Source organism: Semicossyphus pulcher, unplaced genomic scaffold (genome assembly GCF_022749685.1).
Source record: "Semicossyphus pulcher isolate SPU_LCO1_2020_fin unplaced genomic scaffold, fSemPul1.0.p SCAF_9, whole genome shotgun sequence".
Classification (NCBI taxonomy): domain Eukaryota; kingdom Metazoa; phylum Chordata; class Actinopteri; order Labriformes; family Labridae; genus Semicossyphus; species Semicossyphus pulcher.
Window position 1 is genome coordinate 10,014,311 of NW_027211770.1, and position 62,047 is coordinate 10,076,357.

Consider the following 62,047-nt stretch of genomic DNA (forward strand, 5'->3'; position numbering starts at 1 on the left):
ACAATGTAAGTATTACCTACAACATGGTGTTTGCTTGTCAATTATAACCTTCAATAATATATCTACAGGCAAACAGGACTGTAAGGGTCTTAACCACCTAGACCACCTGCCCTGAGGAGTCAAGGAGAGAAGGACATAAGGAGGAAAGGAAGGAAGGAGCCGGATCGTTGTCTATTGTTGCCCTCTGCTTCCCACTGAATACAGATGTATGCTGAGAAAGTTGTGACAGAGGGGAAGATGGGTGAGTGCACGTGTTAAGTACACTGTTGTTCTTGCTCCCTTTCTCCCCACCCCTCCTCCTTACTCCTTCACACACACACACACACACACACACACCCCACACGCACATGCACAGTTTGAAGTGCCGCTCATGAGGCCTGTTTTTCTGTATTTAGGACCAGACATCAGTCCACTTGACAAGTTAAACATTAACCGGTTTGTTTAAAGCTCGCTCTGTTTCTCTCTCTTCTCTGGATTTATTTTTCAGCTTGAAAACATAACTTTGATTGTCTCTCTTAGTTCAATAGTATGAAGTCCTGGCACAAATAGAGATGTGATTGTGTTGTTTAGTGAACACACGCCCATCATTTAAAGGGCAACCAAAGAACCCACACCTGCCCTGTTACTTTGCATCAACATTAATGCAGTATAAATGGAAGTGTTGGCCAAATAACATCCAGCTTTATGGCTCCTATAATGAGTTTATTGCTCATTACATGATGGTGTTTTATAGGAGAAGATAAGATAAGATACTTGCTGTGTTTACACTTGCTGGAAACCTGCTGTCGGTGTGAGCAGGGAAACTCTGTGTCATGTGTGTGTTTAAAGCCCATTTCTACCTTTTCTACTTCTTACAACTTTAGTACAGACAATTAATTTACATTAATTGTGTTTGTTCCCAATATCCCCGCTAAATAATGTTATAAGTACCTACCTTAAATTGCTAAGTGCTCGTACAATGAAGCCAGTCGTCTCCTAGGAAGTGTAGTCTTTAGTTAAACCTGTTCATCCTCTCCAAATCTTCTGCTCCTCCAAACAACAAGTCTTTTTGGCTGTTGTCCTTGTTTTCTTTCTGTCTGTGTCTGAACAGAGCGGGACCTTTGGTTTTACAGAGCTGCTGCCCTACTGAAGGGAGTCCACCCAGATGCACTGAATCAGGCTGCGTCTGTAATTATAGGAACAGTCAAGCTAAGGAGTGGCACAAATGTTCTAACTTAAGCAGTTACAAGGGGTGGGAAATCTTCTGTTTCACAAACAAACTGTTTACTTTAATCCTGAGAGGTACACCAACAAGTAGCACTCCTGTCACACAAGGTGTTTGCTAATACAGGTAATATTTACTGCACTCTATGATCATGTTTATTTTAACTTTTCTGCTTTGACAACTACTACTGGTGTGACTCACAGCTTTTACTGTGACTTCATCTCTGTGCGTGTGAAGTCTCCTCCCTCTCCTGCTTTCTTTGCTTCATCTGGGTCTCACCCCACCTCGGTTCACTTCAGTCTACTCAGGAAGGGGATGTGCTTCAGTTTTCATTCTGACACCCCTTTAAACCCCCTTTTCCTATTTAAACTGGAGTGAAAATGTTGAACTAAGCTCAGTCCTGTTTTTGAAAGAAAAGACACAAAAACGTGACCCTCCTGTTTTGACAGTAGATTGTGTAATCGGTTTCCTGAAGTCCAAATGTCAGTGTCTCAAGCAACAAGAATATTACATTAGAGGTTCACAATGCAGTCAGCTAGTAGGCTAAAACATAGACTTAAGCCCAAACCATAAGTGGTTAAAGCAATAAAATAAAAAACAACGACTGAGCGTGCATGTCAGTCCATCTCCATGTCAATAGAGCAAACTCTATCTGCTGATGAATAGTGTGTGATGCTCTGGGAAAACTGGTAAAAAGGCCTTGAGTTTGGATTGTTTCGTCAAATAAAGGATGTCAATCAGGAGAGACCAGTAAATGAAGTAAGGAAGAACATTTACAGTGATGATGGTCAGAAGTCTTTGGCGCTTGGACTCTATGGGGAGATATGGTGATGGAAGGGTGTTGGCCCTGAGCGGCCACGAGTTATATAACCCCCGATGGAGTCCGAACACCGGTGGTGGAGGTGTTGGCTGATGATGTCATCTGAGGCTGATTAGACGATGAGCTGATGATGAAGACTGGGCAGTGATGGGGAGGTGGAGGGTCGCATGTAAGGACGGCTTGAATGAACTGGAGGCAGAGAAAAGTCATATTTATAAAGACAGCAACAATATGATGAGGCTAACGTTGAGGGTGTGCTGCCGTGCTATTGGACAGATGTGACCAGGTGATGAGAACAGCTGATGACTGCAGGTAAATAAGAGTGAGCATGTGTGAGAGGAGTGTGAGCAGAATTAACTTATATAACACTCTCAGAATCCAGAGGGTTTGCTGTAAGAGCCGTTACCTGTCAAGAAGGTACAGGGTAACCTCTGCATCGCTCTTCTGCCCCTTACACTCCCACTCATCTGATCCCTCTTTTTATTCAGGGCTCTCTTTGTAGCTTTTTTCTCTTTCTGGTAAGGGCGTGAACAGCCACACATCTCATGTGCTCGACAGCGACTCTTTCCAACCAACAGCTGGGTGCTGAAGTGGAGGTTTGTAACGTGTGCAGACTTGAGGGTTTCCCACAGAACGAGTCATGACTCAGTAAATCTTTTCCATCGTGCTGTTTGTGGCAGGTTAACTGATTCATGGATGAGGGTAGACATAACCCAAAATAAAACACACGTACGGATAGTATGTCTGTGTGGATTTGTCACGTACGAGATGAATCATTCCTACCTCTCATGCCAGCCTTGTTTACAGCAGCAGGAAAAGTATTTTCAGTCACACTGTGCGTATATGCCCTAAATGTGGACTGTGTTGTGGAATAATACTGATTTAAAACAACAGTGATACTTTTTACTCCTGTTATTCATTGGAAATGTATCTTTTCATTGAACAGAAATTAAGATTTAGTATGTTTGTAGATGCAAGCTCAAAGAAAGTCTCTGATGTAATTGCCAGGATTACAAAAACAGGGTTTAGATAACTTCTAGTAGACGTAATAGATCACATACACTCACCGGTTCCACCACATCCCAAGGGAGCTCTATTGGATTAAGATCTGGTGACTGTGGAGGCCATCTGAGTACAGTGAACTCATTGTCATGTTCAAGAAACCAGTTTGAGATGATTTGAGCTTTGTGACATGGCACGTTATGCTGCTGGAAGTAGCCATCAGAAGATGGGGACACTGGTCAGCAACAATACTCATGTAGGCTGCAGCATTTAAACGATGCTGAAGTGATACTCAGGGGCCCAAAGTGTGCCAAGAAAATATCCCCCACACCGACTGACTGACCGACTGACTGATTGACTGAGTGAGTGAGTGACGGTACTTTCAGAGCCAAATTAAGTAAATAAAACAGCCCGGGCCTGGAAAACACTTCAAAATAAAAGCAGTGTGTTCAACCGAGGGGAGTCAGAATTCCAGATCGGGATTTTACTTTGAAAAAGCATACCGGAAGTGTTGACTTACTTTACTCTCATATGTTGTGTTTGAAATGCCATACTACACTAGCAGTACGTACTGATTTGGCCACAATGTAGTATGTAGCATGCAGTTTGCAAAAAAAGCAAAATGTGCAGTGTGCCAAAAATACCCGGATGTCGTACTGATTCAGAGAAAATCTCCAGTGTGCATTGGACCAGTCTACCTCGCCTACTGTATCCCACAATGCAAAGCGCTGGAATGTCACAGCGGCAGTTGAAATGACGGACAGCAGCAGCATTCCAGCAGAAGGGGGCGCTATAGCTAAAGAAGCGGCAGTTACTGTTTACTTCCACCTGCAAAATGAATTTGAAAAGCTGCTCCATACTACATACTACCGCCGAACGCAGTATGCAGTATATAGCATGCAGTGTATAGTAGGGCATTTTGAACACAGCCATAGACTGTATTAGCGTTGTTTACTCTCCATGCCTGTGCCTTCTACTACAGGTAGAGATGTTGATATTGCTGTCAGTGGTCAATAGGACTCATCACAATTCATTTTCACTGTGTATTTTGACCGTGAACCGCATGCGGCTCCTGGTTAAAATAGGCGATACGCGCGTGTCACGCCAGCATTGTGAAGACTCTCATGTGTTTTCATGCATCTCAGATGAAAATGAACACGTCCCGCAGCCGTCCGAACACCACGCTTCCAGTGCTGCCCACAAAAGGGCACATTGACCTGATGCGGTCAGCCACATACTAGGTTGTGACTTGGTCTAGCTTGATGAATCACTGAACAAAAACAGTTGTCTGATACATCAGTGAAGCATGTTGGAAGTAATATATCATACCTTATTAGTAATATTGTCTTAAAATACATAGGGGGTTAATGTTAGTAACATCTGATCCAGAATTTAACATTCATCAGAATACAAAGCAATACAATACAAACAGCAGATGTTGGTCAGTGCTTGAATAGCAGGTGTTTGACAGTTCTCTTTCGTAGGTGAAATTACACATATGAACAATTAACTGTAGTACAACAACTACTAACTATTTTGGCATACTCGTCAGCACCTAATGCCAGTGATTCCTGAAGAGCCACACACAGACACGCACACACAGCAGAAGGTCTCAGGTAGAAGTGGACACAATAGAGCTCTTGTCCTGTCCTGCTATGTGATTGAGAAGAGCGCTGTGTGTGGGGGAAGTAAGCAGGGAAGAAAGAAGGAGATTTGGAAATGACAGTGGTGTGCAGCCCTTGTGCTTGTGCTGGAGTCGAGGTGTGTAGGAAACGTTGGGGTATTTCCTGGGAAGCAGAACCTGAGAGAGTTACTCCACAAGCCTGGAATGTCCCTTTGATAAAATGTCTACACTATGATCACATTCGACTTTTTGTTTCCCACTTTTTCATTCTTCAGCCTGAATTTTCTTTGTCTCTTTGACCTTTGTGTCCCCATTTATTAAAACCAATTTCACATCCCAAGGAACAAAACCACCATTATCATGATGAATGGACACTTGTAGGGAAAGCCTGAGTACGGGAGGAGGAAGAGACGACAGGTAGGTAAGGAGAGGAGGGGAGACCATAGGCACAAAGAGAGGAAGGAGAGAGATCGCCTCCTCAGATGGGCTCTTTAGTATGCTCAGTAAAAATTGGAAATGCCTCCTCACTAGTAACATTTACATTTGGTGGACGTTGTGTTATTTTATTTTTATAGAATTGTTTTTTATTGTAATTTTTCCTCGATGTTTTCACAGAGATGAGGAGGACAGAGATTGAGAGAGAGCAGGGAAAGCGTGCGGGGTAGGGACAGAGGCAGGAAGGAAATGAGGCATGTCGAATGTTTTCTCTGATCTGATAGGAAACTCATATACTTACAGTATCTCCAGTTGTTTCCTGGCACATTGATGGAAGCTTTTACTTTTACAATCCTTACTTTCTTGTGCAATGAAATAGAATGTAACAGAAAATCCTCTTAGTAATAGTTAACTGAACAGAAACAGGCTCCAAACAGTCAATATTGATGTACTCGATTTATGGATTCTTAACTTATTTAGGGCTTCTTACTCCCAAAGCAACTGTCAACAGACTCGTATTCACTGGTTGGATATTAAATAGAAACAAGTGGCACAACTAGTTGTGCCGGTGGAGCGAAAGTAATAATTAGGATAATCACAAATAAGGATTTATGTGAAACTTGTTACACTGTTGGCCAGGACTCCTTTTACAAGAGATTTTGTATCTCAGTGGGAGTATTCCTGGTAAAATAAAGGTAATCAGTTATTGCTTATTACTTTTGACTCTTGAACTGTCATAGTATAAAACAATATCACACTGGTGGTTGTGCTGTTGTATTGAGTATTAGCACTCTGAGTATCACTGAGGCTTTAGCCTTGTGTCTCTAGCAAATTGCAGCCGTGCTGATATTCAGTACAACTGAACTCATTGACATTGGTTATATTTTATATTTCATAGCTTTAAACACACAGGTGTAATTAACTACATAGTGATGGCTACTTTTACCAGGCCCAGGGCTGTACCATTGTGCACACATGTTCATTGTCTTGGCTTAAATGTGGTGCAGCCATCATCAAGGATGAAAGTAACACTGGCTTTTCTTGCTATAAAAAAGTCAATCAGTGCTGTAGAAAATGCCTGTAAGAACAACTTTCTACCCCCGATAAAGAAGAAAATTATGCATTTTATTGGCACTTCAAAGGTGTAATTAAAACACATGATTCATGATGTCTTAATGTGATTTAGCTGTCTGGGTTTCAGGGTCCTGGTATTGGCATGGTGGTTTTTAACTTTATGTATTTGTATAGCACCTTTAAAAACAAGAGTTTACAAAGTGCTAACGAAGCAAAGCAAAGAAGGAAACCATAAATCATAAAACCAGAAAATCACAAAAAAAAGTGAAGCACAAAACCAGCAGATCACAAAACAAGCAAAGCACAAAACCCAACAACAGGAGAACCCACACCACATGGCCAGGCACGAGACCAAGGGGACAGAGCAGGAAGAAGTAGAAACAATAAATAGAAATAAAATAAACAAGATAAAAAAAAGAGGAAATGAAGCAAACAAAAAATATTTTTAAAAAGCTGTAAAAGCAATAAAATAGATCAATAAAAACCAGCAAGGGCAATACAACAATAAAAGACCTAAAAGCAAGAGATGCAATAAAAAGAAATAAAGGCAATAAAAGCAATGTAAGAGAAAAAAGCAATAAAATAGCTAAAAACAATACAAGCAATAATAGTAAATAAAAAGTAAAATAAAAATGATTAAGATCAATAAAAGCCATTAAGAAGACGACGTCACATAAAAGCAAGTCTATAAAAGTGAGTTTTCAGAAGAGATTTAAAGGATGCCACTGATTTTGCGAGCCTTAAATCTTCAGGCTGGTTTCACAGTCTCACTGCTGTGGCCTAATGACATACTTGAATATGACAAAACCATTGTTAATTTTATGAGTTACATCTGTCTTTTTCCTAATATGACAAGCCATAATGTAAATATTGTTGCACCTGTTTGGACAACTTACACTTGAATCATTATTATAAGTGCTTTGACCATGTTGGCATCATGTTTATCTCAGCACAGCCTCATCCAACTTCAACCTAAACACAAGACAAAATCAGCCACAGAAAACTGACAGACACCTGTGTGGGTGTCAAATTCATATATTTGTAAGTAACAGTGGCAGGATTGAACTTTGGGATCTAACTTACTGTGTGTGCCAAGAGGTGTAATCCTGACCTCCTGTTTTTGTCTGCACTGTTTATGATGATGATAATGATGATGATGACGACCGTGGGTTTGTGCTCATGGTAGATGTTGAGAAGTGAAATAAGCTGAGCTGTTTAATGATGAGGGCATGGCAGGCTGACTGTTCACACAGAAGAAGGTTTTATTGGTGTTCAGTTATTTTTGCACTCTTTCTCACCTCTTCTCCTCCACATTAGTTAAAACAGTGAAAAAAAAAGTGTCATGACAGTGAGGCGACATGCTCAGCACCAGGATCCAGAAAACATGTGGATGGATTCATTAATAATTACACCTGTGCTTTCATCCCATTGTAACTCTGCAGTGAATAAATGTGTATAAACTCGAAGCTGTGGGTCAAATTGACAGAGCAGAGAGGGACACACGCTGAGAACAACACCCGCGTGCAGGTGCACACACACATACACACACTTTACGGGCACGCTGCACAGACATGGCACCGTATCTTAGTTTAAAAGTTTGTTCTTCTTTGTGGATAAATGCTAGACTTTAGACTATTGATCTGATCAGTGTCATTTGTACTTTTCGGTCTGTGCCAGGAAAGTGCTGCATGCCCCTTCGCATCAGGACAGAGAGCTGGAAGCCGCCATTTTGCTGATGTTTGTTGCAGGGAGGCTTAAGAGGACATAGGGACTAAAATAAACGAGCACTGTGGTCATCTGCATTGTGTTATTTTATAATATAGATATATAATAATATGTGTACGAATGATCGGTTCACAGTGGCAATACTAACATTTTGGCTTCTCTCCAGCCCGCTGCGTGTTGGTATGTTATGTAATGTTAAAGGCCTGAGTGTTGCTGTCACATGTATGGACACTCATCCATGTGTGTGTGTGTGTGTGTGTGTGTTTGTGTGTCTGCAGGGAGCAGGGGGATCTCTCTGACCTGCGTGTTAACCCCCTGTCGTGTCATTGGGGTGTGTGTGGTGCTGATGACCTTAGGAGCCATTGGAGCAGCCGTCTGGGCCGTAGGTCAGACCGCATGCTTTCACACATACACATAAAGACACAAACATATGATGGACACAGTTTGTTGCTTTTGATTTAAAAACATTTATATTTTCTTGTTCTCACGATCAAACACATGGTCAAACGTAGTTCATTAGTTTCTGTGATTCTCTGCATTGACTTAACAAATGTTTTGCCTTCTTTAGTTACGTATTGCACAATGGAGGAAGACACAGGACTGTATGATAGTGAGTATTTAGATGGTGATATTTTCATATAGTTTCCGATGTGCTGATGTGAAGTCTAATTTTTCAGATCATAGAATGCATCAAACAATGCTTTGTGTTATTAGAAATGGTGTCATCACTTAGTTTGTCCAGCTGAGTGCACTCAGACGCCCTAGGTTACGTTACTCTCAGCACTGTCTGCAGTCACATGTAGCAGAACATCAAAGCTCAGCCGGCAGGCAAGGTGAAAATTGGTTGAAAAAGTATAATGTTAAATAATCTTAGATTATATTACTTATTTAAAAAGCAGCCTTCTGAGTAACTTTGCATGATTGTATTGGTGCACGATGGATGCACAATTATAAAATAAAAGTTCTATTTTCATTCCTTTATTGGCTAATTGGTAATATCAGTAATTGTAAATGTTTTTCCACCTTATAATTGGTATCCATCTCAAAAATCCCATTTTGCTGCAGTCTTAAAGACATTAATGCGACCTGAATTACCGGTACATATTTTTAACCAACATCATGGTGATTCTGTATTTTTGGTTCCTGTTTTTTGTTTGCAAAATCAAACAAAGAAATTGTTATTTAATGCCTTGCAGAACAAGAATATAATCAGGTCCTGGCCTAATAAGAAAACAATGACTGTATATATAGATGGACGACGCGTCTCCATCTGCTCTCGTACAAAATTGATGCCAAAATAGCCCCTGTGATAGGCGCTGCCATCTTGCCATGGTGATGTCATTTGGAGCCAGAGCCAGAGATTGGCAGGTGGAGCCGCTGTAGCCACTTCCGCTAACCAAAACACACACTTAACTTACCAAAAAAAACATCAAAGATCCCGCACGCCAGTGTGTTTAACAGCATAACAGCTTCTTTGTGTTGGTCTGAGGTTCACAGTTATGCAAACTTCAATGACTGTAGTGATTGTTTTAGTTACGTCTCCTCTCACCGTTCCTCCTCTACTCTGCTAATCCAGAACAGATCAGCTGCAGGAGCCGTATTTGTCCACAGAGCTGTCAATCATTATTTTTACAGCGTCAAATAACAAATTAAAAATAAACTTGTCAGAAAAATTAACACTTGGACGTAAATCAGCATGATAAGAACTAACTATAATGACAGAAACCATGTTTGAGAAAAATGTATTTGACGTGTATTTTGATTTTATAGTTTGACTCACTTGGCTTTATGACCTATACTGCAGCCAGTCAGCAGGGGGCGATAGAGATGATTTGGCTTCACTTTTAGGGAGCTGTCATGTTGACCATCTTTTTATACAGTCTATGTAAAAATATTTTGATGATCATTGCACTCACAGCAGTTCCTATAAATACAGGTAACTTGTAGGACTGTGTTTTTTGAACCAAACTTGTTTTAAACCAATCCCATATCATTCCCTGCAGTCCAGGTAAATTCTGCAGACCAGCGCCTCAGAGTCTTTGACTCCGCCCAGAGGAGGTGGCGTCAGGTGTGTTCCTCCTCAGCAGATGAGCTGCTAGCTAGCATCAGCTGTGAAGAAGTGGGCTTTGTCAGGTTAGTACCCTTACATAGGTATAAATGTACTACAGGGTTACACTGGCCTAACATGTGTGTTTGTTTTAGTGTGGTGAATTACTCGGTCACGTTGGTGCCGGAGGCCAGTGGAGACGGCAGTGACTTCTTCTGTGTCAGAGAGAAAGAGCTCAGCTACGGCAAGAAAATCAAGGACTCATTGTTCCCATGGTAACAAAAACCTGTCTGTTTGAACCTCTACCTGTCTCACTGTTGTCTCTGTTGCACTCCCTGCCTTTTCTTTCACTTGTTTTCTCTGTTAACACAGAGAGAGCTGAAGAGTAACTCTGTGTGTGTTTGTTTCAGTGACTGTGAGAGCAGGGAGGTCCTCACTCTGTTGTGCCAAGGTAAGACGTCAGTCTGTCTGACACACTGACACGCTTTACACTCTGATACCCCACACCCACCTCTCATCTTTATCTGTCCTCCCACATATCTTTTTTTCTTCTTCTTCTGCTTCATTCTGTCTGATGTTTTTCTCACTGAGCTTTTTGACGCTCTGGTTTTCTCCTCTTTCACTCACCCCTTCTCTATACTCTGTCTGTTTCTGTTTTCTATGTATGTTTAATTCTCTGCCCTACAGTTTATTCAGACAGTAAACCCCTCTCTCCTCTGTCTTCGGCAGACTGCGGCAGGCGTAGTTTTGCAGCGGATCGTATAGTTAACGGCGTGGATGCCAGGCAGGGCAGCTGGCCGTGGCAGGTGAGCCTGCAGTACGACGGAGTTCATCAGTGTGGAGGGTCCATCATCTCAGACCGCTGGATTGTCTCTGCAGCTCACTGCTTCCCTGAGTAAGTGATCAAGCCTCAGAATTACAGAGAAAATGTTTTTGAAAGCCCATGCTGCACAAATTGGGTCATGTTTTGGAAAGGCAGGGTCAAACGAACTGGCTATACACAAATGCATGATGGCATTTCAAGGTCTTCTTAAGTTTTGTCATTATGTTTGAGTGTAAAATCATATTGTACTTTTTGATTGAGACCATAGTCTGTATACTAGATGGGGACATAGCCACCGTTAAGTCATCCTTTGGTTTGTGGACTACTGTTATGAAGCCTCATGTTTCGTATATTGTTATCCCCAACTTGTTTTTTTTAAGCTAGATGGGACCTTATTTAGAGAAGTTGGTGTACATGCATTTCTAGATCTTTATCCTGATTGACAGGTTGCTGATATAGCAACTAATGAATCACAGGTAGGATCAAAATGTACAGAATGAACACCTTGCTGGATTGCAAAGACTTTAAATTAGCAAATAAGAAAATAAGTCATAAAGAAAATGATTTAACAGCTAAGAACTTTCTTCTTTTGAAACAAAGTGTCTCTTTTCTACATGAGTGTAAAGTATTATCAAAAGAAAAATCTCCTCCTGCTTCCCTTTAACTCGCTACTAACTGTGCAACTTTGGAAAAAGGCTTTTTCAGTGGGAGCTCAAGGGAGCTTATGAACGTCATATGGATTACAGTGATAATCAGTATTAAAGTGATAATCTCGAAGATCTCAGTTTCGATCTATTTGGTGGCACCTTGTGGCGATAAAAGGCAATTGCGGGCGCATATGTCCCAGATAACCAGACGTCCGCGGTTGGCTCCGGTTGTAACTCTTGATTTTCCTCGCTGACAGTCGCTTTCCTTTTTAGACCGTTTGCCTTCATCTGAGCGTCGAGTTTCACTTATTGTTGAAGTTGTATCTGTAGTCATCGATCTTTTCTTTGTTTGTTCAGCCATAGTAGATTACTGTTTACTCACAACACTTGAAGAGACCGGAAAAGCAGCCGCTTAGCTCCGCCTACCCTCTCTGGCAGACCGACCACTGCTGGCTGATGGAAAACGCTTCACTAACTGGGCGCTGCTTGGGATTTTTTCTGGGGAAAGTTGCACCAGACACCCAGTCTGTAATACTGCAAATGCAAAGGCTTTCATCAGTGGGCCGTAGGCTCCACCATTGTGTTACCTCATTCAGCGATAGATGGTGACTTAACAGACATTTATTTACATGAAAATCTTCAATTATTCAATTATTACTTTAAATTGAGACATTTCAAAATCAGGTAAAAAGTCCAGTTTACAGCGAGTTTAACTGAGGTAACATATCAACTGAGAGGTAAGGTCACTTCCCCATACATACAATTGGACTCGCCCTCTGCTGGTGGTATTAAAGAATGCTCTTATCCATTGGTATCACTTCTCATCACCAGGAGGCTTCTTCCACCTCTTATGTACTGTCTATGATTGAGACACATGTATAATCCTGTTACTTACAGTGTATATTGTTATGGTCAGTGTTGAATATACAACATGTTCCTGTGATGAATGAATGATGAATCCAGGACGTCAAATAATCAGATAGCTGTCTGTGTTTATGATAGTGCATCTCTGTATTTTATTCATGTGTCTTTTTAAAACTCATAATAAATCTTGTTTGAATGGATAAAACTGTTATGAGACATTATCACGTCTTCTCTGTACCAGGCGGTATCGCTTCGTTAACCGCTGGCGTGTGCTGCTGGGCTCCATCTATAATAAACCAGGCAACGGTATCATCGCGGAGGTGAAGACCATCGTTTACCACAGCAGCTACCTGCCCTTTGTAGACGCCAACATTGATGACAACAGCAGGGACATCGCTGTCCTGGCACTCGCCCAGCCGCTCACTTTCAGCGGTAGGATAATTATTTCACAAGAAATACACTCATCTACACGCACCTGAGGATTTGATTGCATAATTACAAAGATTAGAGATGAGTAAGAATTGCAAAAAAAGGGAGAGACTCGGAGAGAGTGAATAATTTGGCTAATTTACCTGCTGCAGGTGTCCTGTTTCACAGACTCAAGCCAGCTGGACAAAAGTTCCTCTATTCCACATAATTATATCAGCCCTGAACATGATCACTTCTTTTCCTGGAGTACAAGGACTCTTTAGCCAAATGTCCAGATTTTCATGATGAGAAAGTTACAATAGTTTATGCAAGTCATTTGATTCTTTTGTAACGTTACTGAAATCTGAGGAAGATCGCAAAAAGGTGGACGAGAAAGTGATTTAAAAGGCTGTTTTAGGTTTTAGAGAGATTTTATTTTAGATAGATAAAAAACTCCTCATACAATTTTAACAGTCCAGCAACTAAATAAATCAGCATGTATACAGTAGATATAATCTATTGCTGCATTATCAGTGCTGTCCATGAAAAGAGAAGAAAATGTTGCAGGGAAAGTGTCACAGTTTTGAGGATACAAACAAAAGTGGAGAGGACTCAGACTCAGACTTTGGAGATTTATTTAAACAAAAAGAAAATCAAAGGCAAATACAGCAACAAGGTAATTCCAAACTGGGAACACTGACATGAAGGTTACAGGACAACAGACGACAACTTCGCAGGGAAAGACGACAATCGACCATCAAACTCAAGGGGGAAGACAAAGACTATATACACTGAGGATAATCAGAGACAGGTGAGGCTAATTAACACAGGTGAACATAATGAGGGAAACGGCACAAAGGAAGGAAGTTAAACAAGACATGACATACATGGGGCAAGAAATACAAAATAAAACAGGAAACACTAAAAACCAAACTCTGGACTGACAGGGCTACAAAGTAAAACAGGAAATAATCTAACCAATGAAACACAAATGAAATGTTAACTAAACAAGATTAAATCATGACAAGAATATGGAATAAACTAAATACAAAACTCAACAATAAGAACTCATGAACACAAGAGACAAAGCGGTAAAACAGGAAATTACTAAACTAGAATAACTCATGACAGAAAGGGACATGAACATGGTGTCACGAGGCAGTGATCACATTTTGGAAATGTAAATGTTGCATAATTTAGAAAATGTATTTATGCTGTGTTCCGACAAGGAAGGTTTTAGTGATTTCACATCATTGTTGAGTCATTATTGTTGGTGCATAAAATGTCCTAATGCGGAGGAAGTTCAGACGGTTCAGTGGGTCATGTCTGCCATCTAGTGTTTGGTATTCATTAATCACAACAGCAGCACAAAGTCCACTGTAGTGAAAACAAGGTATAATCTAATGTTGAAGGGCTCCCTGTTTAATATGCTGCCAGTTCTTTTAAAATGCTTATAAAAAAGATAATACGATTGTCATATGATTCAGAAAATATTGGAACTTTTTGCAGCAGAAATTATTTTTTTTCCCCAAGAAATGAATAAATGAGGATGATATGATATTTGTCAGAATCTAATAAAAGCATGTTTGTATAAATCTGGATAACCAGGGCATCTCAGCACTACAGAGCTTAATCAGGACGCCATCAGCAGAAAACTGTAGCCTCTGAGATTGGCATTTACACTTAGCCACATTACAGTTTTAATAATTGCAATTTGTTATGTAGCTCGAATGTATAGCTTTAATCTTTTAGTCATTAGAGTGGGAATTGTAACATTTAAAAATGCACAGAGAAAAATAAAATACAACATATAACAGACATAATTAGGAGTCTAAACAAGAAAGGAGCAAACTAATGATTGGTAAGAATAGTGGTTCCAGTAGGGGTGGGCAATATGGCCTAAAAATTAAATCATGATATTTCACGAAATTTTGCGATAACAATATTCATGACTATATGAAAAAAATTAAACTGAATAATGTTTTGTATGTGATTTCAGGCAGCAGCATTTATTCATGCAAACAAAATAAAGTGCTTTGATAATTTCCCATCTTTTCCAATGAACTAGGGGGGCCTGGGAAATAAATGTGGCCGTAAAAGCCCAAATCTGGTTGCTTCTGGCACATTTTCAAAGGAGAATTTGGCCTTAAATACGTTTGAGCCCACTCTGTGCCCACCCAGTCAGTGTTTGGATCTACATGACAACATAGAAACACTGCTGGAGCTGCTACAACAAGCTTTAAACTGCTGAGACTCTCTACTTACTTATTAAGAGGTTTTTGATCTGCCACTGTAGCAACCTGTCCCTGTATGTGTATCTTTAAATCAGTAAATAGCGAAGCTGCCTGCTTTATTACTCTATATATGGCTATGCTGCAAATTTCAATTAGACGGTAATCTGAAGAGAAATAAAGAAGAAAAGCGAAATGTAGACTTTATTCAAACTAATTTGTTGATATGTTCATTAATGTGTTTTCTGAAGCAGCACGTAATGACGATGGCCGCTCTCTTAGCATTAAAATGCAATTGTTCTTCCCGTCTTCAATTATTTTGCTAATATCTATCACACACTGAAGTCTGCTCTCTGCCAAATATGCTCAATGCGCTCAGCTGAGCGCCCCCGCCTCCCCACACTCACACACTCCGAGCATGCAGGGGGCGGGGCTTACACGGACAGACAGGCATCTCTCATGCTCGTGTTGATTTAAAGCAGAGGGGAGTGTTTCTAACATAAACATGAAAAGCAATACACAACCTGTTAGCCGTAACAACTTCTTTGATATCGTGATATGACACTTTCTTATCATGTAAACAAATTATACCGGTATAATCTGATATGATATGGCACAGCCATAGGTTCCAGGATGTCCCAGTCCCTCTCACTGAAGGCCAGTTAATACCAGGAAACATTCAGACTGACTGAATGCTAACATATAATAAGCTGGAGCTCATTTATCTTCACCGTTACATTAAGTGTTAAACTGCTCAGGCACTTTGTCTTTTACCATTCCTACTGTGTCCCTTTCCTCACACATGTTCCAGTGGAGTCTTGTGTGTGGATGATTGTATGTATGTGTTTGATGTTTAAGTATTATAAAGTCTATATGTTTGCTGTCCGTGTAGAACACATCCAGCCTATTTGCCTGCCAGCGTACGGTCAAAGACTGATCGACGGAGAGATGGGAACAGTGACAGGCTGGGGGAATGTAGGATACTATGGTGAGTTTACTTTTCACTGCTGTAAACACACAGCAGAAAGTTAGATGCTGCTTTGCTAATTAAACTGGTGACAGCCCACCCTCTGTTTGCTTTCCAGTATTTGTTTTTGGAATTGAAATGTTTCACTGTGGAGGATTGAGTCTTTACAAAAACAATCTCAGGACAGAAATCAGTTAAAAGATGAATCCAATGTGATCTATAGTTGTTATTTCTCCTTTGCAGGTCATCAAGCAGACATTCTCCAGGAAGCGAACGTCCCGATCATCAGTGACAACGTGTGTAACGCCCCCGATTACTACGACAATCAGATCACCACCAGCATGTTCTGTGCTGGATATGAGAAAGGAGGCATCGATGCCTGCCAGGTCAGGGTCGGACTGTGTTTATACATTTTGGTGCCTGAATGCTGGTGTGTTTATGGATTCGGTTTTCTAATTAGGGAAATGTTTCCTCGTGTGTGTATCATCTTTTCTGAATCTGATGTGTTTTTTTCTGTGTATAGTCTGCCTTACACGTGTGCCCATTGCACATACTTTTCCTTTTTAGGTGTTATTATATTCTTATGTACTGAATTATTTTCATTCCTGACTGAAAAGGTTAGTTGTAATGTGTGTGTATGTGTGTTTGTGGTTTCAGGGAGACAGCGGCGGTCCGTTTGTGGCAGACGACTGTCTGTCTAAGACCAGTCGGTATCGTCTGCTGGGCGTGGTGAGCTGGGGGACGGGCTGTGCCATGGCAAAGAAACCTGGCGTCTACACCAGAGTGTCCAGATTTCTACCCTGGATATCGACAGCCATGAGGGTGAGGGATCGGCACTACTTATTTTATTATAGTATTAAATGTATAACTGTATTTCTTGTATCTATCTGGAGTGTTAGATGCAAAATTTTAAAAAGCATTGGCTCTGCAAAATGATAACAAAGAGCATAAAGTAAAGTATAATGATAGGTTCAGGACATTTTCTTACGCACATAATATGTACCAATCAAATTAAGGAAACAAAATGTCTGTATTTATTTATGTTTTGTGTCATCATCAAAGATGCAAACAGATAAGACAGAACAGCTAAGACTTGCAAAATTACGTTACAAACGTGATTCATGATTGTGAAGATTTTATTTTCACATACGTACCTGATGTGTTTAACGACACCCTGCTCTCTCTCCTCCAGAACTATCACAACTCACCGGGACTTCACAAAATGGCCCGGACATGATTTCATGCTCTCATCTTTCTACTTTTTCTTGGATGACAATATGTGAAAGACCTTTTCGATGTCATCAGGGACTGTTTGACAGAGGACTGAAACACGGTGATGTTCTCCTCATGTCATGGATTCTCTTATCTTAAACCTTTTTAGTGAGGATTTAACCGCTTCTTGAATCTTCCCACATTGTGAAACGTCTACCGTAGCTGCTATTACATACCCTGTATCTTTACTTAGACAGAGCTCTCTAAGAAACGTTGAGTTATTAATGTTGACTTTGTTATTAAGAAGTTGAATATTGATTAAAGGACAAAGTGATATAATGTTAAAATTTCAGATGCCAGTTTTGTAAGATATGAGATGATTGTTCTCAGCTGCTGCGAGGTCACAAAAGACAAGTTAAAAATAAGCATTTTAACTTATGAGCTAAACAGCTTTAAGACTATTCAAAGTGAGCTTCTTTAGCACTCTACACGTAATTACAATAATTACAGGGCTTTTTGCAGCAAGTGTTTTATTATGAAGATCCCTGAAGATCTTTTGTAAGCTCAGCTCTTTGTACTCTTCGGGGGGAATTCACTAAGACTGAATTGCGGCCGCTGATTGCACCATCATTTGCACCCGGTATCTGCCCCGTCGCAAGGACTGATTCACAAAACAAATTGCTCTGATGATATTGAAGCGCAAACACGCCTGTAAAGATCCGTGCAGTTTGCTCTTGTTTTGTGTCTAATTGTGGAGAGCAGCTGTCTGCGCTCTCAGGCATCAGCGCACACTGATGGATCTCAACTCCATCCACAGATCGATGATGAGCAGGGAGAGGAGGGGGCAGCTTTTTTAACAGTTTATTGTCAAGTCCAGACTCGACAGGTGTTTATTAGGTTAACTGTCTGTAACACAGCTTTATTTCTTTCAACAAGCGCGCAACAGCAGCTCGTCCAGATAATAATCCCCATCCCGACCGCCTGCCCGTGTGCCGGGGGTGAGTCTCGCACAGCCCCAGACTGATTGGTCTTCTGATTATAATAATAATATATTATTAACAGAATGTTTTTACAGACAAATACATTTTTTGATCTCACAAAAGGTTCAATTCATGATCAGTGTAAACTCAGAGCGCGACAGCCCTTATGATACTGCGCCACAGTTACCACCAGCTCTCTGCAGATGGCAATATTTTCACTCTAACTGCGCGGTGCTGTTAGCGATGATGTTTATGAATTAGGTGCTTTTTTCCACAAGGATTATTTGCATAGAAAGGGGCTAAATTTGCCCCGAATGTTTCATAATGACTCATTTAAATATCCACAAAGGGCACCGATGCATAGAGACGCTGTGTGCTCTACAGCACAGTTTGGGGTGCATTCAACCCTCTGCGTGTGCTTGGAGACTGAGGCCGAGCCTGTTTGTGTCATTTGCACAGGTTTTGCGGACGCAAAAGCCGCGCAATCCTTTAGTGAATTCCTGCCTTAAAGTACTTTTACATTGTGCAAAAAAGGAGCAGGCAAACACACACAGAGCTGGATATCTGAAAGTTTAGTAATTTATGAGTAATGCTGAGTAAAACCAAAAACGTCCCTGGTGAGCTTTATTTTGTGAAATGACTGCAAACACTAAATATCTCATTGATATGCAGCAGTTGGTGATAATTAATAATTCATACAAGATCTGTCTTTGTGAAAGTATCACATTAACAGGTCAGAATTTTACTCGATTTCAATCATGTTGAAATCAGCATTTTGTTGTTGTCTTGTAAATATTTGTCAGTGTGTAGATGTTTATTTGAGACATGTCACAGATGTCGTCTGGTCATTCACCCAGGACTCTAACAACCATCATGGTCTCAGAAAATAACTCTTATTTCTGTTGTTTAACAATTACTTACCATAATTGGACTACTCAGCTGTGTCCAAAGTGTAGTAATAATTAGAGAATAGTCAATTTAAACATAAAACACAAACACATACATCAGATTTATGCTTAGTTTTGAGTATTGTATTCTTCAGACCACAGTGGCATCTGGATAAAACGTGGTCTCACCCTGACTGTACATTTATTTTGCTTTAAGACAATTAACTTACATTTTTAAAGAAATTAGTTCAAACAATTGACATTATGACTGTAATAATGCATTATCAAAAATATAATGTATAATTTAGTACGTGTAGATATCACTGAAACCACTGTTTCCTGCACCTGGCCTAAAGGATGATGTAAAGACAAAAGTAACTTAAAACAGTTAATGTTCCCTCATGATGTCCCACACTGCTCACCACCAGTTCCCCCGTTTAAAATAACATTCCTGTTTGTACATTTATAGCACTTACGATGCCTAAAGGAGAAAGAAATACTGTAAAATGTGAATTGTTGCATTGAGTGTTGTTTTGAAATAAAGACTTAATTAAAAACAGTTTCCAAAGTGTAATAATATAACTTTTTTATAAATCTTTAAAGTTGTAATCTCGAAGATCTCAGTTTCGTTCTCTTTGGCAGCACCTGTGTCGATAAACGGTAATTACTCTCCACCTTGGCAAAGCAACGCCGGTAACTCTTGATTTTCCTCGCTGGGCGCTGCTTGGGATTTTTTCCGTGAAAGTCGCCACAGACACCCAGTCCATAATAATTCAAATGCAAAGGCTTTCATCAGTGGGCCAAAGGCTCAGTCTGCATTGTGTTACTTCATTCGCTGATAGATAGTGACTTAACAGACATTTATTTAAATGAAAATCTTCCAGATTATTACTTAACGTTTAGTCTACTAACTGCAGAATGAATAATTGTATTGCTGAACACAACATCCTCAACATTTCACAATATTTTCTTCGTACTAATCTATTTAGTAAATAAAAAATATATAAGGTAAGATTAATAAATTAGTAAAGAATTACAACCCCCCAAAAAAGCCTTATAAAAACACATTAACATAACTTAACAATTAATATGAAGTTTCACAAGAGTCATTGAACATTTATGAACTAAAAATGGTTGTAAGAATGTTGCACATTCTCTAAAATCCCATTTTAATGCTCCTAAGAGGGACAGATTTTATGTTTTAATTACTGCCTCAAATGGAAGACGCCACATGACAATCAGCATCGCTTTCTTGATGAACTCAGGAGTGAAGGCTTGAAATCAAACTCTGCTGGGTTTCTCCACTGTAGCGTAGATGACAGAGTCGTCAGTCTCTCGTGCGGTGGACCTGAGGAGGACATTATGTTAGCTGTTAATTTTAGCTTAGCACCCGTTAAATGTTATACCTGTGACCTCCCTGACAAGTGACAGCAGCATTTTTGTCTCTAATTACAGATGCTTCAGATGTTGTTTCAGTCTTGATTTATACGACTTTCATGGTGTTTTTAAGAACATGGTGTTGTTTTTGATTCTGTGAGTGCATATATAGAAAATATGTGATATTGTGCCGGATTACAATCATCTAAGATTTGAATGAAAATGAATTGTCCCAACCCTGAATGATTTCACTGTGAGAAGGTGAAATGTCAAAGAGCTCAGTCACAGATGTGTTTGGTAAGTTCAGCAATAGTAGGAGGGAATTTGCACTCATGACCTCTGTTGTGGCAATATCGTTTAAAGCTAACAATAATGGGAATGTGTCATGTTTCCCAATGGAGGTCAAAGGTTGAATTACGTAGATCTGTATATCTCTTGTGTCAGTGACACTATCATCCTGTGACCAGTCCAAAGTTTGATCAGTGAACCTACCAGGAGTCCTTAATGTCTCTGCTGTTGTTCCTGTGACGTGAAGGACCAGGGTTTCTGGGTTTGATGGTCACTGTTGAGTACGTAACGTCACCTTCCTGAAATGTAGAGGAGGATTATTTATTAAACACATGTACATATGTGATTGTTATGGTGGGAGATGATTTGTTGAACATAATGTTTGTCATATTTACATCTTGGCGTGACTTCCTCTGTGACGGAGTGACGCCCTGAGCTGCAACAGGTGGAGGAGAGGATGGTAACGCACCGATGTTCGCATAAACACAGTCGGATGGATCGTCAGCGGCTAAAGAGCTGGAGCTTCTCCCGCTGAGGCCGATGTCGAACGCGCTCTGCTGCAGGCGACAACACGAAAGTCACATTCACTTTGATGCCTTGTTGGAATTTTTTTCTTACTGTAAATTCCCTGGCTCCAAAAATAGTAATATGTTATAATATGAAAACAGCAGCTGAAAACCAACATGTGATATTTCACTTCTCTAAGCAAAGAGGCAGAAAAAGAAGTTAAAATGGTTCATTTCCTCGTTTAAGGGTGTTTTTTGACTAAATGACTTAGACTCTATGTACTCACTTTCTTTTCTGCCTGGGTCTTCTGTTTCCTCCTAGCAAGATAAGAAAACCCCAAATATAATAGATGTGAAAAAAAACCGTAAACATGAGTATATTTAGCTGTTATTGTCAAAACTAATTCAATATGTAAAATCAAAAAACTGAATTTAACTTTTGCAATATATCAATCTACCTGAGGCAATGGCGTGTCTTACTTAAATTAAGCTGACACACAGAGCGCATGCTATTACACATGCAGATATGACAACACTGAGCGACGACTTACACAACATGTGGAAAAAGAAATGCAAGGAAAGTTGAAATATGCACACAGAAGTCAGCACCTTACAGTAACAACGACATGAGTCAGTGGGTCACACATTGACTCACCAGAACAGAAGAAGGGCGAACACGAGCATCACCAAAAGAAAGAGTCCAACTCCACCTAAGACTGAGGGGAGACTGCCTGAGGAGTGACACAATGTGAGGTCAGATTATTGACTGAAATGAAGCCACTTTAAATACAAAATAAAGGTGAAAAATTAAAGTTTCCACTGTAACGTGACACTAATCTCTATTTACAGATTCATAGGCAGGGACGTGGATTTTGAGTATGGGAAGTGTTCTGGTTTCTGTTTGTATTACGCTTGTAGTCAGAGTAATATTGACCAATCAAATATCGACAGGTTGCAGCGTAATGCAGGAAAAACAGTCCATGTAGTTCCTAAACATAATCCGCCGTAATGACATCCCGGCTTCCATCAGCGTCACCTGACAACGATTTACCTTCTTATTAAACTCTATAAACAGACATCTGCAGCAAGTTCAGCTAACAATCTGCTCCAGATCTAAAATTCAACTTCAGTCAAATTCCCCTGATGCTGTATCACAAAAGCCGCTCAGCGTTTAGATTTCCCGACTTCCTCGAATGCATCAGAAATGATCGATCCGACCTCCGTTCAACAAACAAGCATTTTAAAAGTAGTAGTTTTCTTCTCTTCTTGAGGACAGACCTGACAAAGCTTCATTTTGACTTTTTACTAATCTGCATCATGATGTTGAAATTTCAGCAAAGGTAAGACCCGACAAACTGCGTGGTTTTCGGGTTCATACTGTAGTAGTTAGCCAGAGTGAAGCCTCTGAGTAACTTACTATTTACTGTGAAACTGAGATTCACTGAACCATGAAATGACACAGTTTATTTTGCTTACATGTCTGAAGAGGAAATATTTGTTTCACTTTTGATCTGAACACACGTTCGCTCCTCAAGTTGCTAACTGGACTATAAACAACACAGCGCACGAAAAAGGAAGTCTTCCCAGCTAGCAGAGAACGTTCCCATAACATCGGCTAACATTACCTACAAGTTCTAATTACGTTTGAAAGAAACATTTTCATCTAATATTCAAAGAATGTTTTAAGGATGTTTATCATTTCAATTAATGTTCTTGTAAAGTTAAAACTTAAACTAAGACAAAACGTTTTAACTGCAACATTCTGAGGATATTTTCAGGATGTTATTGAGGCCTGGGAGGTGAGAACACCTTTCATAAAACATTTGCTCAGTGTTACATAAAAACAAAGGTAGAACATGCTTACTGCAACATTCTGAGGAACTTGTCAGGATGTTAGTCCGGCCTGAACTATCAGAACATGATTTATAAAACGTTCCTGAAAACGTTCCTGAAATGGGATTTGAACATAACAAAGAGTACGGTCTAGACCTGCTCTTTATGTAAAGTGTCTCAAGATAACTTTAGGTTATGATTTGGCGCTATACAAATACAATTTGATTGATTGATTGAACATTCTCACTGCAACTTTCTGAAAATGTTTTCAGAGAACGTTCTCCTACTGTTAAAAGGAACATTCTGGGAACCAAATAAAAACGTCCCGCTCAAAACATTACCAGAAAATGGCACGTAACATTCTCAGAACGTTCCAGCTGGGTTGGCTAGAAGTCGTTTATCAACGGCTAGACCGGACATGCCCGACATTTTTGGGGGCAGGGGCTCAAGCCTAAAAAAGGGCACTTACCCCACCAACATGCACCAATTCCCTGATGTTATCACACCACCACCATCCATAATCACACATCATGTTGATAACACGGGAACTGTTTATATTCTACTGAACCACATTGGTCCACAAAGAAACCACGGAGTTGACATGTTTTCATGAAAGCAATGCAGTCGGTCAGTGTTCAGCTGCTTAGACTAATTCAGTCAGAAATGATTTCTTTAGGGCTGGTGGCACGGTGCTGCAGTGGTTAGCACTGTTGCCTCACAGCTAGTAGGTCACCGGTTCAAACCCCAGCTTGGGCAAGGTGGGCCTTTCTGTGCAGAGTTTGCATGTTCTCCTTGTGCATGCGTGGGTTCCCTCCGGGGTCTCTGGCTTCCTCCCATAGTCCAAAGACATGCTTGGAAGGTTAATTGGTGACTAAATTTCCCATAGGTGAGAGTGCGAAAGGTTGTCTGTCTTTATGTGTCAGCCCTGTGATTGACCAGTCCAGGTTGTAATGCGAAGTACTTAATTAATTCCTAGTCTTTTTAAGGGGACCTTTTGACTCTGGGGGGCCTTGAGCCCCTGTCTTTGTGTCCCCTTGGCATGTACCTGCCCCAGAAGCTATTTTGCCTGAGACGATAGCAGATGGTTTCAGAGACTGTCGTGACACAAACCTTGTTTCTGTGCCGTCATGCTTAGCAGCACCTCAGTCGAGGTGTTTTCCCCCACTGTGTTCCCGGCCTGGCAGAGATAGAGTCCAGTGTGGGACGCCTCCACAGAGGGGAGAGACAGCACCCATCCTGAGCCCACCTGGAGCAGCAAGCTGGAGCTGGGAGATTCTATCCTCTTGTACCAGGTGTAGTTTTCAGCTGCAGGGTTAGCAGAGCTGCTGCAGGTCATATTCACACTGCTGCCCTCAGTAACTTGTGGAGGGTCCATTAGGACGGACATGTTCATTGGACCGTCTGAAGAAGTACAAGAAATGCACATGTAAACATTTGACTCACTTTTTTTTCATTCTTATGCACTCAAAAACCTTCAAATAAAACAATCTTATGCTAGCTCATATTACAGTTAAAACCTGCGATGATGTGTCACAATGGCTTCCCTTAAGCGTTCACTCGTCAAGACTTGTGAGTGTTGTAGACTAAATTTTCTTCAAAGTTCACACATTTTCTAGACATGATCTCTTAGCTGATATGTGTATTTCCTGAGATATGTGTCTCCTAAATAATCAGCTGTGTCACTTTGACTTGCACTTGTCAAATGCAATCTATATTATGTCAACCACTGGATGTGTTTGTAACCACTGAAATCACTCATATAGTCCCATTCCCCAGGTGGCGAAGTCGCTCTTTCAACCTACTTGAGTTTATGAAGTTTGAGTCATAATATCTAAATGAACATGGATGTTATAAAAAGAGGATGTGGTTTAATTTACTGCTCAGAACTAATATAGGTTGCTCTATGTGAACAGCAAGTAACTGTTTTAACCAAAAAAATAAAAATAACAAATCGGCCACAAATCAAAAATGCAATATGTGAATTATGAAAACTAGGGATGCTAGATAACATTGTGCATTCCTGATTATAACATTGTTGTTGACCATCAATCTAACGGCATGTTTCTGCTTAATATGATGTCGAATCTGTCAATCTGGCAACTCAGGCACCAATGTTTTCTCCTTTTTCTGTCCAAATTGTTGTTCTGGCCTGAGGTCGTAAATCATTTGTCCGATCAGTCTGACACCACCTGTCTCTGTAAGCATTTTGTCAGGACTTCCTCTTCCTCCTCCTTTTGAAACAACGGACAGACAGATGGATGGATAGACACTCAGAGTGGGGCTAAAACTGAACTGAGGAAGTGGTAATTTCATGTAAATAGAAAGTTTCCTCTTCTGAGTTTTTGCTATGCTGCCTTTTTTCTACTTCTCCTACTGCTAAGATTGAATTCTTGACCCCCCCATGAAAACAGCATGACAACCAGCCAACTAAATATTGTGTTTGCAACCATAACAACACAGTCCCAGTGACAAATAAAACCAAAAAACATATGAGAGCAGACTTTCAATGTGTCATGTCAGCACACTTACACTGAACATCAAGGTGAAGCTCAGTAGAGTTAAACAGCTCGATGCCTCTCCTGCTGATGTTATTCCAGGCATGACAGCTGTACAGTCCACTGTGGCTCGGCTGGATGTCAGAGATGTTGTGAAACGGTCCTGAACTGATGAAATGTCCGTCTTTAAACAGGCTGTATCCGCTCTGTGTCACAGGCGGATTTGCATCGCTGCTGCAGGTTAAAGTCACTGAACTTCCTTTGACGACCACTGCTGATGGACTCACTGACAGCGAGACTTTCCTGGGAGCATCTGAGTGAAAGAAGAGGTTTACATAAAGGAAAAACAAAGACTCAAAAAAAGCTGACTAAGTTCAGGTTTTTTTGTGCTTACAATGAACGTTGAGCACCACAGAGGCAGATCGGAGCCTCTCTTGTCCCAGGACGGCACAGTAGTACCTCCCAGCATCCTCTCTCTTGGCCTGGAAGACGGGACCTGATACAGGATGTCCGTCTCTGAACCAGACTACGTTCACACGCTTAAGACACGTTGACACACAGGTCAGACGGACATTATCTCCCTCTGTCACTGTCCTCGGCTGCACAACTGCGGTCAACTCTGATTCAGAAACACAAGCAGAGTTCATTTTACCCAAACAAACAAAAAAAAATCACAAGAGATGTACCCATTGTTCTGTTATTTACCTGTTACCGTTAAATAAGCAGGTCTGCGACTTTTCCATCTGTTTAACGTAGTCTCAAATTGAAAATAGTACGCTCCTACATCAGAAGGTTGTACATTGTTGATCTCCAGTCCACAGTCACCCCGCTTGTTGCCCAAATATCTGAAGTGGCCTGGGACTGAAGAGATGCTTGAAAGAGGAATCAGCCCCAACTGTCCGACTTTATACCAGAGCGCTGAAGTGACAATATTAGGAAAAGGATAATCATACTTGCACTCTATTAACACTGATGTTCCTCTTATAGCACACTGATCCGAGAAGGTCACCCCCCAGTCTCCACTCCAGACACCTTTGGGTGAAATAAAGAATCATTTGAGTTAAGTTCCTTTTCCCACAGGATTTGGAAACCTATATAACATCTATAAAATACTCATAAATGTGTAAGTGTATGTCAAAGTTGTAAGCGGAAGTTGCATTTGATTACAGACTTGACATATTCAAGATGTTAATTGAAAAAGTGTGTTTCCTTACCTGGTAATATACTCAGAATGACCAGAATGAAAGTCTCCATGATTAAAATCCGCCTGCAACATCACACCACAGAAGAAGGTCACTACACAGCCTTTGAACAATGTAACATTATTAAGCAGATGGGGAAGTACTCACCAACTACCGCAACCTAACTTATTGCTTTCTTCTTTCTTTGAGCTGATTTTGAGGAGTGAAAAGCAGAAGTTGGAGGGTGTGTTACCGACCCTGCTTCCTCCCATCACATCCATACACCACCACACGTTGTGGGTGGAGCTTCACTGAAGACATGACTGACTGTTTGCTGTCAGATTATTCAGCCAAGTGTCTACAAATGTCCCTGAATGTCTGTGGGACCTTTTGAAACTCAGGAGATCTAAAGGGACAAACACTTTCACATGGGTCAATAGATTTTAGTGCTTGTGCAATGACACTCAGTATAATGAAATTTACCATATTCACACAGCGGCCATTATAAAGTTATACTGCTGTTCCATGACAATCCTGATAAATTCACCACTTCCAGACAGAGACGACAGAGATTTGATCATCTATTAGCTGTCGTAAAGCTACAGCTAACGTTAGCATCCAGCATACTATTAGATAATATTATGGTAATGTCTTATTTGTACTAGGAAGTCGTTGAGAGCTCATATTTCTGTTTGCTAGTTTTACATGATACAAAAGGAAAGGCGTAAATTCCTAGCTTACCTTATGTTAGCTAGAAACAAATAACTAGTTCATATGCTTACTAGCTAACGAAATGTTAGCTAACTTAAAGCAATAATCTCGAAGATTTTCATTTAAATAAATGTCTGTTAAGTCATAATCCGTCACTGAATGAGGTAACACAATGTTGATTGAGTCTATGGCCCACTGATGAAAGCCTTTGCATTTGCAGTATTACAGACTGGGTGTCTGGTGCGACCTTCCCCGGAAAAAATCACAAGCGGCACCCAGCAGTGGTTGGTCTGCCAGAGAGGGTAGGTGAAGCTAAGCGGCTGCTTTTCCGGTCTCTGCAAGTGTTGCGAGTAAACAGTAATCTACTATGGCTGAACAAACAAAGACAAGATGGATGACTACAGATACAACTTCAACAATAAGTGAAAATCCAAAGAAAAAGAAACAAATTTGACACTCAGATGAAGGCAAACAGTCTAAAAAGGAAAGCGAGGAAAATCAACAGTGAAAACCTGAGCTAGCCGTGGACGTCTGGTTATGAGGGAAGTGTACCACCGTAATTACCGTTTATCGCCATAAGGTGCCGCTAAAGAGAACGAAACAGAGATCTTCGAGATAGTAACTTTAAGGTAGCTTACGGGTTGTCAAATATGTTTATGTGTGTTTAAATATAGCTACATTTCCCTGTGTATTTTCGAGAGGTGGTAAAATGCTAACTATTATCAGGCACCCTACATTTACTTCACCTACAACCTGGAATACAGTAGCACAACAATATCAGCTTTCGAGCTTCACACTCTGAGCTTCTTTCAGAGGAACATGGCCCCTGTGTGAATATGGTGAATGGTTACATGGTTTTCAATCTGTCATATGAAGTGAGGATGGTACTTCTTACTTCCTCTGGACTCCTCTGGAAGAGGGTTAGTAAAATACATTTGAAAGATCCCGAGGTATTATTCTTTAACGTGCAACTTCAAACCTCAGTAACACAGTATGCCGGGTGTGAGGACATCTTGATCTCTCTACAGAGATTCAGGAGACAGATATTACTTCTCTAAGTTGCAAGCAGTATGTTAGAAACAGCTGGCCTCACTTTGTGACTATCAGAATGATCTATTTCCGTCCACATGGTGGTGTTACTGGACTGTGTAACCGATGTAAGAAAGGCAAATCAGTGGTGGGTAACAGTATGAAACTGGAAGCTAAATACAGCTGTGGCTCATTTTCAAACACCACTTTTAAATAGATGTGACTCCATGAACTGCCTTCCTGTTTTCACGTCTATTTTTTCTTGCAAGGTTTCTTTTTATTTTGCATTGTGCTTAATATGTTGACCTGTCTGATGACCTCCAGATACTTTATTTCAACTGGTGTTTAAGATCTCTACTTTGTGTTGTCACTGTTAACACTGAAGTGAAGCATTTTCTTCAAACCTGACTGGTCTCTCAACGCTCCACAAACAGCTGATGTCAGACATAAAAGAGTTAAGGCCTCTGTCTGGGCTGTTGTGGACCGTCCATGTGTAGCAGATGCTTTGGGTGGTAGAAGAGAGAGAAACAGACAGATGAGATAAGATGAATAAAAACCCATGGGTGATTATAAAATCAAAAAACAGTTTGATTAAATACGCACATTACCCCGTCTAATACTAAGCAGCTCCAGATTAAGAGAGTAAATGTCACAGTCAGTCATGTCAAGTACATATTTGGTACTTGAGTCTGCAATGTGTGAGTGAGAGCAAGATTTCAGGGGTAAGAAAAGTTCATGTTTTGTAACTGAGTGTCATTTTGAGTGATATGTTACACAAGAAAAAGGTTCCTGCTTTGTGTAAGATCCTGTCTGTGGTGTGAGATGTCGTTGGTGAAACACATAAACAATGTGTCAATTCTCAAATGTATCGGTAAAATAGTGAAATCTGCTGCCTTACATTTGTAATGACGAGGACAGTCGATCGATCAATAAATTCCAGTAGATTTATATTTATTATATACCACACAAATAATATTTTATCATGAGTAGTAGAAACAAAGAGAGGAAAGACAGTTTAAAATGCGATACTTTAATCATTAGTGTGCGATGGATTTAACACAGAAAAGACTGACTGTTAATGTTTTTGATAAAGGGTATTTATTGCCACAATATAGTTTGTTATTAGTGCTTGCGAAACAACCAAACTTGACTGACTGCCAGGACACCCTGTCCTATTTTAGACTAAAACAGATTTAGACAATTTAGACAGAAAGAAGTCGATGTTATTGATATTAAAGAAGCTGTTAACTCAACAAGCCTGGTTGAGTCTACCCACTGACTGTATTATGCTAATCATAAAACCTATATATTTTGAACATCCTTCAGAGTAAATCAACTTAATTCTTTTCATTTCTGGCCTAAATTCATCCAAACACACACATTGTTTCCTTCTAATCTTAACCTTTCCTGAACTATTTGTCCACCCTGCAAAGTGTTTATGATGTGAAAACATGACAACATGCAATCAAGCTTCAAGACTTTTTTTTGTAAGTGCATCAAACCACATTATACATCAGTTAGTTTCGACAGAGTAATCTGATTGGATAAGAGGCATTCCATGAGGGCCGATATAAACTGTGTCCCAATCCAGGGGCTGCAGCCTTCGAAGGGGGCGGTCTATGAAGGCACCGTCATTCATAGCCTGCGTAGACCGCTACAGCTGAACTGAGATGAGACGGTCTGGTCTATGGAGGATTTCCTGCTTGCGTCACAAGCTGTTCCTGCCATTAACCTTGCGTCACCAAACGCACCTACTGTCGTCGAGCAATAAGTAGCTAGCGGGCTAACTAGCTAGCACAACTAACGTCATGTAACCTGTTATTTTAAAGATCATTTGTTTCAAGGGCCCTTTTGTTTTTACTAACATGTGTAACGCTAACTATTCATTTGAGTTGAAACCAAAAACTTTTACATTTAAAAGTCTCGTTTGAAACGCTAACTATTTATTTGAGTTGAAACCAAAAACTTTTACAGTTAAAAGTCTCGTTTGAATTGGTGCACATTGAATCTCGGTATATGTTGGGCCGCGAAGGATGCACCCGATGGATTCCCGGAAAAAGGAGGGCGCATTTGTCGGCCGCATCTGAAGGAGCCTTCAAATTAGAACCGCCTCCAGTCGGCTGGTGTGAACTTCAGCCTTTGAAGCCTGCAGCCCCTGGATTGGGACACAGCTATTGAGAACATCACTGGGACTTTTCACTCTGTGTATCACTCCGCCTCAGCCAGGTGTTCTGAATACTGTTAATTAACATAACAGCTACCTGTGTGTGTCTACATTGATCAAGCTGGTACCTCTGAATCACACAGCAGACTCTTATTTCACTGGCTGATGATAAATTAAAACATACACACAAATGATAAGAAACAGCTGAACTGTGGTAACCTGTAGACACAGTGCAGGAGAATATTTGGGTTGCTTGGCAACAAAAGTCCAGTTTCAGTTAAATAGTGAAACTAGTTGAGTTAGTGGAGCAAAAAATAATCTGTTGTAATAATTTGCCGCTTGTATAACTGTTGTATAAAAGCAATATCACACTAGAGGTTGTGCTGTTGTACTGAATATCGCCACTGCTGTGATTATTATCTGCACTCAGCCTGTGGCCTAATGCCTCCAACCGAGTCGCAGCAGTGCTGACATTCAGTTCAACATCACCACCGCGAGTGTGATATTGCTTAAACATGTGATGTTGCATCATTGCTGGATTCACTCAAGACTGAGGCCATGTCTACACGTACACGGGTATTTTTCCCTCCTTCGTTTCCAAAAAAAACCCTGTCCGCACAAGCATGGTTATTAAAAAATCCCAGGCCAAACGAAAACGCAAAAACACAACAAAAAAACGATGTCATGAGAATGCCACACCAACCAAGAGGGTCCAAATGCAGTAGCTCAAACCTCTCTCCACACGGACCTAGAGACCTCTCTCCTCAGGTACCTCAGACCTCTTTGCTCACGTACTTAGAACTAGGCGCTTGAGCATGGAGGTCACATGTGCCCAATGCTCAAACCCCATTGGCTCACAGAACTAGGTGCCTGAGGAAAGAGGTCTGCTTTTGGACCCTTCTCACACCAGCAGGCGCTGATATAAGCCAGTCATGCAAAGAAGAAAAAGAAAATCACAGCCAATCAAAAGTCTGAAAATATCTGTTGCTGGAAGACTACTTGGCGGGCTGCAATGGGACATTGTGGAAGGGGGGCAATATATCAATATAGTGGATGAGTAACTGTACATATATGTGTAATCATGTAAAAAGTCCTGTTAGCAAGGTTAGAAGCATCATGTACGTCATTTTGCAAGGAATGTCCCCTCATTTGTGACACCTCACTAAGGAGATAACAGCGCACAGCCTGACGTCACGAGCCAAAAACGCTGTTTACCCCGTCTATACATGTTTCCGTGGAAACTGAGTTTCTAAAAGTCTTCACCCTGGCCGGAGTTTTACAAAAGATCCCTTTTCAGTGACCTAAAACAAATGCACTAAACGACCTGAATAAATGTTGCCTCAGCAATCAGTTTGGACATTTGAATGTGTCATATATCACACGATTCATCTACACTAACATGTCTTTAGAAGATTTAGGTCTGAATTAAATTGATCCTCACTTTCATCGGACACAGTGTGTCATCTACATTTACCTGGTTGGGAATTTCAGTGTTAATAATTAAGCAGCCGTAGATCAAGTATGTACTGTGGATATGAGCGCAAGCAAGGATTGTTTGAAGCATTTGTCCTTCATCGCGCAGCACACGATTTAAGAGGCATAGAAAACAACAGGAAAGACGTGCAGCACAGTTTAGGACTAAAAGTCAGCATCAGGACCACATGTCGACCTTGTGGTCTGGGGAACTTTGGTGAATGATCACGTCTGATCCATATCAGCTGTGTAAGGCATCTTCACCTGGAGACGCGCCCTCTCCCACAATCCTCTCTGGATAAATGGGAAAAAATGATGGGTTGGTGATCGGTAGACTGGTGTGTCGTCCAAGCTGAGGAAGGACATACGAAAGGACAGTGGTAAGTAAATAACAGTAAAGTAATTAAGTCAGGCAGGTAGGTAGGTAAGTTAATCAGCAACTAAATAGATAGGTAGGTAGGTGGTAAGGATGGTAAATAAGTCATTAAGAAAGAGGGTAAGTAAGTAGGGAGGGATGTAGGTATGTAAGTCAGTAGAATTGCCACACCTGATCATCCTTCCTCTCCTGGCTCAGTGTCGAGGCTGCTGCAGCAAAGTGTAAACAACTTTGGAGGAATCCTTCGGCCTTTTGTCTCCCCCTAATGGCAGATTGTGGACCTGCACCTGGTCTGCACTGAGCATAACAACAAACAGCCAAATCTTCATTTTTCTCCAGAACCTTTAAAATGTTTTCAAGATCCAAAACTGGGATGAGAAGTTTATTGTCCCCTCGTAAACAGGAGAAGGTGTTGGATATCACAGAAGACGGAGAGCAAAGGCAGAGGACATGACAAGGAGTGGAAAGCAGAGAGACGGCGATGACAGGAAGATAAAGAAGAAGGCAAGAGGGCCAGTGTAGCTGTTAAATAAAATCTGTGACATGCGAGACATGGAAGTGTAGATTACTGCTGCGGTCGACCGCTGTGCAGGGAGACAGATGGTGAGACAGAAAGTGACAGAATGATAAAGAGCGAAAACAGGAAAGAAAGAGAAACAGACAGAGAGAGGGCTGGAAGAAGTGACAGAGATGGAGGACGGTAGTGTTTACCTGGAAAACTTGGAGTAGTGGACGGTGATGTAGTTGGGGGCGGGGCTGCGACTCTCTGCTTCTGTGATTGGAGGAGCATCCTTCAGAGGAACGATGGCAGGGTGGCAGCTGTCACTCAAGTCCTCTGGCTCCTCCTGCACACACACACACACACACACACACACACACACACACGTACAGATACATCTGTGTTATATTTTTTTTCTTTTTCTCAGCAGAGATAAATAACACTCTTAGATTATGTACTGGGTTGTGTACCGGTATATCGGCCATCTTGCCCTTTCTCACAGGAAAGGTCTGCTGGGCCGACTCGTAGAACATGGTGTCAGCTGTCACTGATGGTCGCTGGGGTCACACACAAACACACACACACACAAGCACACACACAGAGAACAAGCAAAAGAGGGTTGTTCTTTTTTGCTTAATGGGAAAGGTTACAATCGGCATTCAGACCCGGGTTAAATGACTCTTCAGTAGACCCGGGTAATTCTCGCGTCGGCTCCGATCGGCCGACACACTAATCTCCACCCCCTTTCCCGCGCAATGCTATGACGCGGACTTCTACACATTCCGCCCGTCTCCGTCAAAGCAACGCTCGAACATCGTTCCAAATATGTCTGCGTCGAGTTTAATAAATAGACTGAATGAGTAATAGATACAATAAAGACCTAACCACTGTAACATCTTCACTGGTCTCCATGTTGCTTAACAAACGGTATTATGTAAGTTCTTTGTGCGTACTATTGTTAACTAACCCTTTGTCCAACGCGTTTGTGACGTCAGACCAATGATGTATATATAGATGGACAACGCGTCTCCATCTGCTTCCATTGTATGAAACTGATGCCAAAATAGCCTCCATGATAGGCGCTGTCATCTTGCAATGGTGACGTCATTTGGAGCCTAGATTTTATAGTTTGTGGAGGCGGGCTTTATGACCTATACTGTAACCAGTCAGCAGGGTGTGCTCGAAATGTTTTGGCTTCGCTTTTAGGGAGCTGTCATGTCGTCCATCTTTTTATACAGTCTATGCATCAGATGGTGACGTAACAGAAAAGAGACCGAAAGGAGGATACTACTACTGGCAGTGGGAAAAGAGACAATCAGCATTATTCGTGGGTGTTCCAGGGTCGGAAAAACCTGCGCCAACGTGCTAATTTTGGTGGGAAAGAGGTATAACAGAGATCGAGGACATTGCTCAATGTTATCTATATAGACAAAAACAATGTAATGACTGTACCTTGTTTGGTATTTCTCCTGACTCCATGTCTACTCTGTGCATGTTCTTACTGTGAAGAAACAGGCACATATTATCACATCAAAGCCAAGCAATGGCTCTTAACACATAAACAAATAAAGCACAAGATCAAACTCTGCTGACACTAAACTCAAAAATGAGCAAAAAATGGACACTACATTTTTTTATATTCCTCTTAAATAGAAGCAAAACTGTGATAACAGGTAGTTATTTTATATTGTGTGGACTAGTGCAGAAATAGCCCATCTAGCAGTGAGTACTTCCTGTCACCTGATCATAATGGCCACTGTGAGAGTGATGAGTCCAGCAGACACGCCTACAGCTGACGCCAGGGCGATGACCTTAAGACGACCTGCCAGAGCAAGCACAATCGGGGATATCAACATGACTTGAACCAAGAAGAAAGACATGAAATGAAAGTTAACTTGTGATCAATAAAAATAGAAGTGCAGAAAGCTATAAAAAGAAGGACACATGTAAAAATAGAAGGAGAGAAAGTGAGCAAAGAGGAAAGTGCTGTGAATCATCTTTCACGCGTCTAGACTTCAGACTTGTGTTTCCAGTTCTGATTTCCAAACCGAACTCCACAACTTCAGCTGTCTAGACTCAAATAGTAGTTTTCCACAACACCTCATCACCCTCTTCCTCTCCCCTCACAGCGAGCCGGATTTACGTGACTCACCATGACTCATAGAAAAACAGTCAGAAACCATGACACCATGCACAGCGAGGAGCAAGGCCCATGCTGTGATGGTGACAGGGGAGGTGTCATCACTCATCACTTCAAACAAATAAAACCCATCCAAACATTACTTGTGCCATAATCTCAGAAGAAATATTCTCTTTCTGGTTATTGTCTGAGATAATCAGAAACATATACACAGGAGGCAGGGGCGTTTAACTGAGCCTATCAGTGACACCTCATCCCATCCATTACACGTCTACAGATGGTAAGTGACTGCACAAAGATATAATAAAGACTACACTCCTTGTAATATTTTAGTCTTAAGATTGATATGATATTAAAGAGCTGACAACATGAAGCCTCATTCTTCTTCCAGGTGTCAAATCATGCACTGTTAAGTTTTGTGACTTTCTAATGCTGGTCGGCAAATAACTACTAACTATGTACCGAGTGCTGTGTACCAAGCACCATGGGTTTATTTCACAGCGGACATTTTTACATCCAACAGGAGGAAAAGGAAGTGTTAATAATAACTTTAACAATGGTTCTGTTCTATTCAGGTGTCTGAATAAGTTGACAGGCAGTCAGCAGGCACACAACCAGGACCATGAAATTTAAGTAGCTAAGTGGAATATAGCCATCATTAATGCTACTATAAACACCTGTGCTTTTCCTCCTGTTGGATGTAAAAATGTCCGCTGTGAAAAAGGCCTATAGCATTCGTACTTCACAATAAGCTGTAGCCTTAGTAATTGCTCTGTGAGTCAATTCTGTGTTTGCGTTAACTTTGTGGTGCTTTAGGCTAAATGCTAACATAAGCATGCTAACATTCTAACAATAGCTGTGTCTTAATTCACAGGCTGTCCATCCTTCTTGCGTCACAGTGGCGCGACAAGACTGTCCCATTTCAAAGGTTCCTTCAGATGTAAAAGTTTTTGGTTTCAACCTAATCGAATAGCTAGAGATATGTTAAAAAAAACCAAAGGGGCTTTGAAACTTAAATTTATATTTAATATAATAATAGGTTAAGTTACTCGACATTAATTATGTTAGCTAGTTAGCAAGCTAGCTACCTGTTGCTAGGCGACAGGAGTAGCGCTTTGTGACGCAAGGGTAAGGGCGGGAACAGCTGGTGACATAAACAGGAAATCCTCCATAGACCAGTCAGTTTGGCCTTAGCGGTCTACGCAGGCTATGAAGGAAGCACCTTGAATTGAAACACAGCTAATGACAATGCCAGCATGGTGTTTAGCATATACGTTCATCTTTGTTTAGCATGCTAACTTTTGCTAATTAGCCCTTTACAATTAGAGAGTGATAAAAATGTCATTCATTTTGAAGATATTTGATCATAAACCACACTACTAAGAAAATGAACAATGTGTCTTGACAGTGCTGAATGACAACTTAGAGGGTTTTAGAAATAATTACAGGACATGGACGTGAATCAAATTTGTAATCCGAGAGCTTTTGAGACACAAGTGTCTCATCTACAAATAATCAGATTCTTTTAAAGTCTCTTTGGTAAAAATGTACCAAACTGAGTCGTAAATGTGAGCTGTTATCGTGATGCCCATCTTTCCCTGTCCAGTCCCTTCGTTCCAACCCAGTCCAGTTAGTGGCATTAACGTACCTTAGCTGATTTGCTAACTGTCAATTAGAAACAGAAAGAGCTGTTCATGTTTACAGTGGGAACCAGTCAGTCACAAGACATCAACATCTGTACTAGAAAAAAATATGCAAAACTATAAAGCCTTCCAAAACGAAAGAGATTGGAGGGGAGCCACAGACTGAGCTCTCTCCTTAGAGAGTTGTGCATTTCATCACTTAGAGATTTTACACAAAATTGCAATTGTGAACCTATCAAAGTCAGTGGGGTTAATTCTCTGGAGACCATGGGTATCTGTTCAAAATGTACTTCAACTTAAGTAAACATAAAAATAGCTTTTAATTCCATAGTTCTATGTATGAATCATCTTGTACCTCTGACTCGTACGGTGAGGACAGGAGAGCTGTGGGCTCCGATTCGGTTCCTGGCCTCGCAGTAGTACTGACCGCTCTCTCCGGGGCTGACCTCTGAGAAGGTGAAGACAGGCCCGGACTTTGTGCCCCACGCTGCAGGGAGCACAGAGAGAGAGAAAATACACTAACTCTCTCTGACAGTGTTGGAGGATAAACACAAAAGACAGTCCAGAGAATGACACCTCACTGACTGCACACACTCTGCACGGGTTATAGAGTTTGGTATTGATGATTTTGTAATGTTAACCTTGAGTGGAACCACATTTTTACGATGCTAACATTGAACAGAGCCCCCGTCCAGAGCTAAGCGGTGCCACGTGAAGTTGTCCACTGCTGGGTTGGCTTGACTGCTGCAGGTTAGGGTCAAAGGTCGCCCGGCGTCCACCACAGTGGAGGGACGAGCCAGCACGGAGGTGTTCTTAGGAGGGTCTGTGGAGGATGGAAGAGATTAAGGAAGGTTTTGTCCTTCGATACATCTCAATATTTCTGACCAACAGGGAAAGCTTAGCTCCAAACATAAGTAACACAGGCACTACTTACACAGCACAGTGAGTGTAGCAACAGGGGAGCTTTGGTATCCTAAGCGGTTCCACGCTGAGCAGTAGTACTGACCAGCGTGACGAGCTCGCACTGAGGGGAACGTCAGGTTCTGGAAGTTTCCTTTAGCCAACACCTGGTCACCTACGATGTGATACCAAGTGTACCTGCAGGATGGAGCATGGTGAGGATGATGATGATGATGATGATGAAGATTTGAAAAGAACCGGGCAAGTTGCAATAACGGTTTTGTCTGGTAGTACAGTCCCTTTTTTTAAGGAAAGTTAAAGTCTGATTTAAGAAGTGACAAATTAAATAGAAAAGGAGAATATTTCAAGATGACGTGACAAATGCCAGAATGATAAAAAGATGAGAAAAAGACTTGTTAGGACCATGAAAGCAGCATTATAAACTCAGCATCTACATCATGTGTTACTTGGTGGAAAGCCTCCACTGAAGGAGAAGGAGAGGTATTGATGATACCTGCTGGCAGGAGGGTGGGCGTGGCTCACACAGCTCAGGTTCACATACGAGCCTTCTCTGATGTCACGGGGGGGACTCAGCAGCACACGTGTGTTCTTTGGAGAGTCTAAACAGGCAGACAGACGGAGAGTAAAACAAGAGCATCAGTACTACTATGCTGACGCTTGTCAACACTATCACTTTAAATGAGCTGTTGTTTCTCAACAAGGAGTGGCATTGACACAGCATTGGTGCCATCGTGCCACTTCGGTGGTATAAGCATAAATATGAGATATGGGACCTTGTAGTTTTAAACCTTAAGCTATTCATTATTTATCCTCTATTTAATTTAAGCAAAGCAACAGATCCTCACATCAGAGCATCTGCATCTGACTAAATGATCAATTGATCAACCGCTTCAGCAATATGTAGAAACCAAAGTTGAGCAGAATCAGCAGTGTGAGTTTGTATCACTTCCTTTTGAATGCACATGATGGATTCCTGTTACGATTAAGGTTTAAAATAGAAACTGTTGACCCAGACTAACCTTTGATAGATTTACGCAACGTGACTGAAGATACAGAGACATAAGATGGGTTTAAAGCTTTCAAAACTAAATACTAGGTTCTGTGTTTGGATTATACCTGTGGTAATAATAAAAACATTTAGCAACACTTACATGTGACGTTGAGTAGAAGCGGTTTGGAGCGGTTGGTTCCCAGCGAGTTTCGTGCCACACAGAAGTACTCTCCTCTGTCCGTGTACTTGAGGTGGGAAAGGAGGAGCTGAGGCCTGAAGCTGTCGGGGATGCTGCCGCTCTCCATGTCTGGACAGCGGATAAAGACACATATGCACATTGAAATTCACATTACGGGCAAATACTAAAGACTATGCACAAAGAGATAAGCCTTTTGAAATCTAACTTTTATTCTTTAGGGGGTCACACAATTCTAGAAAAAAAATGTTCATTACTGTCTCAACAACTCAACAACTCATGAGAGGACTTGTATTTTTCTAACTGTGGGACAAAACTTACAACTTATAAGTGTATGCTAATGTCATCAACCACTTAGCTCATATCTATAACTAATGAAGTATCATCATCTGCTGTAAAACAGGAGCCTCATGCTGATTTGTACCTTTGAACCATGCAAAGCTCTCTACAGGTGGAGCTGCGTCACTGCTGCAGGTCAGAGTGGCCGACCCCCCCTCTGACAACTCCCCCACAGGGAAGACAGCTATGGAGGTGGAGCGAGGAGCGTCTGTGAGGGAAGAGGTGGAAAAGTCACTCCAATAATGTAACAGTTATTGAGGTTAAAAGCAGGTGAGTAAAGTTTCTACCTGTCACAGTTTTAGCAACTTGTTTTTGTGTTGAGTCTCTTGAACAGAACACATCAGAGCATCCTCTGAAAAAGAACGTTTAGATGTGTTGTGACTGAGATAACTCACGTCCCAGAGCGAGGGAGAGGGATGGTGACTGGACATTCTGTGGTGGGATCGGTCGACAGCTGTACCCTCCTGCATGGTTCTGATCAAAGCGGGTTATAATCATCCATTTCTCATAGGAGCCGAGGTTAAGTCCATTCCTGGGTACAAAGCAGCATTTCATGTATGTTTTAAATATGAACTTCTATATATGCTTTGAACCACCGTCTTGTTGATATCCTCTTATGTACAGTAACACACCTGTACAGAGCAAGGCTTCGTCCTGGAGCAGCACATCCTGAAGCCTGACAGCCCACAAACACAGTCTCGCCAAAGCCAAACATGTTAGCGGGCCTGGCTGGATGCACCTGGACCTGGAGGTCTGACATTCATACATGCAGGACTGTAATGAACCCAAACAGCTCTGTCATAGTGGACATCGTATAGCAGCTTTAGTGTGTATGAGTGTACCTGTGACATCGAGCGTGATGGTGTTAGGGGAGGTCCATCTCCCCAGAGGTTGGTCCGTCTCAAACCTGAAGTGGTACTGACCGGCATCACTCAGCCTCACGACCCGGATCTGCACTGAACAGCTGGAGTAACTTCCCCCGATGTAGCTGGAACCCAAGATTAAGTAGTCATACGTAAATGCATTATTGCACATTTATGTATGACAACTTTTAAACATCACTGCATGTTTCTCCCACCGCGTACGTCCTCGGTACGACAGGCTGATCTGGTTCGGGTCCGTGTGGTGAGTGAACTCCCTGCGACCCTCTGCAGACACACGGAACCACATGACCCGCTTCACAGTGTGACCTGTGAACAAACCCACAGCAGAAATCAATATAATCAGAATGATAGTCAAGAAATCAGAGAACACTTTCAAGGAAAAGTATGACGACATAAAAAGGCTTTAAGGCTTTAGAGCTCAACTGAATTGCTTGGAACTTGGACCCGTGTACATGTAAGTTTTAAGGTTTTGTTAATCAGTTTAGGAAGATTAAAAGAAAAATGTAATTGTTAACCTGCAAAAATCATGCTAAGGTTTTTATATTATTGATCTGATACCTGATGGGTAGTCATAACGGCAGGGCAGAGTGACAGTTGTACCTGCCCACACACAGATCTCCCTCCTTGAGAACGACACACTCCACCTGCTCTGGATACCTACAGGACAAATAAAAAGATAAAATAATGGGCTGCTGCATACTTGATTAAATGCCCGACCTTGGCGCAATATCCCCAGCGCGAAGAAGACCTGCGCAGCGCAGCCTGATGACGTCACGTGTGTCCACCTGCAGCATGAGAGAGTTAGAAGCCAAAATGTCCGTGGTGTGGAAGTTTTTCAAAGTGTCCGAAATAGATAGCAAAACGGCTATTTGCAATGACTGCTCAGCTTCGGTAAAGCGAGGAGGAGCCAAGGCAAAGTCTTTCAACACGACAAACTTGATTAACCATCTCAAGACCCGTCACCCCGACCGTTGTAACAAAAGTGATAAAAGTATCACCATTATACTGTACGCTAATTCCAATACAGAAGAGAGTTGATGATCTCTGCAATTAGGTGTGCGGGAAAAAAATATCGGTATCGGTAATCGGCTTAATGAGTTATAAAATATCGGCATATTGGATATCGGCAAAAAATCCAATACCGTGCATCCCTAATACTATGCTATACTATGCGATCCGATATGATACAGTAAGATACGGTACGCTATGCTACGCAACACAACGAAATGTACAGTATGATACAATGCAAAGTGATACAATTCAGTGTGATATGATACCATTCAATTTGATTACTAAACCATACAATATGAAACAAAACACTCTATCTGCTTTGAATACCTGCAGGACAGTTAGAAAGACACACACATGCCAGATAATAAGGATGCGGTACAGTAAGATACGATACAATACGACAGTAAGATATGGTATGGAACGCCATGCTACCGCAACAAAAGAAATTCACAGTACGGTATGTTAAAAAGACACACACATGCCAAATAACAACAGTACTGTACAATGTCATAGAGTATGATACGATACGACAAGACATGACACAACAAGACATGACACAGTTTGATGCGATAAGATCTGATAAGAAATGGTACGCTAAGATATGAAACCACACAATCCGAACTAATATGATACGATACACTTTCATTGTTAATAAACAACAGGGAACACAAATGCATTAACATACACATGTGCAAAGTCACAAATAAAACAAAATGAATTGCTCATACAATAAAAAAGATTTGATGATGTTCAAACTAAAAAAAAATGTGCAAAGCACACTGGGCTGATAAATGAAGAGCATATCTACTCCCAGTCTTTTCACACTTTTCACTGGTCCAGTTTGGGCCTCCGAACAAATAATCATCCATATTCCCGGGCTTCCACATCCACATATTGCTCGCCAAATAAAAACGTCTACCAAAAGTTAAGGGACTACACACTTGGAACCTAAAAGTAGTGTAAAATTCAACAGGCCAAAAGCAAAGTTTTTCCTTCAGTGTGTCTCCTCAGAGAGAGACCTGTCAAACCACAGCTCTGACCGGCTCAGACTGACACATAAAACTGAAGCAGTGACAATGAGCCTGGGTGTGCAGCCGTGGTGTCGTCCTGCACTGCTGACTGCCTGCCTGGCTGACTACCTTGCACAAAAGACAATCAATACTTATAAATAACCCGAGCGTAAAGGCAAGGGCACCTGGCTGCAGCACCTTAATGTGCATAATGGATCCAAAAAAGCCCCTAATTAATTCTTTAAATGTGGTTTTCAGGTATGTTTAACACATTTATGATACATCTGAATTACAATATACTTTCCTGTCTATTAAGGAGCCTCCCAGGTCAACTCTAATCCCTTTAAGTTATAAGCACATACTTATTAAAATCTTTTTCAGTTAACTTTTACTTCTCAAAATGCAAACAAGTTATTATTACTGCTCTGTGTTTTTCTCTTACCTGGTAAAGCTGTAAGGATGGTGCCCAGAAGTAACGCACCTGCCAACATCTCCGCTGACACGAGCTCTGTATTGTCACCGGAGAAGGAGAAAAGTGCAGGGACACGGAGAGGTGAACAAACATTTGAATCATAATTGAATCATCAAGCTGGTTAAATGTTTAGCACTTACCCCTTAACGTATCTTCATTCACCTCAGTCAGTCAGACAGGACGGGGTTCACAGGATGCAGTGATGGAGATGATGTTTTATAGTGATGACAGTAGCATGGTGATCAGAATCAGGTGGTAGGAGATGGGAGGAGGAGTCCTCGGGGCAGAAGGAAGAGGAAGTACGTGTGTTAACCGTCCTATAATCCGTTCTTTAAACTTTTAACTGTTTCTATTTTTACTTTTTTTCACTTCTTGTTCTGAGATAGTTCAGTGAAGTTCAGTGATGCCTTTGGGTTAAAAATGTGATGCCCTTGTGATCATGTCACTTTCACAATTGTCTCTTCTCAGTGAAAGTCATTGACCTGCAGTCAGTAAATACGTATAATAAGTCAAATGTAAATATGTGTGTAGCAATGACTGTATATATAGATTGATGAGCATCTCCACCTCATCTCATTGTACAAAAGTGAAGCCAAAGTACCCCCAGAAGCGGATTGCTCCCATCTTGCACATTTGGAGCCAGAGTCTGCGCAGTATGATCGACTGGTGGAGACGCAGTACTGACGTCCCGCCCCTTCCGCTAACCAAAACACACATTTAATTTACCGAAAAAACAGCAAAGATCCCTCAGTTTGGCTCATTAAACAGCAGAGCAGCTTCTTGTGTTGGTCTGAAGCAGATATTAACGGTAATGTAAACTTCACTAACTGTAGTGATTGTTTTAGTTACGTTTCTTCTCGCCGTTCCTCCTCTACCGGCTGCAGGAGCCGTATTTGTCAACAGAGCTGTCAGTCATGGCATTCGACCCCCTTTTTGTAGCATCAAATAACCAAGTAAAACTAATGAACACTTAATGTAAATCAGCACAATGCTGTAATAACTGACTATAATGTCAGAAACCATCTGTTAACATGGAGGAGGCGGGCTTTATGACCTATACTGCAGCCAGTCAACAGGGGGCGCTAGAGATGTTTTGGCTTCAATTTTAGGGAGCTGATTCATTTCCAGTAATCTCTTTACTTTTCTCTATGTAATTGAGAAATAAAAGGACAAAGTAATACATGCAGCAGAAAATGTTGAAAACAAGGCAAACAATCATTCTCCATCCATCTATTATCGAGACCGGTTACCCTGTGCAGGGTCACAAACAGGATGGAACCGATCCCAGCTGTCATTGGACAAGAGGCGGGGTACACCCTGGACTGATCGCCAGTCAATTACAGGACTGACACATAGAGACAGACAAGCATACATACACTCACACCTACAGGCAATTTAGAGTCACTAATGAACCTACTGAGCATGTCTTTGGACTGTGGGAGGAAGCCGGAGTACCTGGATAGAACCCACAAAGACTTTGGGAGAACATGCACACTCCACACAGAAAGGCCCACTACGTCCAAACTGGGATTGGAACAAGAAACCTTCTTGCTGTGAGGCCACACTGTGCCGCCTTTACCATACACTCTTAAGTAAATAATACTCTAAAAATCTGGGTGTTCAAAGGCCACACACTCCATTAGCTAGTTGCTAATGTTGTGTGTTTTCTGTTTGGTGCGAGGCAGGTAGTGTTTAGTTGGTTACTTGAGATTTTTATGGCCGTTATCATCCTGCTGTGACGGGAGAAGATGCTGATTGAATAAAAAATATAAATCTGTCATGTAAAACCAAAACAACGAGCTTAAATGCCCTAAGATGCTCCAAATCTCAATGAGCACCACCTTTCACATCAAAGGTGCAATCTATTGTTCATGTAAAAACTAAACATGTAAAAATAATTATTCTGATCAATGGACAGACAAAATATTCAGTGATCAAATGTTTTGCTGTAGACATGGATGGATTACCGCATGGGCAAATGGGCACAATGAGGGGCCCTTGGCCTTAGGAATGTATAACTTTTCATGTGTAAAGTATTTTCTGTTATTTGAATAAAAATGTTTGACTGTTTTTTAACATTAGCAATTAAATTTCACAGATGTAATGACGTAGGTTGTGTGGTACGTTTACTTTCTATTTTGCGGTCGAAATATTCTTTTGAAAAGGAGAAACGTAGCCTCAGCGGGTCGGCAAAACTACAAAAAAAAGAGAAAAATAAAGATGCTGCTTTGATTAACACTGTATCTGATGCTTTCTGTCAGCAACTGCGAGAGAGAACAGTTTTTTCACAAATGGCCAGGATTAAAAATGAACCAAGGACAAAGATGACAGAGACGCCTGGTCATTTGATCGGAGCTCATTCAGGAGTTGGAGTTCGATGACTTAATTAATGGCTTTTCTTCAAAGAAGAAGACAGCTGTTTCAAGTTAGATATTTTTTTCATTTCCGTTAAACTTATCAAGATGTGTGTTTGACTGCTGAGATGTGTGTAGTAATGCTGGGTGTAAGTATTTTTATTTTTTTTTGCCTTTGCTGTGTCTGTCTGTAGGAGTAACTGCAGATGTATGTACTAGGCTTATTTGCGTTTGTATAGGGCCCAGGGCGAGTTAGTGCCCAGGACCCGTGGTCACGATAATCCGTCCATGGCTGTAGAAGATAATCACACTTCAGTCTACTCGGAAACAGTTTCACTGTTGGTCAAACTTTGATGTGATGATTGAGCGGTTGTTGAAAACACAGACATGTACGCTTCATTTGGAGCATGAATTGAGGCCTGTTGGCGCACATTAATACACATTAGTCAAACAGACACACACTCAGCAGCCCAGATGTCCTCTCATCTACGGCTCTAATTGAGAATGGTTGGCTCAGAAACCTCCCCGCAAGCAGACGTGGGGAGGTTCGAGACCTCTCAGTCAACTGTGTCCACTTAGCCTGATGAGTCTAAATGACTTTAACATCCCACCCTGCCGCAGCTCGGCCAATGGATGTCAGTTTAACGTCACGACTCGGCCAATTGGCTACTTACCCGCGCTCTGACCCAGGAGTAATGATGATGTACAGTTTAACATTTCAGTCAATCTCTATTCACAGGCATCCAAGTCAGGGAGAGAGGGGGAGGTAACGCAAAGGTTTCAGAGATGATATCGAGATCTACATCTGGAAGTGAACGCCGACGGCTTACTTAGGGGTTAACTGATCGAGGATGATAGAGGCCGGCAATATAAAGGGTCAGTGCTGGTGTTATGGACATGGAGTTAAATCGGATTTATAACCTGCTGCATATTAGGATTTGCATGTCCACTTTTGTTGAACTATTATTTATTATTTTAAGTACTAAGTTAAAAGTAAAGATTCAAAATGTTCATGTTTTTCCTAAAAAAAAAAAAAATTTACGATTACTTTTTGGGCACAGTGTTCATTTTGGCAGATATTTTAGGTTTAGTCTTAGTCGTAGTCTTAGACAAAAATGCAGATTAGTTTTAGTCACATTTTAGTCATTTTTAGCTTTTTTGCTTCAACAAAAACTCAAAACATTTTAGTCCAGATTTAATAACTAAAAAGTCACATTTTAGTCATCACTTTTAGTCAGAACGCTTTCTCCTTATAATAATTCAATCAGCCTGATACAGGTTCAGTCTGCTGTCCTTACATTTATTGTTTCCTTCCGATGTTCTGCACGGGCAATAGGCTACATTTAGATCCTCAGCTGAAGATAAGTTTATGGAAACTTCTGCAACGTAACGTTATGCATGTAAAGCCACAGAACGAAGCCGTGCAGCTACAGTAGCACATGCTGCACATTCCTCTCTTGCCTTATTTACAGCAGCACTGTTGGTATTTACCATTAAAAATGTTTTATATATTCATCATCGCTTCTCATTTAAACAGTCTGACCCAATCCCAGTCTCCACAGTCACGGACTTTGAGGCTCGTTCCCGCTCAGTGTGCTTTATGCTGTCCCACAGTCAAATTGCGGACTTTCCGCGAGTCCGCATTTCTGCAGACTTTCCTGTGGAACTTACCCAGAGTTCAAAGCGAGCTTGGTGACGTGAAGAACGTGATTGTTCAAGCCCCCCACTAAATGTAAACAAATGTTTGTATATTGAAGTGGTATACAAAAAAGTTTAAACAGAAAAAACAAAACAAGCATCACTTAAACCCCTTTCCCACCTAAATTTAACACGTTGAAGCAGGTTTTTCTGACCCAGGAAGACCTGCTTATACATGCCGATTGTCTCTTTTCCCATTGCCAGTGAAGTACACTCATTTCGGTCTCTTTTCTGTTGCGTCACAGTCCTGATGCCACAAACGTGCCGGAGACAGGGTTAGTAAACAGTGAAGATGTTACGGTGGTTAGGTCTTTATTGTATCTATCACTCATTCAGTCTGTTGTAGTATCTGACCTGAGATGTGAGTTGGGCAGCGACAAATTTGGAACAACGTTCTAAGCCTGCTCGGACGGAGATGGGCGGAATTAAGGTGAGATGACAAGTAGTCGGAGAAGTTACAGATGGAGCATAGCACCGCGCCAGAGAGGGGTAGGAGATTAGCGTGTTGACACGGTTTTGGTCAGAGCCAAAGTGATAATTACCCGGGTTTACTGCAGAGTCTGAATGTCGATTGTAGCCTTTCCCATTAAGCAAATAAGCCGGGTGTTAGTGGGTTTTTTGACCAGCGGGAAAGCGGCTCGGTTATTTCTTACAGGTTCTGAGACATGTTTATGTTCTTCAGTTAAATATTAAAAAAGGATTAACAATAACGTCTTTCTAACTTTTGATAGTTTGTTAAAATAAACAAACTGTAATGTAAGACACACAGTTACATAGGCCTACTGGAGGTCAGCTTTTTTTTCTAATTATTTTATGGCACATCCTGTTTACAGGCAATATATGATGCCTTGATTCCTAATTTTTGTGCAGTTCTCAAACCCTTACAGACTCACGAACTGCACGCCTGACATCATTAAAGTCCATGAAGGTTCAGTGTTTAGGCTTTAGGGTGGAGATTGGGATTAGGCCACTGACTGAAACGGACAGTGGAGAAGCATCAATTGATGCGTAAAATGTCCCTTTTTCTGACAGCGCATTTTAGTCTCGTCTCGTTAACGGAAATATACGCGTCGTCAGAGTTTTTATTATCAACAATCGGTTTTTAGCTCTTCAACGTCTCGTCTTTGGTTGGGCATTTTTGCCTGAATCTGAAGGGATGGTGTGGAGGAACAATAAGCAACATAAACTCAGACATTGCTTTTTAACCATTAGACTATCAGGAAACCCTGTGGAAGAAATACACAATTTAGTTCCAGAGGTCTGCATCATGTTAAGTTGGGAATCTGAACTCGACGTTAAACAGGAACCTTAATAAGGAACAGAAAGTCTCTGGTTGGGAAAGTTACCTTAAAAAACACATCAAAATCCTCAGGATATGAGGTTAAATGAACAATATATTCCAGTTCACAGATTGCTAGGTTGGATTATGAGTTGGGACCCAAAATGGGTCGCAGGCCCTCCTCTAGCCGGTCTCCACATGACGAGAACGCTCGTATGATTTAATGATCCTGGATCCCAGGAAGAAAAAAAGTCATTTTGGTCGGGGGCTGAGAAGTTTTAAGAACCTTCCCCCTCCAAATACTGTCTGTGTAATGTAGAGTAAGAAGAGTGGTGGGCTTTGAGCTTAACCTGCAACCACAGAATGACTTCAAAAGGATCACGGCGCACTAATAGGTCAAAGCCTGATGTAATCTTAATGGAAAGCAGACCAGACTAAACGAATGAAGAGAAACAGATGGATGGAGCTAGATTAAGTGTGACTGACCACAAACAGAGAGAGAAAGAGGGTGAGAGATGGAGGAATGAGAGAGTTTAAAGGGGGGAGAGGGGGGAGAAAGGAGGTACAAACACAATGAGGTAAGGCTGCAAAGGAGGGAGGAAAGAAGAGACGGGAGATGAAGACAGGAAGGAGAGGAGGAAGAGGGGAAAATAAGGGAGAAAAGAGGGGAAAGTTTTGAAACTAATAAGTGTTGGGTTTGTCAGAGGAGAGAGAAAGAGGGAGAGAAATGGAAAAAAGTGTGAGAGGGAGCAATAGACAAATGCATGACAGCGTATCCAACCCTTACAGTAGGGAAGGTATCCGTCCGCTGACCGCAGCCTGCAGGCCCGATGAAGTGTGACCGTCTGGTGGTCGGACTGGACCTGAAGATTTTCCGCTGTTGCAAAACACTTCCTGCCTGCTGTTTTCATGTAATGTGACCGCTCACAGTTTGCTCCCCTGCCATACTTTAAGTTGTACAATATGTTATTTCTATGTTCCTCCTCGTGCCCACAGATTAGACTCCTGGCTCTGCAGGCCCCTCCAGCCTTGGACGGACTCCACGTACGCAGAGAACCATTTGACTGTCCAACATGTGTTAGTCTTCAGATTGAGTGGTGCTCTCCGCGGGGGGAAGTCTGGGCAAGACTGACGATGATCAGAGCTACAATCATATCTGACAAGGTGATGTGTTGTTCCTGTGCTGTCTTTTAGGATCTCTGCGGGACGACTTGATGAGCCGGATATTAGCCAAGAGAATCAATGAACCTACGGGGAATTAAAGAGGAGGAATAAAGAGAAATGAAAGAAGAGGTTTTCTTTGTTAAACTCATACAATATATCAATAAAACACGCCATATTTTTCCTCTTAGATACTCGACTTTCATAAATAAGCCAAACCAAACACTTCTGATTTTTAAAACTCTTAAATCTTTGAGTCCTATAGGAGCTCGATTAAATTCACCCTGCTTTCACTCATTTCGGTTCCATTCACAAACTGGGCTGCAGGGTCGGGTTTCTGCTCCTCGTCTGCCAGAGACCTGTCTGTGGCTGCTGTGGTATTCCACGCTGAATGAGTCATGTCTGGTGGTTATTATGGGCAGGCGTTTGGCTCCCCCCGTCTCTCACCCCGTCTAGTGGCAGCTGACAAAATTACATCTCTTTTGAGCCCGGTCCAGCCGAGATGACTAAAGGATCAGGTTCTCAGTTAACCAGGCAGGATGAGTTCAGGAAACATTTTTGGTTAGTGGTGTAAGACGACAGTGAGGTTTTAACTTCTTTTTATAATGGGGTCAAAACTAAAGGAGGCAGTGTTCCTCTAAATCTGAAAACTATAAAAAGTATTTGCTCCTATTTAAACATCCATGACTGAGATGTCTGTTGGTCAAAGACCAGCAGATGTTTTTGTTTGTTTGCCAGAGGCTGACAAAGTGTTGTGGTCCTATATTTGGCCAGAATGCAGGCTAATAAAAGATGTATGTAATTTAGTATAAAACTCACTTTTAAACCACGGATTACAAAATAAGTATGTTCCACTCATATAGCACAGCGATAAAAGATGGTTTTAAGGACAGGTTGGTGGGTGAGTGAAAATAATCTTCGACACTGGAGGCCTGAGTTCGTGCTCCACTGCGTACAAGTGAGCAGTGTTTCTGTAGATAGGAAGGAGTAGTTTGATATTTTCATAATTTGCTTTCTTCCCATTAGATCGATTCCACTTTCACATCTGTCTGTTAAAAATAAAACTACTGTTAGCTTACCTAAATATAGAGACAAATAAGGGGGGAGGGAAAGCCCTGACCTCACTGTGAGGTGTGAGGAGCCCTGCTTGTAAACAGTGATACCACAAACCACTGAGACCACACTGTGTTGTTTTTCCTTCTTTCACATGAGACATGATGTGTTTAGTAGTGAGCTTTAGTGATGCTGGGAGACAGATAAGTGGCTGTTTGTGAAAGCTTCATGCACAAAAGTGAGAGTAAAATCTTGAAGAAAGCGCACACTGGTAAGTATATTTCCCAAAATGCTGACCTACTCCTTGACTTTATTGATAAGGATGACAATTGTTTCTGTTTCTTTCATGTTATTTATACGTTTATAACCATCGCCAGATATTTAAAGCTCACCTTGTTCACGTCTACTGTCCAGATTTTCACTGTTGGGAATCTTGATCTCAGCATTCATTGGCACATACTTTCTAACAAGACCCAAATAATTCTGTCTGCCTGTCCGCCTCTCCGTCTCTCTCTCTCTCTGCCTGCCTGTCTGTCTGTCTCTCTCTCTCTCTGCCTGCCTGTCTTGTGTGTCTGCCTGCCTGTCTCTCTGTCTGTCTCTGTATTTCTTGTGTTTTCAGATATGAGTTAAAGCCATTTCCTGGTTGAGACTGAGAGAGAACATGTGTGTCTTCGGTCTGTGTATGAAAAAGAGAGGCGGTGTGTCGGAGTCTGTGTGCGTGTGTGTGTGTGTGTGTGTGCGTCTGTGATGGGTTTACCATGTGCAGAGTCCCTGTATGGGACTGAATGAAGTCGGATATGAGGGAACCTGTCAGGTGTGGGCTACTGTCGGAAACACTCCTCCTCCTCCTCCTTTTTACATCTGAACATCGTACAGGACATCCTGGTCATAAATTGTTGGTATGTTAAATATCACTTAAAGTTACAATGTTTCACTTTTGATCCAGCATCTCAGGAACACCTGGGCAGCACTTCCTAAAGTTGTTACAAACTTCCACTCGGGCTCTAGAATGAACTGATTAAATATTGGTGGTTAAAGGTCAAAGGTCAAGTTCACTGTTACCTCTTAAATGACATCTTTCATTCACTAATTATAACACAATTTCACATAAAAAAAGAAGACGATGAAATCAGAAGATTTGTACCCAAAAGGTCAAGGTGACTGGATGGATGTCATTACGTTGCATTACGTTCCGCCTGCTTTTGCTCTCCACACAGACAGTTTTTCCTGTATACGCTGCAGCCTGCTGATACGTGATTGGTCAATATTATACGGACTACAAGCGTAGTTCAAACAGAAACCAGAAAACCTGCCATCCCTAAAATCCACGTCCCTGCCTACAGATTCATTTTGATGTACGATCTGTAAACAGAGATTAATCTCTGCTAAAGACTGGTTAAAGATACAACAAACCCTCATCCCCTTTATTTAGATCGATTAAACCACCAATATCAGACACTTCAGTCAAACAGTTTTAAAAAGCACAGTCTGAAAAATGAAATATGAATATCCCAGTGTGTATTATTATTGGAAAAGTTTGTTCTTTAACTGCAAAATAATGGATGAAGGAAAATTATAACTGTGATTTATCACTGGGGAAAGTGAATACATTTACTGTTGTTGGACAAGCTGTTAAAACGATCAGTCTTCCTGTCAGCTAGAGGTCACTTGAAGCTCTTCTGTTAAAGAAGGACAAAAATATAGCTGCTGGGTAAATTTATTTAAAGTATATTTTTGTATTTTTTTTTTTACATGTTATTGTTGATGGAAACTACAAGAACAATTCTCCGGACAAACAGTAAATAATGCCACCCAAAGATCATCCCTGCTCATTCTGAAGCTGTCCCATGAATGAATAAGTACCACAAGCAGCATTTGAACCGTGTGAGGCCTGTAACAAGCTTTTGATCGCTCCTGTGTGCAGAGTAACGCCTGCAGGAAATCACATCTGAGCTCTGAAACTATTACGGCTGTAAATGTTAGTGCTAAAATATCGACCGCTGACTGCACTGTTAAAAAACGTCTAACTGTCGAGTGTCTAGTTTTGAGACTAAAAACAATGTAATCTTCTAAATCCGAAGCCCAAAATATCCAAAGATATACTTAAAGCTGTGGGGTGGTGCAGAGGGGGGGAGGGGGAGCGATCAGATTTGGATGGAGTCCAGCTCCACCCTGGCTCCCTCTGGCTACGCCTCTCGTTTCACGTCGTCCACATGGAGCTCGGTCCAGGACTTTCCTGCAGTCCTAACCTTAACCCCAAACCTATCATTAGTTTTTTTGGAGGGAAAATAGTCCACACAAGTCATTTTCTGGTAATTGACTGTGAGTAGACTTTAAATGGTCACACACGCACTCACACATGTACACACAAACACCGTCCCTCACACACACAGTGGTCGCGCAGCTGCGGCGTGTGTGATAATGAGACAATCCTTGGAGGGGCTCATCTGGACTGCGTTATATCATCTCTCTGGAAGCAATCCACGGCTCTAAAATAGGACTGTTTGCTCCCAGTCAGCTGCAGCATGATGTCATCCAATATATTTCCTACAATCAAGGAAAAAAAAAAGATATTTGATGACATGCGAATGTGCAAAGAGCAGCGGTTTCCTTAAATATGGAGATTCTTGTGGTGCAGACTAATTCGGAGCTCCGTCTGCAGCTGATGTTTGTCTACACAGAGACCTGCCATAAACACAGAGACTTGTTGCCTGAGCTCTTGCACCTGCTGCCTCCTATTTATCCAGTGGATCAACAGCTAATAAAGAACTGCAACTTTGCTTTTGACATGCAAAACACATTAATTATCAGCTTATTAATCTTTTGCTGTTGCTTTATGAATCTGGATGCTCAAAGAAAGTCATGAACGTGAAAAAAATACACAACATACATGAGAAAACTGCCTCTCAGGCTGGTGTTTCTCAGGCTCTTCCAGGTGTTCCACTTTTCTAATGAGTTTCACTGAGCTACTGACTTCATAGCACTCTCTAGGTGTCCCCCCCTGCTGTGGCTTGTATTACTAACCCAACATCTGGACTCTGCAGTTTTACAGTACATTTACAGTTTTACAGTGGAACCATATGCAGACAAAATATAGACTTATAATTGTTCACAATAGACACGTATCCGCCTCTTGCCTGTTATATTTTTTATTGTGTGATTAGGAATCTGCTGGTTTGTAGGTTAATGAGGTTCTTCTGTCATCTTTTCTGGCTCAGAGGATGTGAATATGTACGTATGAGAGTGTGACCGTGTCATTCTCGCCTTAAAAGAGCCTCAGATTGGCCGGGTCTGGTCCGTTTCCCTGGCAATAGCTATATTAAAGACTGCATCTGCGTGAGTGTGTGTGTGTGTGTGTGTGTGTGTGTGTGTGTGTGTGTGCGCGCGCGCGTGTGGTTTACTAGCCGGCTGTGGTGGTTCTCAGGGGACAGCCCTCTCCAGCTGCTGCTTTACAAGAATGTAACATCAAACACACACATACGCACACACTTAACACAAAGGTTTGACTTCACACATCTTATACCTCAACCCCCGGCCTCCTTTAACAAGTTCATCAAATGAACTCTTCTGCTCACTTCTTCTCTTGTCGACATGCCGCCGATCTTCACTCTCACCTCCTGCAGTCGCTGTCTACGATCAAGTGTACACACAGGACCAGAGCTGTTAATTAAAAGTCTGTATTCAAGTATTAAATGCTAAATATGTTGTCCAGTGCATGGTTCAATAAGCAGAAGAAAACTCCCTGCAGTATCAGCTCAACAGGTGTACTTCTGAAGGTGGCCCTGACCTTTGACCTCCCGGAGCAGGACAAGAAAAAGCAGCTCTCTCCTCCTGTTGCCAATAATTTAAGTGATACTTTTAAAGAAGGATTGTTTTCCCTCATCAAGCTCTGGTCTGGGAAAGTGGCCTCGCTGCTGCACCACAGTAGTAAAGTCATAAAATACAGCATGAAGTATGAAAGGTTTGGCTTTGACCTGACAATAAAACTGCTTTTACACTTTAATATTATTTATATTACACCTCCTCTTAAGCTTTCCCAAAGTCAAGCTTCTGGAAAAAGACGTTTGAAAACCAGAGTGCTGGAAGTCTGTCAGTGTCGACTATGAGTTTTAGCTTGGTACTTAGCGTTGAGTGCAATTACTGGGACATCAAATAATGCCAAAAGTGCATTTTTAAGGTTGATAGTTACATTTTAAAATGCATACATGCTCCCGCATGGCGCCCTGAAGGTGTCACTTTACCTTACATTGGTTTGTACCTTGGTGTTATTGGTGTTAACCAGAGGTGCCTCAGAAAGAATCCTTAAGGCCAGCTGGGAGGATGGACGCACCAAGGAGAGATCCTCCACCAAAAAGGCCCAAACTACACCAAACACCACCACTGCTCGCCCCTGCTCACACTGCACCAAACACCACCACTGCTCACCACTGCCCACGCTGCACCAAAATATGCGGCTCCAGAATCGGCCTTTTCACCCACCAGAAGACCCACAAGGACCAAGAAGGAGGACAGTCATACTTGACCAGGAGTGACCGCCGATAAATGAATGATGAATGCTGGTGTTAAGTTTTGGACAAATGTGGACTGTAACTGACTGGTGATCTCTGATGAGGAGGACAAGCCTGGATTTTTACAGATGATGTGGTTCTGTTGGCTTCATCAAACTGTGACCTCCAGCAGAAACTTGGATGGTTTACAGCCAAGTGTGAAGCGACTGGGATGGAGTCAGCTGTTGTTATCTGCTGAAAAACGGTGGATTGCTCCCTCCAGGTGGTGAGGGAGGGTGCTTTTACACCTGACAGCTTGGTTACGGACTTTCAGACTTTACTTTGAAAGTCCGGTTCGTTTGGACAGTTGAGAACACAAATTCGAACTCTGGTGCGGACCAAACTACCTGACCATGGTCCGCCTGAAAAGAAGGGACTCGATTAGTTTCCAAATGAACGACGGTCCGGTTCAATTCAGCTGAGAACATAATCAGACTTAAAGTAGGACCTAATATAGGAAGCAATCCAAAACACAGTGCATTGCAGTTGTTAACAGACATTTGCAGAGAACGCCACACGGCCAGGCAGCAAGATGAGTAGAGGACAAACGTGGGGATCTACGAGGTGAGGGCTCTAGAAATATCGGCTGACAAAACATCTTAAGAAATGCTTGTCGATACGCACAAGAACACGGAGGTATTCAAACAGTGAAAAACTAAAGGAGAATGGTCTGATTGGAAGTTGATCTATGTTCCATCTCCGGTCATGAGCTTTGGGTAGTGACCAAAATAATGAAATCATGGATACAAGCAGCTAAAATTAGTTTCCTCCGAAGGGTGGCTAGGCTTAGAGATAAGGTGAGGAGCTCAGACATCTGACGGGAGCTTGGAGCAGAGCCACTACTCCTTTGCATCAAAAGGAGCCAGTTGAGGTGGCACGGGCATCTGATTACGATGGGCGCCTCCCTGTATAGGTTTTCTGGGCATGTCCAACTGGGAGGAGACCCTGGGGTAGGCCCAGAGCTCGCTGGAGTGATTAAATTTCCCATCTGGCCTGGGAACGCCTTGGAAATCCCCAGGAGGAGACGGAAAACGTTCGGCGTGACCCAGCGAAAGAAAATGGATGAATGCAGGGACAAGACTTGAGGAAGTAACTGCCATGAGCAGCACTTTGTTTTGGTACAGATTACAAGATATTACTTGTTAATGAGTGGGCTTTAGAGGTGTGACTGTTTTTTTCCATCTGTGAGGAGAGCCAAGCAGCTTGTCCCCACCCTTTGTCAAGTCCTTATGCTAGGCTATACTGACAGTGTTGATGCTAGCTTGAAATTTAGCTTTCAGCCATGAGAGATGTATTGATCTTCTCACCCAACAAATTGCCCAGAAAATGAAGAAACAAGCTCCTTAAAATGTTAAACCAACTCTTTAAGCATGAGGTCATCAGCTCTAGTTGAAGATGTAACTTTTAACAGAGACATTATCAGGTGAAACTATTTGTTAATATGTTTTTTACGGCTGACCCACTGTGATGTCAGCAGGTTTATTCTTACATATAAACCTTGCCCACAGGTCAAGGAGGCTAACAGCTTCAATTCTTTCTTCAGCCCTACACATGGGTCTGTATGTGACTGACTGACTGTCTGAGCGACCGACTGACAGTACTATCACAGCCATAGAGAGAGAGAGTTGCGACATTGGACCTCAACTGACACGACTCTGTCTATACGGCTCTGGATACTTTGTTCGGGGAGCAGGTGGGGGTTCTCATCCGCTGCTCGTCCGCTGTCCTCACCTACGTCCACATTCTCGACACCTTTTTTGTCAGTGTTTTTATGTCTCGTGTCTCTGTTTCTCTCTTATTGTCCTTCTTTTCCAATGCAGATTGTTGGAAACACTTTTTCTGACTTGATGGCAAGTTTCTGTCAGTAGGTGTTTTTACCACCTTGCCTTTCCCTTTCTCTTTCTGTCACTCTCCTTCTCTCTCTCTCTCTCTTTTGCTCTCTCTGTAGTGATGCAAGCTCGCCTGCATCTGAGTCAGCTCATTATTACAACAGGGCCTAACAGAGTTTGGAAAATTCAATTGTATTTATGGTTATCTTCATGGAAGCAGTTGTAAGTAAATTTACTAAAATACCTTATTTCGAAAATCTCACTTTTGTTCTCTTTGGCGGCACCTTTGGCCATGAGCTGTAAATGCAGGTTTGTCTTTGAACCTCAACAGAGATCCATTCTACCTACTTGCTGACTGTTGTCTTTATCTGAACGTCAAATTAGTTGTTTTTTCTTGGACTTTCACCTGTTTTCTTTGTTGGTACAGTCTGTGGTTATTTTTGTTAATGTTGACTTGACACCTAGTTATTGATATCAAAAACAAATGCAAATGCATGGGCTTTCATCAGTAATAGGGTCTATCACCATCATTTTGATAAAGTAAATTCTACTGGTTATACTTCAAGTAAATTATTTTTTACTTGTACCAAGGCACTTTTTAAAACTGCAGTACTGATATTTTTGATTAAATAAAGATTGCGTATTTCACCACTGCCTTTCAGATTGCATCCATTTTTCATGACCAACCTTGTAAACATTTGTTTGTCAAGGAGACCAGACTGTTAAATACAAGTTTAAACACTTAGAAGTCAAAAGCATTAAAGTTACTTTTGTTTTCATTTTTGACATTTTTACACTAAGCTTGTTCAGCCCAACTGCTGCATGTTAGTGTGGCTCTGTAAATGATTACGACAGTGCTGCCAGCCTGGTTCAGATCTTTACACCAGTGAGGGAAAACAACATGAGTGGTAGGCCGACATGGTGGCAGATGAAGTGAAGAAGAAAGAGGGAGTGAGAAAGTGTTTGGGAGAGTTTAAGAGGAAGTTAAAAATACAGAGAGGTGAGCTGGTGAGTCAGTCAGGTGGTCAAAGTCGTTCCTGCCACCTCATTAGAGGCGATGACATCACAGCTGATTTCTCTTTTAGGCTGCTACTATAACGCTGAAGCGCTGCTCGGTTACAGGAGGGGGGAGCGGCTACTGACCACAGTCTTTAACGGCAGAGTCTGGGGAGCTGCTTTTATGTCGTCTATAACTCAGAGCGAGTAAAAAGGAGGCCGGATCCGCTCGGGTTGGAGAGGCCTGTTTGAGCTGAGTAATCACAGCTCCGATTTTTTAATATCAGTTTCTACTCCACATCATGAATGGATTGCAGGCCAGCTGCATTGAACTGATTTAGCTGTAACAAAGCCTGTTTCCCATGAGGATACAGCTCACATTAAAGTCTATGGAGAGCGTTCAATTTTTTTATACAGCAACAGAGTAAATATGTCACAGGTGAGCAGCAGTGCTTCCAAACTGGCCCTCAGTCAACTACAGTCAATCCTATACCTTTGTTAAGAGTCTCTCCATTCATCTTCTGTGTCCAACGTTCATTCAACAGGAAGCAGAGGAATAATAGTGAAGAGGAGTTCAGGGATCTGATTGGCTGCAGAAAAGTGAATTTTCTCTTGATTTTTTATGTCCACTGACATAAACCAGACCTTTCACCAAAACGCTGAGCATATCAGATTGTCTAGATCGTTCTGGCGATGTTATTAAGTATAGTTTGCACACACTTAAATTTACCATGATTTATTGTGGGATACACTGAGAAGAGGGACAAAGCTGAAAACTTTATTTGTATCGATTCAGGCTTAGAAAGATTCAGATTCAAGCTATGAGGCCATTTCTTCAGGGATGTTTGGGTCCACTTGTCTCCTCTGCTGATCGATACAAAGTTGTTCAGAGAGAACAAATTTACCCAGTGATGAAACATTTCAACTACATGATCTCTCCAGGATGACAACGCTCCCATAAGCAGGGCACGATGACTCATTGAATTATTGGATTACTTTGAAAAAAGGTGTGAATTTTACACTATGTCTTTTGCAGTCATCTCAACCTCTTTAAACACTTGTGAGAGATTTGAACACTTGTGTTCGCAGTGCTCTCTCCCATCATCATCAAAACATTGAATAAGAGTATATCTTCTGGAAGCACGGTGTTCACCCCTCCAGTAGAGCTCAGAGACTTGGTGAATTAATGCTTGGTTCAGGGGGTATGATCTCCTGGGAAAAGTTTGGCCCGGCTTTCTAGCAAACCTCCAGTAACTGGTCTTAGCTCAGTACCTAAGAGGTAATTGACAGAGGGGAGAAAGAATGACTGAGAAGGTTGATCTTGGACTCGTCTCGAGAGAGTGAATTGCACCCTGAAACCGTAGGAACTCTGAATCGCAGAAAAAATGGGTCCATTGGCAATCTTGGATCCCATCGGCTCTGGCGACGATATAGCCTCTGGAGGCAACCATGAACATGCCGGGGCGTGTAGCCAGCGGTTAGCGATAAGCGACTTCCTGTCAAGACTTCCTTTTCCGTGTGCTGCATTGTTTACAGTGTTTTTCTTGTGATTGACTTTAATTAACGGGTCTTACCTTTACTAAAATTTCAACATCATGATGCAGATTAGTAAAAAGTACAAATGAAGCTTTGTCAGGTCTGTCCTCAAGAGGAGAAGAAAACTTTTAAAATGCTCGTTTGTCGAACAGAGGTCGGAGCGACCATTTCTGATGCATTCGAGGAAATCGGGAAATCTGAACGCTTTCGGCTTCTGTGACAAAACGTTCTGGAATTTATCTCAAGTTAAATTTTAGGTGTAGAACAGATTGTTAGCTGTTAGCATGCAGATGTCTGTTTATAGAGATTAATAAGAGGCTAAATCGTCGTCAGATGACGCTGATGGGAGCGGGGATGTCATTACGACGGATTACGTTCCACCTGCTTTTGCTCTCCTCACGGACTGTTTTTCCTGCATACGCCGCAGCCTGCTGATACATGATTGGTGAATATTACTCGGACTACAAGCGTACTACAAAAGAAAACCAGAACACTATCCGTCCCTAAAATCCACGTCCCTGCCTACAGATTCTTCATTTCTATGTAGTCACTTTCAAAAGCACGACACAAAGTGACATCTTGCTTGGCATATTGTTGCTTTTGCACATCCCAGTCAGAAAAAAAGACTGTTGTTTCGCCATATTTGACTGCCAATTTGATTCCCACAAAATACAATCTTGGAACCCGTTGTCCAACGTTCCTGGACCACCTCCATTGTAGCCAGCAGGTAACAATAAAGGACATCCTGCCAAGACTTCCTTTTTCCGTGTGCTGCATTGATTACAGTCCGACGAGCAACTTGAGAAACAAGAATGGAGTTAGAGTTGAGAGACGTTGTCTACAGGCGGATTGTTATCTGCATCTGTTTCTAGAGATAACACACAATTAGAGAAACGCTATTCTGCCTTTGAATACTGAAGGTGAGATGGCCGAGAAATACACTTACCCTCAGTTGCCCAAGAGGAGCAGATTAGTAGCCAGTAGCTGTTTTTGGAAGCACTCTGTTTGGATGTGAATACTTGAAACTCCATCAGTCTGAAGCAGAGAGCAAAACTGCAGTAGAAAAGAAACAAATTACAAGTGAGCACCAGATAATGGATTAGAAACAGACTTCCATCCCTCAAAGTTTCTTTTATTGCCCCAGTGTGTTCACAAATGCGGCCGGATTCAAACAAACTAGCAGAGACGACCTCGTGCAGCGCGGCTCAGATGCATGACGACAGCCTTCAGACACACTCAGACAATTGAGATAAAAGTCACACAGGCTTTAATTTCCAGGCATTTGTTTCATTGTTTTACAGCGTTCTGAGGGATGTCGAATCAAACAATAGCTTTTTACTATGTGTTTGAACCCAGTGCACCGCCAGAGTGTTTGTGAGAAACTCTATCATAAAACGGGATATGAACGGAAAAAAGAGCCAGCACGGTTTCAGCTGATGTCTTCCAGTTGTGTGACCTCTCTTTCCTTCCCCGTCTTTTTTTCTGTCTCTCGGCCTCTCTCGGTTTAATAAGGCCAGCTGTAGAGTCTGGCTCTCTCGGGAAACAGTAGAGTGTGGCTGGAGCTCCGTCTGAATGAGGCTGAAATTGGGGCTGATGGTGGAGGGGGTGCAAGTTGGGGGGCGAGCACTTCCGACCATTTTTCCCCATTCGATACACCACGCAGTCTGGAGCTTTGGCAGGCCGCCGCCGGCTCTCTCCCCCTCGTCTTCTTCCCTTTCTTCCTTCATTTCCATCCTACTTTTCTCCCAACTTCTTTCCACCCTCTCACTTTCTCTTCTTCCTGTTCCTCTTCTTCTTCCTCTTCTGTCCCTCTTTCTGTGCTCGCTGGAAAGCAGACAGTTACGTTTGGTAATGACCCTCTCCAGACGTCTGCTCAGTGGCACCATAACAAGTCTCTTCCTCTCCTTCTATCACTTTCAGCGCAGGACGAAAAAAAACGACTGTCCAAGGACTACGATAAATAGCTCAGTTCCTTAGAGTCCCCCCTCCCCTCCCTGCTCTGTGGTACCGTATCGCGTCCAGACCTGCTTCCGAGTTTTGACAGGTCCCTGACCCACGCCAGAGCGGTTCAGCTGGGTTGGGACTGTGTGTGTGTAAGTGTGTAATGTGTGTTTTTGTTAGTGTGAGGCGTAGGTTGGTGGGTGTTTTTCATCAGACTAATGAATAATACGTCTGAGCGGAGAGAGAAGAGTATCAAGCGAGAGGAGAGGAGGAGGAGAAAGCAGGGGGGGGGGGAGGGGAGGGTAATGACTATCAGATGGTCTTCTACTACTGTGCTGCTGCTGCTGCTGCTGCTGCTTCTGCTGCGTCCTTAAAGGAGAACACCACTCAATTTAAAGACTCAAATGTGTGATAATTGTTCACTAAAAGAATCAAATATCAAATGTAGTGATTCAATCTTTGGTCTTTCCTGTGTTCGGCTATATTCAATACATTTGTAAGATAAAAAAAAGTGTCATTTGTAGTAATGAATCTAAAGAGAACTGTAACCTCTATCTGCAGCCCTTTGACTTTGTAGATTTCTATAATGATTTTCACCTCATTGTTTAGCCAACAGGCCCCCAGCTTTACTGTTTCAGTTTCACTCTAACTGCTCCCATAGCATTAGTTTTTGCACTATGCAAATTTTTGATCAAAAAAGCTCTTAAAATCTCTGTTCACTACCTGCTGACAAAGACAGATAAAGTAGCAGCTAGCTGGTGAATATAGTTGGGCATTTAGCTGCTAAAGAGCGAGTGGGTAGAGACCAAAAATAGACTCAAAGAAGAGAAGTGTTTCACTAACCCTGCACTCATGTGGTGTCGGGATAATCAGAAAAATGTTGTTACCAACTGGGAAAGTTCACGGAACACAACTCAACAACAACTCTGAACTGATTCCTAACCTGGGAACTCCGAGGAGCATGTGAGTGCAGAAGACTGGTTGCTAAAAAATGGGTCCAAATGAAACTGAGATCAGCTTTGTATTTCAGTGAGGCATCAGTAGCTTCTCATGTCATCTGAAGCCCAAACCTGTGGCAGAGTCACACAGGTGTTTTCAATGAATATCCCTAATTAGACCTTTTCTGATGACCTGACTGCGCGACACCTCTCTGGGCTTCTTACT

At 41.7% G+C, this 62,047-nt stretch overlaps 3 protein-coding genes and 1 long non-coding RNA gene across 4 annotated transcripts; 1 reads left to right on the forward strand and 3 right to left on the reverse strand.

The window, feature by feature from the left end:
* Positions 1 to 204: 204 nt before the first annotated feature.
* Positions 205 to 17,643, forward strand: hpn (hepsin). Its single transcript, XM_069656545.1, has 12 exons — positions 205 to 241; positions 8,163 to 8,270; positions 8,453 to 8,494; positions 9,888 to 10,017; positions 10,087 to 10,206; positions 10,342 to 10,382; positions 10,661 to 10,826; positions 12,507 to 12,697; positions 15,797 to 15,892; positions 16,115 to 16,257; positions 16,529 to 16,693; positions 17,064 to 17,643. Exons 1-12 carry the CDS (start codon positions 205 to 207, stop codon positions 17,106 to 17,108), a joined length of 1,284 nt encoding a protein of 427 aa, XP_069512646.1. The 3' UTR covers positions 17,109 to 17,643.
* A 2,515-nt stretch (positions 17,644 to 20,158) lies between these two features.
* Positions 20,159 to 21,440, reverse strand: LOC138583612 (uncharacterized). The gene is made up of 4 exons (XR_011305431.1): positions 21,409 to 21,440; positions 21,011 to 21,172; positions 20,820 to 20,914; positions 20,159 to 20,298 (listed from the first exon to the last, which is right to left on the reverse strand). It is a non-coding gene; the product is annotated as an uncharacterized lncRNA (long non-coding RNA).
* Positions 21,441 to 24,041: 2,601 nt separating this feature from the next.
* LOC138583710 (B-cell receptor CD22-like) lies at positions 24,042 to 26,139 on the reverse strand. Its single transcript, XM_069655673.1, has 4 exons — positions 26,136 to 26,139; positions 25,844 to 25,975; positions 25,484 to 25,762; positions 24,042 to 24,355 (listed from the first exon to the last, which is right to left on the reverse strand). The coding sequence occupies exons 1-4, from the start codon at positions 26,137 to 26,139 to the stop codon at positions 24,042 to 24,044; spliced, it is 729 nt and encodes a 242-aa protein (XP_069511774.1).
* Positions 26,140 to 32,577: 6,438 nt separating this feature from the next.
* Positions 32,578 to 42,656, reverse strand: LOC138583607 (B-cell receptor CD22). The gene is made up of 18 exons (XM_069655507.1): positions 42,630 to 42,656; positions 42,460 to 42,525; positions 40,555 to 40,653; positions 40,191 to 40,302; positions 39,955 to 40,100; positions 39,745 to 39,865; positions 39,508 to 39,644; positions 39,198 to 39,320; positions 38,738 to 38,884; positions 38,080 to 38,185; positions 37,600 to 37,763; positions 37,339 to 37,488; positions 37,021 to 37,152; positions 34,623 to 34,704; positions 34,335 to 34,383; positions 33,353 to 33,439; positions 33,095 to 33,228; positions 32,578 to 32,680 (listed from the first exon to the last, which is right to left on the reverse strand). Exons 2-18 carry the CDS (start codon positions 42,506 to 42,508, stop codon positions 32,578 to 32,580), a joined length of 1,941 nt encoding a protein of 646 aa, XP_069511608.1. The 5' UTR covers positions 42,509 to 42,525; positions 42,630 to 42,656.
* Between the last annotated feature and the right edge of the window lie 19,391 nt (positions 42,657 to 62,047).

Bases quoted from the DNA above. Each gene is read 5' to 3' on its own strand.
- hpn (XM_069656545.1), top strand. From the start codon at position 205: ATGTATGCTGAGAAAGTTGTGACAGAGGGGAAGATGG. The intron at 8,495-9,887 runs GTGAGTATTTAG...CATTCCCTGCAG, and splicing joins AGACACAGGACTGTATGATA to TCCAGGTAAATTCTGCAGAC. The intron at 16,694-17,063 runs GTGAGGGATCGG...TCTCTCCTCCAG, and splicing joins GGATATCGACAGCCATGAGG to AACTATCACAACTCACCGGG.
- LOC138583710 (XM_069655673.1), bottom strand. The intron at 25,763-25,843 runs GTAAGCACAAAA...TCTTTCACTCAG, and splicing joins TGTGGTGCTCAACGTTCATT to ATGCTCCCAGGAAAGTCTCG. The intron at 24,356-25,483 runs GTAAGTGTGCTG...GTACTTCTTCAG, and splicing joins GCTTCACCTTGATGTTCAGT to ACGGTCCAATGAACATGTCC.
- LOC138583607 (XM_069655507.1), bottom strand. From the start codon at position 42,508: ATGTTGGCAGGTGCGTTACTTCTGGGCACCATCCTTACAGCTTTACCA. The intron at 39,321-39,507 runs GTGAGTTATCTC...CTTCCCTCACAG, and splicing joins CCTCTCCCTCGCTCTGGGAC to ACGCTCCTCGCTCCACCTCC. The intron at 34,705-37,020 runs GTACAAGATGAT...TTGCTCTGGCAG, and splicing joins CCTCACCGTACGAGTCAGAG to GTCGTCTTAAGGTCATCGCC.